At 47.9% G+C, this 59,797-nt stretch overlaps 1 protein-coding gene across 2 annotated transcripts; it reads left to right on the top strand.

The window, feature by feature from the left end:
• Positions 1 to 33,204: 33,204 nt before the first annotated feature.
• On the top strand, positions 33,205 to 58,453 carry LOC106585479 (BICD family-like cargo adapter 1). Of its 2 annotated transcripts, XM_014171731.2 has the most exons (11): positions 33,205 to 34,348; positions 35,411 to 35,626; positions 45,649 to 45,765; positions 49,570 to 49,581; positions 50,535 to 50,681; positions 50,907 to 51,086; positions 51,240 to 51,458; positions 53,196 to 53,339; positions 53,501 to 53,631; positions 53,834 to 53,954; positions 55,122 to 58,453. In XM_014171731.2, the coding sequence occupies exons 1-11, from the start codon at positions 33,941 to 33,943 to the stop codon at positions 55,305 to 55,307; spliced, it is 1,881 nt and encodes a 626-aa protein (XP_014027206.1). In that variant the 5' UTR covers positions 33,205 to 33,940; the 3' UTR covers positions 55,308 to 58,453. The 2 variants fall into 2 exon arrangements, with proteins under 2 accessions (XP_014027206.1, XP_014027207.1); XM_014171732.2 differs by lacking the exon at positions 49,570 to 49,581 and having other exon boundaries at positions 33,206 to 34,348.
• Positions 58,454 to 59,797: the final 1,344 nt, after the last annotated feature.

The following is a 59,797-nucleotide window of genomic DNA, read 5'->3' as shown; positions in this document are numbered from 1 at the left end:
TGCACCTTAGACACTGTTACTAGCCGGCTACCACTCGACACTCTACCCTGAACCTTAGTCACTGTTACTAGCCGGCTACCACTCGATACTCTACCCTGCACCTTAGACACTGTTACTAGCCGGCTACCACTCGACACTCTACCCTGAACCTTAGTCACTGTTACTAGCCGGCTACCACTCGACACTCTACCCTGCACCTTAGACACTGTTACTAGCCGGCTACCACTCGATACTCTACCCTGCACCTTAGTCACTGTTACTAGCCGGCTACCACTCGATACTCTACCCTGCACCTTAGACACTGTTACTAGCCGGCTACCACTCGATACTCTACCCTGCACCTTAGTCACTGTTACTAGCCGGCTACCACTCGATACTCTACCCTGCACCTTAGACACTGTTACTAGCCGGCTACCACTCGATACTCTACCCTGCACCTTAGTCACTGTTACTAGCCGGCTACCACTCGACACTCTACCCTGCACCTTAGAGACTGTTACTAGCCGGCTACCACTCGATACTCTACCCTGCACCTTAGACACTGTTACTAGCCGGCTACCACTCGATACTCTACCCTGCACCTTAGTCACTGTTACTAGCCGGCTACCACTCGATACTCTACCCTGCACCTTAGTCACTGTTACTAGCCGGCTACCACTCGACACTCTACCCTGAACCTTAGACACTGTTACTAGCCGGCTACCACTCGATACTCTACCCTGCACCTTAGTCACTGTTACTAGCCGGCTACCACTCGACACTCTACCCTGAACCTTAGACACTGTTACTAGCCGGCTACCACTCGAAACTCTACCCTGCACCTTAGACACTGTTACTAGCCGGCTACCACTCGACACTCTACCCTGCACCTTAGTCACTGTTACTAGCCGGCTACCACTCGATACTCTACCCTGCACCTTAGAGACTGTTACTAGCCGGCTACCACTCGACACTCTACCCTGCACCTTAGTCACTGTTACTAGCCGGCTACCACTCGATACTCTACCCTGCACCTTAGACACTGTTACTAGCCGGCTACCACTCGATACTCTACCCTGCACCTTAGACACTGTTACTAGCCGGCTACCACTCGACACTCTACCCTGCACCTTAGTCACTGTTACTAGCCGGCTACCACTCGACACTCTACCCTGCACCTTAGTCACTGTTACTAGCCGGCTACCACTCGACACTCTACCCTGCACCTTAGACACTGTTACTAGCCGGCTACCACTCGATACTCTACCCTGCACCTTAGACACTGTTACTAGCCGGCTACCACTCGATACTCTACCCTGCACCTTAGAGACTGTTACTAGCCGGCTACCACTCGACACTCTACCCTGCACCTTAGTCACTGTTACTAGCCGGCTACCACTCGATACTCTACCCTGCACCTTAGACACTGTTACTAGCCGGCTACCACTCGATACTCTACCCTGCACCTTAGTCACTGTTACTAGCCGGCTACCACTCGACACTCTACCCTGCACCTTAGAGACTGTTACTAGCCGGCTACCACTCGATACTCTACCCTGCACCTTAGTCACTGTTACTAGCCGGCTACCACTCGATACTCTACCCTGCACCTTAGTCACTGTTACTAGCCGGCTACCACTCGATACTCTACCCTGCACCTTAGTCACTGTTACTAGCCGGCTACCACTCGACACTCTACCCTGCACCTTAGACACTGTTACTAGCCGGCTACCACTCGACACTCTACCCTGCACCTTAGTCACTGTTACTAGCCGGCTACCACTCGACACTCTACCCTGCACCTTAGACACTGTTACTAGCCGGCTACCACTCGACACTCTACCCTGCACCTTAGACACTGTTACTAGCCGGCTACCACTCGATACTCTACCCTGAACCTTAGTCACTGTTACTAGCCGGCTACCACTCGATACTCTACCCTGAACCTTAGTCACTGTTACTAGCCGGCTACCACTCGATACTCTACCCTGCACCTTAGTCACTGTTACTAGCCGGCTACCACTCGATACTCTACCCTGCACCTTAGACACTGTTACTAGCCGGCTACCACTCGATACTCTACCCTGCACCTTAGTCACTGTTACTAGCCGGCTACCACTCGACACTCTACCCTGAACCTTAGTCACTGTTACTAGCCGGCTACCACTCGATACTCTACCCTGCACCTTAGTCACTGTTACTAGCCGGCTACCACTCGACACTCTACCCTGCACCTTAGTCACTGTTACTAGCCGGCTACCACTCGATACTCTACCCTGAACCTTAGTCACTGTTACTAGCCGGCTACCACTCGACACTCTACCCTGCACCTTAGTCACTGTTACTAGCCGGCTACCACTCGACACTCTACCCTGCACCTTAGTCACTGTTACTAGCCGGCTACCACTCGACACTCTACCCTGAACCTTAGTCACTGTTACTAGCCGGCTACCACTCGACACTCTACCCTGCACCTTAGTCACTGTTACTAGCCGGCTACCACTCGACACTCTAGCCTGCACCTTAGAGACTGTTACTAGCCGGCTACCACTCGACACTCTACCCTGAACCTTAGTCACTGTTACTAGCCGGCTACCACTCGATACTCTACCCTGAACCTTAGTCACTGTTACTAGCCGGCTACCACTCGATACTCTACCGTGCACCTTAGTCACTGTTACTAGCCGGCTACCACTCGATACTCTACCCTGAACCTTAGTCACTGTTACTAGCCGGCTACCACTCGATACTCTACCCTGCGCCTTAGTCACTGTTACTAGCCGGCTACCACTCGACACTCTACCCTGAACCTTAGACACTGTTACTAGCCGGCTACCACTCGATACTCTACCCTGCACCTTAGTCACTGTTACTAGCCGGCTACCACTCGATACTCTACCCTGCACCTTAGTCACTGTTACTAGCCGGCTACCGCTCGACACTCTACCCTGAACCTTAGTCACTGTTACTAGCCGGCTACCACTCGATACTCTACCCTGAACCTTAGTCACTGTTACTAGCCGGCTACCACTCGATACTCTACCCTGCACCTTAGTCACTGTTACTAGCCGGCTACCACTCGACACTCTGCCCTGAACCTTAGTCACTGTTACTAGCCGGCTACCACTCGATACTCTACCCTGCACCTTAGTCACTGTTACTAGCCGGCTACCACTCGATACTCTACCCTGCACTTTAGTCACTGTTACTAGCCGGCTACCACTCGATACTCTACCCTGAACCTTAGTCACTGTTACTAGCCGGCTACCACTCGATACTCTACCCTGCACCTTAGAGACTGTTACTAGCCGGCTACCACTCGATACTCTACCCTGCACCTTAGTCACTGTTACTAGCAGGCTACCACTCGATACTCTACCCTGCACTTTAGAGACTGTTACTAGCCGGCTACCACTCGATACTCTACCCTGCACCTTAGTCACTGTTACTAGCCGGCTACCACTCGAAACTCTACCCTGCACCTTAGACACTGTTACTAGCCGGCTACCACTCGATACTCTACCCTGCACCTTAGTCACTGTTACTAGCCGGCTACCACTCGACACTCTACCCTGAACCTTAGTCACTGTTACTAGCCGGCTACCACTCGATACTCTACCCTGCACCTTAGTCACTGTTACTAGCCGGCTACCACTCGATACTCTACCCTGCACCTTAGAGACTGTTACTAGCCGGCTACCACTCGAAACTCTACCCTGCACCTTAGAGACTGTTACTAGCCGGCTACCACTCGACACACTACCCTGCACCTTAGTCACTGTTACTAGCCGGCTACCACTCGATACTCTACCCTGCACCTTAGACACTGTTACTAGCCGGCTACAACTCGACACACTACCCTGCACCTTAGTCACTGTTACTAGCCGGCTACCACTCGATACTCTACCCTGCACCTTAGAGACTGTTACTAGCCGGCTACCACTCGATACTCTACCCTGCACCTAAGAGATGTTACTAGCCGGCTACCACTCGAAACTCTACCCTGCACCGTAGAGACTGTTACTAGCCGGCTACCACTCAACACTCTACCCTGCACCTCAGTCACTGTTACTAGCCGGCTACCACTCAACACTCTACCCTGCACCTTAGTCACTGTTACTAGCCGGCTACCACTCGATACTCTACCCTGCACCTAAGAGATGTTACTAGCCGGCTACCACTCGAAACTCTACCCTGCACCTTAGAGACTGTTACTAGCCGGCTACCACTCGACACTCTACCCTGCACCTTAGTCACTGTTACTAGCCGGCTACCACTCGATACTCTACCCTGCACCTTAGTCACTGTTACTAGCCGGCTACCACTCGACACACTACCCTGCACCTTAGTCACTGTTATTAGCCGGCTACCACTCGAAACTCTACCCTGCACCTTAGAGACTGTTACTAGCCGGCTACCACTCTATACTCTACCCTGAACCTTAGTCACTGTTACTAGCCGGCTACCACTCGATACTCTACCCTGCACCTTAGTCACTGTTACTAGCCGGCTACCGCTCGATACTCGACCCTGCACCTTAGTCACTGTTACTAGCCAGCTACCGCTCGACACTCTACCCTGAACCTTAGTCACTGTTACTAGCCAGCTACCACTCGACACTCTACCCTGAACCTTAGTCACTGTTACTAGCCGGCTACCACTCGACACTCTACCCTGCACCTTAGTCACTGTTAATAGCCGGCTACCACTCGACACTCTAGCCTGCACCTTAGAGACTGTTAATAGCCGGCTACCACTCGATACTCTACCCTGAACCTTAGTCACTGTTACTAGCCTGCTACCACTCGATACTCTACCCTGAACCTTAGTCACTGTTACTAGCAGGCTACCACTCGATACTCTACAGTGCACTTTAGTCACTGTTACTAGCCGGCTACCACTCTATACTCTACCCTGAACCTTAGTCACTGTTACTAGCCGGCTACCACTCGATACTCTACCCTGCGCCTTAGTCACTGTTACTAGCCGGCTACCACTCGACACTCTACCCTGAACCTTAGTCACTGTTACTAGCCGGCTACCACTCGATACTCTACCCTGCACCTTAGTCACTGTTACTAGCCGGCTACCGCTCGATACTCGACCCTGCACCTTAGTCACTGTTACTAGCCAGCTACCGCTCGACACTCTACCCTGAACCTTAGTCACTGTTACTAGCCGGCTACCACTCGACACTCTACCCTGAACCTTAGTCACTGTTACTAGCCGCCTACCACTCGATACTCTACCCTGCACCTTAGTCACTGTTACTAGCCAGCTACCACTCGACACTCTGCCCTGAACCTTAGTCACTGTTACTAGCCGGCTACCACTCGATACTCTACCCTGCACCTTAGTCACTGTTACTAGCAGGCTACCACTCGATACTCTACCCTGCACCTTAGTCACTGTTACTAGCCGGCTACCACTGTATACTCTACCCTGAACCTTAGTCACTGTTACTAGCCGGCTACCACTCGATACTCTACCCTGCACCTTAGAGACTGTTACTAGCCGGCTACCACTCGATACTCTACCCTGCACTTTAGTCACTGTTACTAGCCGGCTACCACTCGACACTCTACCCTGAACCTTAGTCACTGTTACTAGCCGGCTACCACTCGATACTCTAACCTGCACCTTAGTCACTGTTACTAGCCGGCTACCACTCGATACTCTACCCTGAACCTAAGAGATGTTAATAGCCGGCTACCACTCGAAACTCTACCCTGCACCGTAGAGACTGTTACTAGCCGGCTACCACTCGACACTCTACCCTGCACCTTAGAGACTGTTACTAGCCGGCTACCACTAGAAACTCTACCCTGCACCTTAGAGACTGTTACTAGCCGGCTACCACTCGATACTCTACCCTGCACCTTAGAGACTGTTACTAGCCGGCTACCACTCGATACTCTACCATGCACCTTAGAGACTGTTACTAGCCGGCTACCACTCGACACTCTACCCTGCACCTTAGAGACTGTTACTAGCCGCCTACCACTCGACACTCTACCCTGCACCTTAGAGACTGTTACTAGCCGGCTACCACTCGATACTCTACCCTGCACCTTAGAGACTGTTACTAGCCGGCTACCACTCGACCCTGAAGCTTAGTCACTGTTACTAGCCGGCTACCACTCGATACTCTACCCTGCACCTTAGAGACTGTTACTAGCCGGCTACCACTCGACACTCTACCCTGCACCTTAGTCACTGTTACTAGCCGGCTACCACTCGACACACTACCCTGCACCTTAGAGATGTTACTAGCCGGCTACCACTCGAAACTCTACCCTGCACCTTAGACACTGTTACTAGCCGGCTACCACTCGACACACTACCCTGCACCTTAGTCACTGTTACTAGCCGGCTACCACTCGATACTCTACCCTGCACCTTAGAGACTGTTACTAGCCGGCTACCACTCGACACTCTACCCTGCACCTTAGTCACTGTTACTAGCCGGCTACCACTCGATACTCTACCCTGCACCTTAGAGACTGTTACTAGCCGGCTACCACTCGACACTCTACCCTGCACCTTAGTCACTGTTACTAGCCGGCTACCACTCGATACTCTACCCTGCACCTTAGAGATGTTACTAGCCGGCTACAACTCGACACACTACCCTGCACCTTAGTCACTGTTACTAGCCGGCTACCACTCGATACTCTACCCTGCACCTTAGAGACTGTTAGTAGCCAGCTACCACTCGATACTCTACCCTGCACCTAAGAGATGTTACTAGCCGGCTACCACTCGAAACTCTACCCTGCACCGTAGAGACTGTTACTAGCCGGCTACCACTCGATACTCTACCCTGCACCTTAGAGACTGTTACTAGCCGGCTACCAATCGATACTCTACCATGCACCTTAGAGACTGTTACTAGCCGGCTACCACTCGACACTCTACCCTGCACCTTAGAGACTGTTACTAGCCACCTACCACTCGACACTCTACCCTGCACCTTAGAGACTGTTACTAGCCGGCTACCACTCGATACTCTACCCTGCACCTTAGAGACTGTTACTAGCCGGCTACCACTCGACCCTGAAGCTTAGTCACTGTTACTAGCCGGCTACCACTCGATACTCTACCCTGCACCTTAGAGACTGTTACTAGCCGGCTACCACTCGACACTCTACCCTGCACCTTAGTTACTGTTACTAGCCGGCTACCACTCGACACACTACCCTGCACCTTAGAGATGTTACTAGCCGGCTACCACTCGAAACTCTACCCTGCACCTTAGAGACTGTTACTAGCCGGCTACCACTCGACACACTACCCTGCACCTTAGTCACTGTTACTAGCCGGCTACCACTCGATACTCTACCCTGCACCTTAGAGATGTTACTAGCCGGCTACAACTCGACACACTACCCTGCACCTTAGTCACTGTTACTAGCCGGCTACCACTCGATACTCTACCCTGCACCTTAGAGACTGTTACTAGCCAGCTACCACTCGATACTCTACCCTGCACCTAAGAGATGTTACTAGCCGGCTACCACTCGAAACTCTACCCTGCACCGTAGAGACTGTTACTAGCCGGCTACCACTCAACACTCTACCCTGCACCTCAGTCACTGTTACTAGCCGGCTACCACTCAACACTCTACCCTGCACCTTAGTCACTGTTACTAGCCGGCTACCACTCGATACTCTACCCTGCACCTAAGAGATGTTACTAGCCGGCTACCACTCGAAACTCTACCCTGCACCTTAGAGACTGTTACTAGCCGGCTACCACTCGACACTCTGCCCTGCACCTTAGTCACTGTTAATAGCCAGCTACCACTCGATACCCTACCCTGCACCTTAGTCACTGTTACTAGCCGGCTACCACTCGACACACTACCCTGCACCTTAGTCACTGTTATTAGCCGGCTACCACTCGAAACTCTACCCTGCACCTTAGAGACTGTTACTAGCCGGTTACCACTCTATACTCTACCCTGCACCTAAGTCACTGTTACTAGCCGGCTACCACTCGATACTCTACCCTGCACCTTAGTCACTGTTACTAGCCGGCTACCGCTCGATACTCGACCCTGCACCTTAGTCACTGTTACTAGCCAGCTACCGCTCGACACTCTACCCTGAACCTTAGTCACTGTTACTAGCCAGCTACCACTCGACACTCTACCCTGAACCTTAGTCACTGTTACTAGCCGGCTACCACTCGACACTCTACCCTGCACCTTAGTCACTGTTAATAGCCGGCTACCACTCGACACTCTAGCCTGCACCTTAGAGACTGTTAATAGCCGGCTACCACTCTATACTCTACCCTGAACCTTAGTCACTGTTACTAGCCTGCTACCACTCTATACTCTACCCTGAACCTTAGTCACTGTTACTAGCAGGCTACCACTCGATACTCTACCGTGCACTTTAGTCACTGTTACTAGCCGGCTACCACTCTATACTCTACCCTGAACCTTAGTCACTGTTACTAGCCGGCTACCACTCGATACTCTACCCTGCGCCTTAGTCACTGTTACTAGCCGGCTACCACTCGACACTCTACCCTGAACCTTAGTCACTGTTACTAGCCGGCTACCGCTCGATACTCTACCCTGCACCTTAGTCACTGTTACTAGCCAGCTACCGCTCGACACTCTACCCTGAACCTTAGTCACTGTTACTAGCCGGCTACCACTCGACACTCTACCCTGAACCTTAGTCACTGTTACTAGCCGCCTACCACTCGATACTCTACCCTGCACCTTAGTCACTGTTACTAGCCAGCTACCACTCGACACTCTGCCCTGAACCTTAGTCACTGTTACTAGCCGGCTACCACTCGATACTCTACCCTGCACCTTAGTCACTGTTACTAGCAGGCTACCACTCGATACTCTACCCTGCACTTTAGTCACTGTTACTAGCCGGCTACCACTGTATACTCTACCCTGAACCTTAGTCACTGTTACTAGCCGGCTACCACTCGATACTCTACCCTCCACCTTAGAGACTGTTACTAGCCGGCTACCACTCGATACTCTACCCTGCACTTTAGTCACTGTTACTAGCCGGCTACCACTCGACACTCTACCCTGAACCTTAGTCACTGTTACTAGCCGGCTACCACTCGATACTCTACCCTGCACCTTAGTCACTGTTACTAGCCGGCTACCACTCGATACTCTACCCTGAACCTAAGAGATGTTAATAGCCGGCTACCACTCGAAACTCTACCCTGCACCGTAGAGACTGTTACTAGCCGGCTACCACTCGACACTCTACCCTGCACCTTAGAGACTGTTACTAGCCGGCTACCACTAGAAACTCTACCCTGCACCTTAGAGACTGTTACTAGCCGGCTACCACTCGATACTCTACCCTGCACCTTAGAGACTGTTACTAGCCGGCTACCACTCGATACTCTACCATGCACCTTAGAGACTGTTACTAGCCGGCTACCACTCGACACTCTACCCTGCACCTTAGTCACTGTTACTAGCCGGCTACCACTCGACACTCTACCCTGCACCTTAGAGACTGTTACTAGCCGGCTACCACTCGATACTCTACCCTGAACCTTAGTCACTGTTACTAGCCGGCTACCACTCTATACTCTACCCTGAACCTTAGTCACTGTTACTAGCCGGCTACCACTCGATACTCTACCCTGCACCTTAGTCACTGTTACTAGCCGGCTACCACTCGATACTCTACCCTGAACCTTAGTCACTGTTACTAGCCGGCTACCACTCGATACTCTACCCTGCACCTTAGTCACTGTTACTAGCCGGCTACCACTCGACACTCTACCCTGAACCTTAGACACTGTTACTAGCCGGCTACCACTCGACACTCTACCCTGCACCTTAGTCACTGTTACTAGCCGGCTACCGCTCGATACTCGACCCTGCACCTTAGTCACTGTTACTAGCCGGCTACCGCTCGACACTCTACCCTGAACCTTAGTCACTGTTACTAGCCGGCTACCACTCGATACTCTACCCTGCACCTTAGTCACTGTTACTAGCCGGCTACCACTCGATACTCTACCCTGCACCTTAGTCACTGTTACTAGCCGGCTACCACTGTATACTCTACCCTGAACCTTAGTCACTGTTACTAGCCGGCTACCACTCGATACTCTACCCTGCACCTTAGAGACTGTTACTAGCCGGCTACCACTCGATACTCTACCCTGCACCTTAGTCACTGTTACTAGCCGGCTACCACTCGACACTCTACCCTGCACCTTAGTCACTGTTACTAGCCGGCTACCACTCGATACTCTACCCTGCACCTTAGTCACTGTTACTAGCCGGCTACCACTCGATACTCTACCCTGAACCTTAGACACTGTTAATAGCCGGCTACCACTCGAAACTCTACCCTGCACCTTAGACACTGTTACTAGCCGGCTACCACTCGACACTCTACCCTGCACCTTAGAGACTGTTACTAGCCGGCTACCACTAGAAACTCTACCCTGCACCTTAGAGACTGTTACTAGCCGGCTACCACTCGATACTCTACCCTGCACCTTAGACACTGTTACTAGCCGGCTACCACTCGATACTCTACCATGCACCTTAGACACTGTTACTAGCCGGCTACCACTCGACACTCTACCCTGCACCTTAGACACTGTTACTAGCCGCCTACCACTCGACACTCTACCCTGCACCTTAGAGACTGTTACTAGCCGGCTACCACTCGATACTCTACCCTGCACCTTAGAGACTGTTACTAGCCGGCTACCACTCGACACTCTACCCTGAACCTTAGTCACTGTTACTAGCCGGCTACCACTCGATACTCTACCCTGCACCTTAGAGACTGTTACTAGCCGGCTACCACTCGACACTCTACCCTGCACCTTAGTTACTGTTACTAGCCGGCTACCACTCGACACACTACCCTGCACCTTAGAGATGTTACTAGCCGGCTACCACTCGAAACTCTACCCTGCACCTTAGAGACTGTTACTAGCCGGCTACCACTCGACACTCTGCCCTGCACCTTAGTCACTGTTACTAGCCGGCTACCACTCGATACTCTACCCTGCACATTAGAGACTGTTACTAGCCGGCTACCACTCGACACTCTACCCTGCACCTTAGTCACTGTTACTAGCCGGCTACCACTCGATACTCTACCCTGCACCTTAGAGACTGTTACTAGCCGGCTACCACTCGACACACTACCCTGCACCTTAGTCACTGTTACTAGCCGGCTACCACTCGATACTCTACCCTGCACCTTAGAGACTGTTACTAGCCGGCTACAACTCGACACTCTACCCTGCACCTTAGTCACTGTTACTAGCCGGCTACCACTCGATACTCTACCCTGCACCTTAGAGACTGTTACTAGCCGGCTACCACTCGATACTCTACCCTGCACCTAAGAGATGTTACTAGCCGGCTACCACTCGACACTCTACCCTGCACCGTAGAGACTGTTACTAGCCGGTTACCACTCAACACTCTACCCTGCACCTCAGTCACTGTTACTAGCCGGCTACCACTCAACACTCTACCCTGCACCTTAGTCACTGTTACTAGCCGGCTACCACTCGATACTCTACCCTGCACCTAAGAGATGTTACTAGCCGGCTACCACTCGAAACTCTACCCTGCACCTTAGAGACTGTTACTAGCCGGCTACCACTCGACACTCTGCCCTGCACCTTAGTCACTGTTACTAGCCAGCTACCACTCGATACCCTACCCTGCACCTTAGTCACTGTTACTAGCCGGCTACCACTCGACACTCTACCCTGCACCTTAGTCACTGTTATTAGCCTGCTACCACTCGATACTCTGCCCTGCACCTAAGAGATGTTACTAGCCGGCTACCACTCGAAACTCTACCCTGCACCGTAGAGACTGTTACTAGCCGGCTACCACTCGATACTCTACCCTGCACCTTAGAGACTGTTACTAGCCGGCTACCAATCGATACTCTACCATGCACCTTAGAGACTGTTACTAGCCGGCTACCACTCGACACTCTACCCTGCACCTTAGAGACTGTTACTAGCCACCTACCACTCGACACTCTACCCTGCACCTTAGAGACTGTTACTAGCCGGCTACCACTCGATACTCTACCCTGCACCTTAGAGACTGTTACTAGCCGGCTACCACTCGACCCTGAAGCTTAGTCACTGTTACTAGCCGGCTACCACTCGATACTCTACCCTGCACCTTAGAGACTGTTACTAGCCGGCTACCACTCGACACTCTACCCTGCACCTTAGTTACTGTTACTAGCCGGCTACCACTCGACACACTACCCTGCACCTTAGAGATGTTACTAGCCGGCTACCACTCGAAACTCTACCCTGCACCTTAGAGACTGTTACTAGCCGGCTACCACTCGACACACTACCCTGCACCTTAGTCACTGTTACTAGCCGGCTACCACTCGATACTCTACCCTGCACCTTAGAGATGTTACTAGCCGGCTACAACTCGACACACTACCCTGCACCTTAGTCACTGTTACTAGCCGGCTACCACTCGATACTCTACCCTGCACCTTAGAGACTGTTACTAGCCAGCTACCACTCGATACTCTACCCTGCACCTAAGAGATGTTACTAGCCGGCTACCACTCGAAACTCTACCCTGCACCGTAGAGACTGTTACTAGCCGGCTACCACTCAACACTCTACCCTGCACCTCAGTCACTGTTACTAGCCGGCTACCACTCAACACTCTACCCTGCACCTTAGTCACTGTTACTAGCCGGCTACCACTCGATACTCTACCCTGCACCTAAGAGATGTTACTAGCCGGCTACCACTCGAAACTCTACCCTGCACCTTAGAGACTGTTACTAGCCGGCTACCACTCGACACTCTGCCCTGCACCTTAGTCACTGTTAATAGCCAGCTACCACTCGATACCCTACCCTGCACCTTAGTCACTGTTACTAGCCGGCTACCACTCGACACACTACCATGCACCTTAGTCACTGTTACTAGCCGGCTACCACTCGAAACTCTACCCTGCACCTTAGAGACTGTTACTAGCCGGTTACCACTCTATACTCTACCCTGAACCTAAGTCACTGTTACTAGCCGGCTACCACTCGATACTCTACCCTGCACCTTAGTCACTGTTACTAGCCGGCTACCGCTCGATACTCGACCCTGCACCTTAGTCACTGTTACTAGCCAGCTACCGCTCGACACTCTACCCTGAACCTTAGTCACTGTTACTAGCCAGCTACCACTCGACACTCTACCCTGAACCTTAGTCACTGTTACTAGCCGGCTACCACTCGACACTCTACCCTGCACCTTAGTCACTGTTAATAGCCGGCTACCACTCGACACTCTAGCCTGCACCTTAGAGACTGTTAATAGCCGGCTACCACTCTATACTCTACCCTGAACCTTAGTCACTGTTACTAGCCTGCTACCACTCTATACTCTACCCTGAACCTTAGTCACTGTTACTAGCAGGCTACCACTCGATACTCTACAGTGCACTTTAGTCACTGTTACTAGCCGGCTACCACTCTATACTCTACCCTGAACCTTAGTCACTGTTACTAGCCGGCTACCACTCGATACTCTACCCTGCGCCTTAGTCACTGTTACTAGCCGGCTACCACTCGACACTCTACCCTGAACCTTAGTCACTGTTACTAGCCGGCTACCACTCGATACTCTACCCTGCACCTTAGTCACTGTTACTAGCCGGCTACCGCTCGATACTCGACCCTGCACCTTAGTCACTGTTACTAGCCAGCTACCGCTCGACACTCTACCCTGAACCTTAGTCACTGTTACTAGCCGGCTACCACTCGACACTCTACCCTGAACCTTAGTCACTGTTACTAGCCGCCTACCACTCGATACTCTACCCTGCACCTTAGTCACTGTTACTAGCCAGCTACCACTCGACACTCTGCCCTGAACCTTAGTCACTGTTACTAGCCGGCTACCACTCGATACTCTACCCTGCACCTTAGTCACTGTTACTAGCAGGCTACCACTCGATGCTCTACCCTGCACTTTAGTCACTGTTACTAGCCGGCTACCACTGTATACTCTACCCTGAACCTTAGTCACTGTTACTAGCCGGCTACCACTCGATACTCTACCCTCCACCTTAGAGACTGTTACTAGCCGGCTACCACTCGATACTCTACCCTGCACTTTAGTCACTGTTACTAGCCGGCTACCACTCGACACTCTACCCTGAACCTTAGTCACTGTTACTAGCCGGCTACCACTCGATACTCTACCCTGCACCTTAGTCACTGTTACTAGCCGGCTACCACTCGATACTCTACCCTGAACCTAAGAGATGTTAATAGCCGGCTACCACTCGAAACTCTACCCTGCACCGTAGAGACTGTTACTAGCCGGCTACCACTCGACACTCTACCCTGCACCTTAGAGACTGTTACTAGCCGGCTACCACTCGACACTCTACCCTGCACCTTAGAGACTGTTACTAGCCGGCTACCACTCGACACTCTACCCTGCACCTTAGAGACTGTTACTAGCCGGCTACCACTCGATACTCTACCCTGCACCTTAGAGACTGTTACTAGCCGGCTACCACTCGACCCTGAAGCTTAGTCACTGTTACTAGCCGGCTACCACTCGATACTCTACCCTGCACCTTAGAGACTGTTACTAGCCGGCTACCACTCGACACTCTACCCTGCACCTTAGTTACTGTTACTAGCCGGCTACCACTCGACACACTACCCTGCACCTTAGAGATGTTACTAGCCGGCTACCACTCGAAACTCTACCCTGCACCTTAGAGACTGTTACTAGCCGGCTACCACTCGACACTCTGCCCTGCACCTTAGTCACTGTTACTAGCCGGCTACCACTCGATACTCTACCCTGCACATTAGAGACTGTTACTAGCCGGCTACCACTCGACACTCTACCCTGCACCTTAGTCACTGTTACTAGCCGGCTACCACTCGATACTCTACCCTGCACCTTAGAGACTGTTACTAGCCGGCTACCACTCGACACACTACCCTGCACCTTAGTCACTGTTACTAGCCGGCTACCACTCGATACTCTACCCTGCACCTTAGAGATGTTACTAGCCGGCTACAACTCGACACACTACCCTGCACCTTAGTCACTGTTACTAGCCGGCTACCACTCGATACTCTACCCTGCACCTTAGAGACTGTTACTAGCCAGCTACCACTCGATACTCTACCCTGCACCTAAGAGATGTTACTAGCCGGCTACCACTCGAAACTCTACCCTGCACCGTAGAGACTGTTACTAGCCGGTTACCACTCGACACTCTACCCTGCACCTCAGTCACTGTTACTAGCCGGCTACCACTCGACACTCTACCCTGCACCTTAGTCACTGTTACTAGCCGGCTACCACTCGATACTCTACCCTGCACCTAAGAGATGTTACTAGCCGGCTACCACTCGAAACTCTACCCTGCACCTTAGAGACTGTTACTAGCCGGCTACCACTCGACACTCTGCCCTGCACCTTAGTCACTGTTACTAGCCAGCTACCACTCGATACCCTACCCTGCACCTTAGTCACTGTTACTAGCCGGCTACCACTCGACACTCTACCCTGCACCTTAGTCACTGTTATTAGCCTGCTACCACTCGATACTCTACCCTGCACCTTAGAGACTGTTACTAGCCGGCTACCACTCTATACTCTACCCTGAACCTAAGTCACTGTTACCAGCCGGCTACCACTCGATACTCTACCCTGCACCTTAGTCACTGTTACTAGCCGGCTACCGCTCGATACTCGACCCTGCACCTTAGTCACTGTTACTAGCCTGCTACCACTCGACACTCTACCCTGAACCTTAGTCAGTGTTACTAGCCAGCTACCACTCGACACTCTACCCTGAACCTTAGTCACTGTTACTAGCCGGCTACCACTCGACACTCTACCCTGCACCTTAGTCACTGTTAATAGCCGGCTACCACTCGACACTCTGGCCTGCACCTTAGAGACTGTTAATAGCCGGCTACCACTCGATACTCTACCTTGCACCTTAGTCACTGTTACTAGCCGGCTACCACTCGATACTCTACCCTGAACCTTAGTCACTGTTACTAGCCGGCTACCACTCGATACTCTACCCTGCACCTTAGTCACTGTTACTAGCAGGCTACCACTCGATACTCTACCCTGCACTTTAGTCACTGTTACTAGCCGGCTACCACTCGATACTCTACCCTGAACCTTAGTCACTGTTACTAGCCGGCTACCACTCGATACTCTACCCTGCGCCTTAGTCACTGTTACTAGCCGGCTACCACTCGACACTCTACCCTGCACCTTAGTCACTGTTACTAGCCGGCTACCACTCGATACTCTACCCTGCACCTTAGAGACTGTTACTAGCCGGCTACCACTCGACACACTACCCTGCACCTTAGTCACTGTTACTAGCCGGCTACCACTCGATACTCTACCCTGCACCTTAGAGATGTTACTAGCCGGCTACAACTCGACACACTACCCTGCACCTTAGTCACTGTTACTAGCCGGCTACCACTCGATACTCTACCCTGCACCTTAGAGACTGTTACTAGCCAGCTACCACTCGATACTCTACCCTGCACCTAAGAGATGTTACTAGCCGGCTACCACTCGAAACTCTACCCTGCACCGTAGAGACTGTTACTAGCCGGTTACCACTCAACACTCTACCCTGCACCTCAGTCACTGTTACTAGCCGGCTACCACTCAACACTCTACCCTGCACCTTAGTCACTGTTACTAGCCGGCTACCACTCGATACTCTACCCTGCACCTAAGAGATGTTACTAGCCGGCTACCACTCGAAACTCTACCCTGCACCTTAGAGACTGTTACTAGCCGGCTACCACTCGACACTCTGCCCTGCACCTTAGTCACTGTTACTAGCCAGCTACCACTCGATACCCTACCCTGCACCTTAGTCACTGTTACTAGCCGGCTACCACTCGACACTCTACCCTGCACCTTAGTCACTGTTATTAGCCGGCTACCACTCGATACTCTACCCTGCACCTTAGAGACTGTTACTAGCCGGTTACCACTCTATACTCTACCCTGAACCTAAGTCACTGTTACTAGCCGGCTACCACTCGATACTCTACCCTGCACCTTAGTCACTGTTACTAGCCGGCTACCGCTCGATACTCGACCCTGCACCTTAGTCACTGTTACTAGCCAGCTACCGCTCGACACTCTACCCTGAACCTTAGTCACTGTTACTAGCCAGCTACCACTCGACACTCTACCCTGAACCTTAGTCACTGTTACTAGCCGGCTACCACTCGACACTCTACCCTGCACCTTAGTCACTGTTAATAGCCGGCTACCACTCGACACTCTGGCCTGCACCTTAGAGACTGTTAATTGCCGGCTACCACTCGATACTCTACCTTGCACCTTAGTCACTGTTACTAGCCGGCTACCACTCTATACTCTACCCTGAACCTTAGTCACTGTTACTAGCCTGCTACCACTCTATACTCTACCCTGAACCTTAGTCACTGTTACTAGCAGGCTACCACTCGATACTCTACCCTGCACTTTAGTCACTGTTACTAGCCGGCTACCACTCTATACTCTACCCTGAACCTTAGTCACTGTTACTAGCCGGCTACCACTCGATACTCTACCCTGCGCCTTAGTCACTGTTACTAGCCGGCTACCACTCGACACTCTACCCTGAACCTTAGTCACTGTTACTAGCCGGCTACCACTCGATACTCTACCCTGCACCTTAGTCACTGTTACTAGCCGGCTACCGCTCGATACTCGACCCTGCACCTTAGTCACTGTTACTAGCCAGCTACCGCTCGACACTCTACCCTGCACCTTAGTCACTGTTACTAGCCGGCTACCACTCGACACTCTACCCTGAACCTTAGTCACTGTTACTAGCTGCCTACCACTCGATACTCTACCCTGCACCTTAGTCACTGTTACTAGCCAGCTACCACTCGACACTCTACCCTGAACCTTAGTCACTGTTACTAGCCGGCTACCACTCGACACTCTACCCTGCACCTTAGTCACTGTTACTAGCAGGCTACCACTCGATACTCTACCCTGCGCCTTAGTCACTGTTACTAGCCGGCTACCACTCGACACTCTACCCTGAACCTTAGTCACTGTTACTAGCCGGCTACCACTCGATACTCTACCCTGCACCTTAGTCACTGTTACTAGCCGGCTACCGCTCGATACTCGACCCTGCACCTTAGTCACTGTTACTAGCCAGCTACCGCTCGACACTCTACCCTGCACCTTAGTCACTGTTACTAGCCGGCTACCACTCGACACTCTACCCTGAACCTTAGTCACTGTTACTAGCTGCCTACCACTCGATACTCTACCCTGCACCTTAGTCACTGTTACTAGCCGGCTACCACTCGACACTCTACCCTGCACCTTAGTCACTGTTACTAGCCGGCTACCACTCGACACTCTACCCTGCACCTTAGTCACTGTTACTAGCAGGCTACCACTCGATACTCTACCCTGCACTTTAGTCATTGTTACTAGCCGGCTACCACTGTATACTCTACCCTGAACCTTAGTCACTGTTACTAGCCTGCTACCACTCGATACTCTACCCTGAACCTTAGTCACTGTTACTAGCCGGCTACCACTCGATACTCTACCCTGCACCTTAGTCACTGTTACTAGCCGGCTACCACTAGAAACTCTACCCTGCACCTTAGAGACTGTTACTAGCCGGCTACCACTCGATACTCTACCCTGCACCTTAGTCACTGTTACTAGCCGGCTACCACTCGACACTCTACCCTGCACCTTAGTCACTGTTACTAGCCTGCTACCACTCGATACTCTACCCTGAACCTTAGTCACTGTTACTAGCCGGCTACCACTCGATACTCTACCCTGCACCTTAGTCACTGTTACTAGCCGGCTACCACTAGAAACTCTACCCTGCACCTTAGAGACTGTTACTAGCCGGCTACCACTCGACACTCTGCCCTGCACCTTAGTCACTGTTAATAGCCAGCTACCACTCGATACCCTACCCTGCACCTTAGTCACTGTTACTAGCCGGCTACAACTCGACACACTACCCTGCACCTTAGTCACTGTTATTAGCCGGCTACCACTCGAAACTCTACCCTGCACATTTTACATTTTTACATTTTAGTCATTTAGCAGACGCTCTTATCCAGAGCGACTTACAAATTGGTGCATTCACCTATAATATCCAGTGGAACAACCACTTTACAATAGTGCATCTAAATCTTTTAAGGGGGGGGTTAGAAGGATTACTTTATCCTATCCCAGGTATTCCTTGAAGAGGTGGGGTTTCAGGTGTCTCCGGAAGGTGGTGATTGACTCCGCTGTCCTGGCGTCGTGAGGGAGCTTGTTCCACCATTGGGGTGCCAGAGCAGCGAACAGTTTTGACTGGGCTGAGCGGGAACTGTGCTTCCTCAGAGGTAGGGAGGCGAGCAGGCCAGAGGTGGATGAACGGAGTGCCCTTGTTTGGGTGTAGGGCCTGATCAGAGCCTGAAGGTACGGAGGTGCCGTTCCCCTCACAGCTCCGTAGGCAAGCACCATGGTCTTGTAGCGGATGCGAGCTTCGACTGGAAGCCAGTGGAGAGAGCGGAGGAGCGGGGTGACGTGAGAGAACTTGGGAAGGTTGAACACCAGACGGGCTGCGGCGTTCTGGATGAGTTGTAGGGGTTTAATGACACAGGCAGGGAGCCCAGCCAACAGCGAGTTGCAGTAATCCAGACGGGAGATGACAAGTGCCTGGATTAGGACCTGCGCCGCTTCCTGTGTGAGGCAGGGTCGTACTCTGCGAATGTTGTAGAGCATGAACCTACAGGATCGGGTCACCGCCTTGATGTTGGTGGAGAACGACAGGGTGTTGTCCAGGGTCACGCCAAGGCTCTTAGCACTCTGGGAGGAGGACACAAGGGAGTTGTCAACCGTGATGGCGAGATCATGGAACGGGCAGTCCTTCCCCGGGAGGAAGAGCAGCTCCGTCTTGCCGAGGTTCAGCTTGAGGTGGTGATCCGTCATCCACACTGATATGTCTGCCAGACATGCAGAGATGCGATTCGCCACCTGGTTGTCAGAAGGGGGAAAGGAGAAGATTAATTGTGTGTCGTCTGCATAGCAATGATATGAGAGACCATGTGAGGATATGACAGAGCCAAGTGACTTGGTGTATAGCGAGAATAGGAGTGGGCCAAGAACAGAGCCCTGGGGGACACCAGTGGTGAGAGCACGTGGTGCGGAGACAGATTCTCGCCACGCCACCTGGTAGGAGCGACCTGTCAGGTAGGACGCAATCCAAGCGTGCGCGGTGCCGGAGATGCCCAGCTTGGAGAGGGTGGAGAGGAGGATCTGATGGTTCACGGTATCAAAGGCAGCAGATAGGTCTAGAAGGATGAGAGCAGAGGAGAGAGAGTTAGCTTTAGCAGTGCGGAGAGCCTCCGTGACACAGAGAAGAGCAGTCTCAGTTGAATGCCCAGTCTTGAAACCTGACTGATTAGGATCAAGAAGGTCATTCTGAGAGAGATAGCAAGAGAGCTGGCCAAGCACGGCGCGTTCAAGAGTTTTGGAGAGAAAGGAAAGAAGGGATACTGGCCTGTAGTTGTTGACATCGGAGGGATCGAGTGTAGGTTTTTTCAGAAGGGGTGCAACTCTCGCTCTCTTGAAGACGGAAGGGACGTAGCCAGCGGTCAAGGATGCGTTGATGAGCGAGGTGAGGTAGGGGAGAAGGTCTCCGGAAATGGTCTGGAGAAGAGAGGAGGGGATAGGGTCAAGTGGGCAGGTTGTTGGGCGGCCGGCCGTCACAAGACGCGAGAGTTCATCTGGAGAGAGAGGGGAGAAAGAGGTCAAAGCACAGGGTAGGGCAGTGTGAGCAGGACCAGCAGTGTCGTTTGACTTAGCAAACGAGGATCGGATGTCGTCAACCTTCTTTTCAAAATGGTTGACGAAGTCATCCGCAGAGAGGGGAGGAGGGGGGGGAGGAGGATTAAGGAGGGAGGAGAAGGTAGCAAAGAGCTTCCTAGGGTTAGAGGCAGATGCTTGGAGTTTAGAGTGGTAGAAAGTGGCTTTAGCAGCAGAGACAGAAGAGGAAAATGTAGAGAGGAGGGAGTGAAAGGATGCCAGGTCCGCAGGGAGGCGAGTTTTCCTCCATTTCCGCTCGGCTGCCCGGAGCCCTGTTCTGGGAACTCGCAGTGAGTCGTCGAGCCACGGAGCAGGAGGGGAGGACCGAGCCGGCCTGGAGGATAGGGGACAGAGGAAATCAAAGGATGCAGAGAGGGAGGAGAGGAGGGTTGAGGAGGCAGAATCAGGAGATAGGTTGGAGAAGGTTTGAGCAGAGGGAAGAGATGATAGGATGGAAGAGGAGAGAGTAGCGGGAGAGAGAGAGCGAAGGTTGGGACGGCGCAATACCATCCGAGTAGGGGGAGAGTGAGAAGTGTTGGATGAGAGCGAGAGGGAAAAGGATACAAGGTAGTGGTCGGAGACTTGGAGGGGAGTTGCAATGAGATTAGTGGAAGAATAGCATCTAGTAAAGATGAGGTCAAGCGTATTGCCTGCCTTGTGAGTAGGGGGGAAGGTGAGAGGGTGAGGTCGAAAGAGGAGAGGAGTGGAAAGAAGGAGGCAGAGAGGAATGAGTCAAAGGTAGACGTGGGGAGGTTAAAGTCACCCAGAACTGTGAGAGGTGAGCCATCCTCAGGAAAGGAACTTATCAAGGCGTCAAGCTCATTGATGAACTCTCCAAGGGAACCTGGAGGGCGATAAATGATAAGGATGTTAAGCTTGAAAGGGCTGGTAACTGTGACAGCATGGAATTCAAATGAGGAGATAGACAGATGGGTCAGGGGAGAAAGAGAGAATGTCCACTTGGGAGAGATGAGGATTCCAGTGCCACCACCCCGCTGGCTCGATGCTCTAGGGGTATGCGAGAACACGTAGTCAGACGAGGAGAGAGCAGTAGGAGTAGCAGTGTTATCTGTGGTGATCCATGTTTCCGTCAGCGCCAGGAAGTCTAGGGACTGGAGGGTAGCATAGGCTGAGATGAACTCAGCCTTGTTGGCCGCAGACCGGCAGTTCCAGAGGCTGCCGGAGACCTGGAACTCCACGTGGGTCGTGCGCGCTGGGACCACCAGGTTAGAGCGGCAGCGGCCACGCGGTGTGGAGCGTTTGTATGGCCTGTGCAGAGGAGAGAGAACAGGGATAGGCGGACACATAGTAGACAAGCTACAGAAGAGGCTACGCTAATGCAAATGAGATTGGAGTGACAAGTGGACTACACGTCTCGAATGTTCAGGAAGTTAAGCTTACGTTGCAAAAATGTTATTGACTAAAATGATACAGTACTGCTGGCTGGTGGAGTAGGCTAACTAGCAGTGGCTGCGTTGTTGACTTTGAACGTGTAGCTGGCTAGGTAACCTCGGTAGTTTCAGTACTACACCTTGTCATGATACAAAGCAACTTTGTAGCTAGCTAGCTAACATAACACTAATCAAGACGTTCCTTGTAGTGTATTTAGTTTCAACAATGCTGCTCGTCGGTAATAGTTGGCTAGGTTAGGAAAAATGGCGTCGCGGGGGACGGAAATAGCTGGCTAGCTAACCTCGATGGCTGGCTAGCTAACAATTATCAATTAACAATTATCAAGCTATGACAAAGACAACTAGGTAGCTCGCTAGGTAACACTGCACTAGTCACTAGAGACTGTTACTAGCCGGTTACCACTCTATACTCTACCCTGAACCTAAGTCACTGTTACTAGCCGGCTACCACTCGATACTCTACCCTGCACCTTAGTCACTGTTACTAGCCGGCTACCGCTCGATACTCGACCCTGCACCTTAGTCACTGTTACTAGCCAGCTACCGCTCGACACTCTACCCTGAACCTTAGTCACTGTTACTAGCCAGCTACCACTCGACACTCTACCCTGAACCTTAGTCACTGTTACTAGCCGGCTACCACTCGACACTCTACCCTGCACCTTAGTCACTGTTAATAGCCGGCTACCACTCGACACTCTAGCCTGCACCTTAGAGACTGTTAATAGCCGGCTACCACTCTATACTCTACCCTGAACCTTAGTCACTGTTACTAGCCTGCTACCACTCTATACTCTACCCTGAACCTTAGTCACTGTTACTAGCAGGCTACCACTCGATACTCTACCCTGCACTTTAGTCACTGTTACTAGCCGGCTACCACTCTATACTCTACCCTGAACCTTAGTCACTGTTACTAGCCGGCTACCACTCGATACTCTACCCTGCGCCTTAGTCACTGTTACTAGCCGGCTACCACTCGACACTCTACCCTGAACCTTAGTCACTGTTACTAGCCGGCTACCACTCGATACTCTACCCTGCACCTTAGTCACTGTTACTAGCCGGCTACCGCTCGATACTCGACCCTGCACCTTAGTCACTGTTACTAGCCAGCTACCGCTCGACACTCTACCCTGAACCTTAGTCACTGTTACTAGCCGGCTACCACTCGACACTCTACCCTGAACCTTAGTCACTGTTACTAGCCGCCTACCACTCGATACTCTACCCTGCACCTTAGTCACTGTTACTAGCCAGCTACCACTCGACACTCTGCCCTGAACCTTAGTCACTGTTACTAGCCGGCTACCACTCGATACTCTACCCTGCACCTTAGTCACTGTTACTAGCAGGCTACCACTCGATACTCTACCCTGCACTTTAGTCACTGTTACTAGCCGGCTACCACTGTATACTCTACCCTGAACCTTAGTCACTGTTACTAGCCGGCTACCACTCGATACTCTACCCTCCACCTTAGAGACTGTTACTAGCCGGCTACCACTCGATACTCTACCCTGCACTTTAGTCACTGTTACTAGCCGGCTACCACTCGACACTCTACCCTGAACCTTAGTCACTGTTACTAGCCGGCTACCACTCGATACTCTACCCTGCACCTTAGTCACTGTTACTAGCCGGCTACCACTCGATACTCTACCCTGAACCTAAGAGATGTTAATAGCCGGCTACCACTCGAAACTCTACCCTGCACCGTAGAGACTGTTACTAGCCGGCTACCACTCGACACTCTACCCTGCACCTTAGAGACTGTTACTAGCCGGCTACCACTAGAAACTCTACCATGCACCTTAGAGACTGTTACTAGCCGGCTACCACTCGACACTCTACCCTGCACCTTAGAGACTGTTACTAGCCGCCTACCACTCGACACTCTACCCTGCACCTTAGAGACTGTTACTAGCCGGCTACCACTCGATACTCTACCCTGCACCTTAGAGACTGTTACTAGCCGGCTACCACTCGACCCTGAAGCTTAGTCACTGTTACTAGCCGGCTACCACTCGATACTCTACCCTGCACCTTAGAGACTGTTACTAGCCGGCTACCACTCGACACTCTACCCTGCACCTTAGTTACTGTTACTAGCCGGCTACCACTCTACACACCCTGAACCTTAGTGATGTTACTAGCCGGCTACCACTCGAAACTCTACCCTGCACCTTAGAGACTGTTACTAGCCGGCTACCACTCGACACTCTGCCCTGCACCTTAGTCACTGTTACTAGCCGGCTACCACTCGATACTCTACCCTGCACATTAGAGACTGTTACTAGCCGGCTACCACTCGACACTCTACCCTGCACCTTAGTCACTGTTACTAGCCGGCTACCACTCGATACTCTACCCTGCACCTTAGAGACTGTTACTAGCCGGCTACCACTCGACACACTACCCTGCACCTTAGTCACTGTTACTAGCCGGCTACCACTCGATACTCTACCCTGCACCTTAGAGATGTTACTAGCCGGCTACAACTCGACACACTACCCTGCACCTTAGTCACTGTTACTAGCCGGCTACCACTCGATACTCTACCCTGCACCTTAGAGACTGTTACTAGCCAGCTACCACTCGATACTCTACCCTGCACCTAAGAGATGTTACTAGCCGGCTACCACTCGAAACTCTACCCTGCACCGTAGAGACTGTTACTAGCCGGTTACCACTCAACACTCTACCCTGCACCTCAGTCACTGTTACTAGCCGGCTACCACTCAACACTCTACCCTGCACCTTAGTCACTGTTACTAGCCGGCTACCACTCGATACTCTACCCTGCACCTAAGAGATGTTACTAGCCGGCTACCACTCGAAACTCTACCCTGCACCTTAGAGACTGTTACTAGCCGGCTACCACTCGACACTCTGCCCTGCACCTTAGTCACTGTTACTAGCCAGCTACCACTCGACACCCTACCCTGCACCTTAGTCACTGTTACTAGCCGGCTACCACTCGACACTCTACCCTGCACCTTAGTCACTGTTATTAGCCTGCTACCACTCGATACTCTACCCTGCACCTTAGAGACTGTTACTAGCCGGTTACCACTCTATACTCTACCCTGAACCTAAGTCACTGTTACCAGCCGGCTACCACTCGATACTCTACCCTGCACCTTAGTCACTGTTACTAGCCGGCTACCGCTCGATACTCGACCCTGCACCTTAGTCACTGTTACTAGCCAGCTACCGCTCGACACTCTACCCTGAACCTTAGTCACTGTTACTAGCCAGCTACCACTCGACACTCTACCCTGAACCTTAGTCACTGTTACTAGCCGGCTACCACTCGACACTCTACCCTGCACCTTAGTCACTGTTAATAGCCGGCTACCACTCGACACTCTAGCCTGCACCTTAGAGACTGTTAATAGCCGGCTACCACTCGATACTCTACCCTGCACCTTAGTCACTGTTACTAGCCGGCTACCACTCTATACTCTACCCTGAACCTTAGTCACTGTTACTAGCCTGCTACCACTCTATACTCTACCCTGAACCTTAGTCACTGTTACTAGCAGGCTACCACTCGATACTCTACCCTGCACTTTAGTCACTGTTACTAGCCGGCTACCACTCTATACTCTACCCTGAACCTTAGTCACTGTTACTAGCCGGCTACCACTCGATACTCTACCCTGCGCCTTAGTCACTGTTACTAGCCGGCTACCACTCGACACTCTACCCTGAACCTTAGTCACTGTTACTAGCCGGCTACCACTCGATACTCTACCCTGCACCTTAGTCACTGTTACTAGCCGGCTACCGCTCGATACTCGACCCTGCACCTTAGTCACTGTTACTAGCCAGCTACCGCTCGACACTCTACCCTGCACCTTAGTCACTGTTACTAGCCGGCTGCCACTCGACACTCTACCCTGAACCTTAGTCACTGTTACTAGCCGCCTACCACTCGATACTCTACCCTGCACCTTAGTCACTGTTACTAGCCAGCTACCACTCGACACTCTACCCTGAACCTTAGTCACTGTTACTAGCCGGCTACCACTCGACACTCTACCCTGCACCTTAGTCACTGTTACTAGCAGGCTACCACTCGATACTCTACCCTGCACTTTAGTCACTGTTACTAGCCGGCTACCACTGTATACTCTACCCTGAACCTTAGTCACTGTTACTAGCCTGCTACCACTCGATACTCTACCCTGAACCTTAGTCACTGTTACTAGCCGGCTACCACTCGATACTCTACCCTGCACCTTAGTCACTGTTACTAGCCGGCTACCACTAGAAACTCTACCCTGCACCTTAGAGACTGTTACTAGCCGGCTACCACTCGATACTCTACCCTGCACCTTAGAGACTGCTGTCCTTTGTACATACAGTATAGTTATTTTAATCATGTTTAAATATTCTTTTACCCTTTATATATATTTATATATTTATATAATTGCAGATATTATCGCAGGTGCAGCGAAATTCTTGTGTTTCTAGCTCTAACAGTGCAGTAATACCTAGCAATACAAAACAATACACACATAATCCAAAATGTTAAAAAATTAAGAAAAACTCGTTCTGCTCGTTCTGATTTTTCTTAATTTTTTAACATATATGTATATATATATATACAGTGAGGGGAAAAGTATTTGATCCCCTGCTGATTTTGTACGTTTGCCCACTGACAAAGAAATGATCAGTCTATAATGTTAATGGTAGGTTTATTTGAACAGTGAGAGACAGAATAACAACAAAAAAATCCAGAAAAACGCATGTCAAAAATGTTATAAATTGATTTGCATTTTAATGAGGGAAATAAGTATTTGACCCCTCTGCAAAACATGACTTAGTACTTGGTGGCAAAACCCTTGTTGGCAATCACAGAGGTCAGACCTTTCTTGTAGTTGGCCACCAGGTTTGCACACATCTCAGGAGGGATTTTGTCCCACTCCTCTTTGCAGATCTTCTCCAAGTCATTAAGGTTTCGAGGCTGACGTTTGGCAACTCGAACCTCCAGCTCCTTCCACAGATTTTCTATGGGATTAAGGTCTGGAGACTGGCTAGGCCACTCCAGGACCTTAATGTGCTTCTTCTTGAGCCACTCCTTTGTTGCCTTGGCCGTGTGTTTTGGGTCATTGTCATGCTGGAATACCCATCCACGACCTATTTTCAATGCCCTGGCTGAGGGAAGGAGGTTCTCACCCAAGATTTGACGGTACGTGGCCCCGTCCATCGTCCCTTTGATGCGGTGAAGTTGTCCTGTCCACTTAGCAGAAAAACACCCCCAAAGCATAATGTTTCCACCTCCATGTTTGACGGTGGGGATGGTGTTCTTGGGGTCATAGGCAGCATTCCTCCTCCTCCAAACACGGCGAGTTGAGTTGATGCCAAAGAGCTCCATTTTGGTCTCATCTGACCACAACACTTTCACCCAGTTGTCCTCTGAATCATTCAGATGTTCATTGGCAAACTTCAGACGGGCATGTATATGTGCTTTCTTGAGCAGGGGGACCTTGCGGGCGCTGCAGGATTTCAGTCCTTCACGGCGTAGTGTGTTACCAATTGTTTTCTCGGTGACTATGGTCCCAGCTGCCTTGAGATCATTGACAAGATCCTCCCGTGTAGTTCTGGGCTGATTCCTCACCGTTCTCATGATCATTGCAACTCCACGAGGTGAGATCTTGCATGGAGCCCCAGGCCGAGGGAGATTGACAGTTCTTTTGTGTTTCTTCCATTTGCGAATAATCGCACCAACTGTTGTCACATTCTCACCAAGCTGCTTGACGATGGTCTTGTAGCCCATTCCAGCCTTGTGTAGGTCTACAATCTTGTCCCTGACATCCTTGGAGAGCTCTTTGGTCTTGGCCGTGGTGGAGAGTTTGGAATCTGATTGATTGATTGCTTCTTTGGACACGTGTCTTTTATACAGGTAACAAGGTGAGATTAGGAGCACTCCCTTTAAGAGTGTGCTCCTAATCTCAGCTCGTTACCTGTATAAAAGACACCTGGTAGCCAGAAATCTTTCTGACTGAGAGGGGGTCAAGTACTTATTTCCCTATTTAAAATGCAAATCAATTTATAACATTTTTCACATGTGTTTTTCTGGATATTTTTGTTGTTATTCTGTCTCTCACTGTTCAAATAAACCTACTATTAAAATTATAGACTGATCATTTCTTTGTCAGTGGGCAAACGTACAAAATCAGCAGGGGATCAAATACTTTTTCCCCTCACTGTATATATATATATATATATATATATATATATATATATATATATATATATATATATATATATATATATATATATATATTGTATCTATATTCCGGACTTTGACATTGCTCGTTCTGATATTTCTTCATTTTTTACTGCACTGTTGTAGCTAGATACACAAATATTTCGCTGCACCTGCGGTAACATCTGCAAATCTGTGTACACGACCAATAAACTTTGATTTGATTTGCAATGCCAGGGTTGTGGCTTCGATTCCCATGGGGGATCAGTATGAAAATGTATGCACTCATTACTCTGGATAAGAGCATCTGCTAAATGACTCAAATGTAAATGTACTCCTTTCACACCAGACCTTCTTACTGACAGACAGTAAGAGACAGTTTCTATAGCATATTTAATGCACCACAACCTACATATTACCACTGTCTGTCTGTCTGTCTGTCTGTCTGTCTGTCTGTCTGTCTGTCTGTCTGTCTGTCTGTCTGTCTGTCTGTCTGTCTGTCTGTCTGTCTGTCGGTCTGTCTGCCTGCATGATTGCGCGTGTGCATATGTTTAAGACAACAAGGAGGTAGGCTACTTACTGTGCTAACCCGTGAGATGAGTCTGTGATGAGATACCAAGTCTTCTCCACAGAGGGCGCCATACGTCAACCTTCGCCATAAAAACATCAATTCTGGAGAGGAATATAATGTATGTATTCACATGCAGTTTTATGTTTACAGCTTTCAGTAGAACACTGGACCATCACCCTGTGCCTGGACCCCATGTCTTCTCACAACAACTCATGTTCAAATAATAATCTTAAAATCATGTTGAGCATAATATACCAGCTGCTTGTCAGCCCTATAACAAGAATATAGTCATATCCACATTACTGTGATGATGATGATTATGATGGTGATGATGATGGTGGTGTGATGAAGGACATAGGAACATTTCAGTTGGTCCAGAACAGAGCAGCACGTATTATGTCACTGGTATGCATGTCAATCTCTTCTGGCTCAAAGTTGAGGAGAGATTTGACTGAATCACTATTGGTTTTTGTGCAAGGTGTTGATGGGTTGAAGGTACCGAAAGTTCGGACACTCATCGGTATCACACAAGGGGTTGCCCAAACCCTTGCCAAGAGTGTGCAAAGCTGTCATCAAGGCAAAGGGTGGCTATTTGAAGAATCTCAAATGTAACATTTATTTTGATATGTTTAACACTTTTTGGGTACTACATAATTCCATATGTGTTATTTCATAGTTTTGAAGTCTTCACTATTATTATACAACGTAGAAAATAGTAAAAATAAAGAAAAACCCATGAATGAGTAGGTGTTCTAAAACTTTTGATCGGTAGTGTATACTGTATGTATTTATAAGTCCAAAAATGGATGTAGCAACTACAGATTGACCCTTTAAGTCTATCAAATGTGTGCAAGTTTTAGGCCAAAGGATTTTATTTATTTTATCAGAGTGAATTAGATTGAGCAATAAAAGCCCCACTTTCATGCCATAGGCTTGGATCCGCACTATGCAGCTGTTGCAAGAGCGCATTTTTCATTGGCTGTTCACTGGTTTCAAAAACAATGATCGTTAGGCAACTTAAACTTTTTGAATTCAACCAATATTGGGTTCAAATACACATTTAGATTTGAGAACTAACATCTACAATAACCACAATCCATAAGGTGCAAATAGCTAAATGAGAGAGCAGCAGTGTGATTCACATCAATGCACTATGTAGATATCAATAATAAGTGATATCCGTATCACTGAAGACTACACCACTGCTGTCATCCTTACCTCCAAGCATTTATTCAAGTTGGATAACCTTTGGATGCCGACAGCAGTCACACCATTGGAAGACATAGCTTGAACTGTAACCTACAAAAGCCTATTCCTGCTCTTTTCCCGTGATCCATCAATCTGGTGTGTCATCATAGTGGTCTCTGACTTGTGGTCAGACTCGCTTAGGTGGAACAAACTTACATTTGTGCCTTTTTTTAATGCTGATTTGAATGTCATTGAGAAAACAGAGAAGTGTCAAACATCGTTTCTGAATTTAAAAGTAATCCTCGAAATAATCATCTAGTTTTTCAAAAGTATCTGTAATCTGATTACAATATTTTTGCTGGTAATGTAACGGATTACAGTTAAAAAAAATTGTAATCCATTACTCCCCAACCCTGGTTATATTTATAGGATGGCGGTGCTCCCTGCCTGTGCCATTAAACCCCTACAACTCATCCAGAACGCCACAGCACGTCTGGTGTTCAACCTTCCCAAGTTCTCTCGCTTCACCCCGCTCCTCCGCACACTCCACTGGCTTCCAGTTGAAGCTCGCATCTGCTACAAGACCATGGTGCTTGCCTACGGAGCTGTGAGGGGAACGGCACCTCCATACCTTCAGGCTCTGATCAGGCCCTACACCCAAACAAGGGCACTGCGTTCATCCACCTCTGGCCTGCTGGCCCCCCTATCGCTGCGGAAGCACAGTTCCCGCTCAGCCCAGTCAAAACTGTTCGCTGCTCTGGCACCCCAATGGTGGAACAAGCTCCCTCACGATGCCAGGACAGCGGAGTCAATCACCACCTTCCGGAGACACCTGAAACCCCACCTCTTTAAGGAATACCTGGGATAGGATAAAGTAATCCTTCTAACCCCCCCCCCCCCCAAAAAAAAGATATAGATGTACTATTGTAAAGTGGTTGTTCCACTGGATATCATAAGGTGAATGCACCAATTTGTAAGTCGCTCTGGATAAGAGCGTCTGCTAAATGACGTAAATGTAAATGTAAATAGGATACTACATTTTCCAGTAAGAAAAATGGCCATTGGTCACCGGGAAGTCATGCTTAATTTTGAATAAGTTACTGTCAGTTTGCTGCAAGTAGTTATTGTGAAATTCACAGTAACTTACAGTGGCTGATCTGTGTCACGCTCACTGACCTGATGGCGAGGCAGGAAGTTCAGTTCGCTGCCAACCTAGAGGTTGAGGCGGGGTCCCAAGTGTGCTCATTACAAAGAATGCTTAATAGTTGTCGCCTAATGTTATAAGCTTTCTTGTAGTCAGAAAAGTTAATTGAAGTGAGCTACTGGCAGCTAGTTGCAAGTATGTTACTGTTTATTTTACAATAACTTATACACAATAAGGTTGCCAGTTAAGCTGCCAGTGAGTTACTAGCAGTTATTGGCTATTAAGTTACTGTGACTTTTACAATAACTTACTGACAGCTGGTTTCCAATTCAGTAACACAAAATTCCCAATATTTTCTATTAAGTTACTGTGAGATACAGTAATCTTTTACGTGAGATGCTCAACATATCAATCAACCACTAAAACTGGCACAACACTTCCACTTACGGTTGGCACAAATACACCATGCCCTTTAATATGATAATGAGCCCATCCGTTACATTGCCCCACCTACATTTCAAAGTTCAGTAATGATTTTACCTTATATTCAAAATATATATATATATTTTTTACATTATGCTAGATTATCTGCATATGTACCCTAAAAGGAACCAACCAGTACCATGTGAGTTCCTATGTGCACTTCTGAAGGTACCTTATGTGTACCTTTGACATTTTGTACCCCAGGGAACAACACTGTACCCTAACAGTACCCTAATTTTGAGAGTGTGTGGATATAGGTTATTGGTAATAAAGATGTACCTGGTGGCACTGCTGAAACATTAATGCACTTCTGCCCAAAAGCTTGCAAGTTCAAATTCCCAAAGCATTCATGCACACTTAACATTAACTGTCCCTGAACACTGCAATTTTTATGTTCGTGTTGTCAGATAATCAGACAATTATTCACTTGATTCTGGGCAGCTTTTAGCAAAGTGCAGAACTGTATTCTTGCCATTAAATCTGTGGCCAATCTCTATCATGTCCACAGTATTTCTGTTACATGTATTTAAAAAATGTATTTTAATTACTCCTGAGTATTGTGTATGTTGTACTACACTGGGCTGAACTACACTCCAATGTATTTTGTAACGAGATACTTTCGAAAGCTCTAATTTATATTTTCTAAATGCATGATTGATCAGAGATCATTTACACTGATGATAGCCTGAGGCCGAAACGTTTATGTTTTGTTTTCACCTTTTATTTATGCACTTTCTTGCGCAATGATATATTCGTTGGGCACCATGATGTTTCAATAAACATCTTTATTTTGCATTCAAGCCTCAGTTTTGGATTCATTCCTTTTTTCGTCCAGTATTTTCAAAACCACCCAGTTTATAAATTGTAATAGCCAACTATATGAAAGCTCCTGGTAATTAGTATGATGACATGTGACCATATTGAAATATGCACTGACACAGAGGGTGAGGGTGGTAACTAATTAGGCCTGTTTATAAAATATAAAATAGTATCTGAGTAGATTGGTTTCTGGTTTGATAATGTATATAGGCCTAGTAAAATGGGATTAAACAGCAAACTGACCTTTTATGTGTTATGTTATGAATTTATTATAACAGAAATGTTTATCATTGGGAATTCCTCTAGGAAATTCCTAACATTAGAGATTAGGACAATCACGTGGGTTTTGCATTGTTTATACATGAACACCCGCTGTGAAATAATGGGGTCAGATCTAGACCACCCGTGTGTTCCCCTATTCATCTGCCAAAACATCTGCTCTAATTAACCCTGGTGCCATGTCTGTGAGGACTAGGAGAGGACGTTCTTGATGTAATATTATATCGTTGAAAAGCTTTATGAAACTTTGTAGACTCAAAGCGAAGGAAATACTCACATACGTCACACATAATGCTAAATAACAATGGCGTTATCATCCTCAACCAATCGATGTTTATTTGTAACAGGTTGCTGTTGACGTCAGCTAACGTGTGTCGCGCATTCCAGGGAGGAAAGGAGGTGGCGCAATCGGCCCCGCGCTCTGCTAGAGTGGGTATTTTGGATATTTTGCCGAAGCCTGAGGTTCTGCAAAATGCCTCCGGTGTAAAGTGGCCAACAATTATGGGGAGCCGGGACCCCGCCTCAACCGGGTGGACAGACCGACTGCTATTGAGAGTTCGTCAGGGCGGTTAATGTGGGGACAAAGCACACTGTGGACCGACAATCATTACATCCAAGATAGCCAGCAGCAGACAGCAAGAGGCTCGTCGTCAGCTCAGCTGCAGAGGAGGCGGCACTGTTTGCAGGATTAAAGCGAGAGCTTGGTGTGTACGGTTTAGGGGAGGTGGTCTTCCGAGTGTGAGGGAAATTTGAGTCAGACAGGTTAGCTATTTCTGTGATGTTTAATAACTGTAACATATATGCCTACCAAGGAACCCTATCTATGGAGATATTGTCGACACAGAGAGGATCCGGTCAGCCCGACCCAGTGACAGAGTGGGTTCAACCGGAATAAATCAATTGGGTAGGCTAATCTCTTCTTTTTTTTGTCCGTCGGGCGGCGATGTCAGCTTTCTGTCTCGACCTGCACACATCTAAGGCCGCGATTTCAGCACCACCCGAGCTGGACAGCGACTGCATGGAGCACCCGGTGGATCAGGGCAACAAAACCCCACAAGAAAAGGGAGGATTTCAGGGCCACTCGCTGCTACACACCGACTCTGGAGGCCTCGGGATGGCGTTGGAAGAGGAATTAGCCATGCTTACTGGGGAGCAGGACGACGAGGAGGAAGAGTTGCCCGAATTTGAGACGCCTGTAATTGGACAGAATACAGACTTGTTGTCGCTCTTCCGTCAAAAAGAGAAGGACTTGGTTTTAGCTGCTAAACTAGGCAAGGCTCTGCTAGAGCGTAACCAAGCCCTGACTAAGCAATATGAGCAAATGAACAAAGATCTTAACGATAAACTAGAGGTAAGTAGCTTTTACACTCACTGCCAAATACTGTATAATCACGATTCAGTCCTTCCAGATCTGTTTTTCAATTCAGTTGTTTGGCCATCCTTTTTGTCTCAGTAAATTCATGTGGAGTTAAGCAGTGTATGTAACCATATTCAACTGATTAGGACTGTCCTCCATTATTGTAGTGCTATTGAGCAGATGTCACATTGTAAACAGTTTTTTCAGACTGTCTACAATTTACAGCTAATCTCCATACAGTGTAATAACAGTATAATGCCTCTCTCATAAAAACACTTGGGCACAAAACACTGCTCTAACAGCAGACTGAGGTCACTCAATTCTCACAATGACTTTTTATTTATATGCTTTTACTGTCATTACCTGACACTGACAGGTAGCATTGACACAGCTGGAGGGGTGTTCACAACATCTTGGGGTGTCACTAAAGCCCTGAAACCCCATAGATGTCTGTTGCATTTGTTCACGCTGACAGCAGAGCTTTTGTTCATCACATCTGAAACCCCCCACTCCACTCAGCACATGGCCTGGAGTGGAACAACGACTAATCCCCTGTTAGTGTCCCATGGAGATGGCCTACTGTATCTACTGTAGGCTCCATCTGCTCAGGGCCCTGATCTCTAACAACACAGCACTACGCCATTACCCAGTGCACAGTATTCATCAAGACATTTCAAAGCTTTTTGGGGAAGATAACATTGTTCGTTATCCTTTTACAAACCGTGTTTTGCCAACCATGTTTTATTCCTGACACACCTCTTTGTTCGGGACTGATCACCCAACATGCTCTGGGCTACATCATGTGTGTAACCAACCATGCCACCCATCCCAACCCCCCATACCCTGACCCTCTGGTTCTCTCATATTATAAGTCCACACTCATATCCCCACCCCCTGCCTCAGCTTTATAAAGCTATGGATAGAAAAGAGCAGAAGCTTTGTGCTATCCTTTCACAATCCAATGTCTATTACTACTACTACTAGTCTCAGGCCTAACCTGGTCCCTCCAGTCCAGTAGCATCTCTAACCCCGTCCCTTGTCTCCCCTCACCCACAGCACCATGAGCAGGAGAAGCACGAGCTGCGGCGGCGGCTGGAGAGTAGGGAGGGGGAGTGGGGGGACCGCGTGGCGGAGCTGGAGATCGATGTCCAGCAGCTGCAAGGAGAGCTGGAGCGCCATCAGGTCCAGCTGAGAGAGGCCGACCGCGACAAGTCCACGGCTATGAGGGAGCTGTCAGAAGAGAACCACCGCCTGCTGGAGCAACTTAACCGGGTGAGTGGAGATAACTATCTGTCTGTGGACCTTTTTGTCTGTCTGTAGACCTGTCAATCGGTCTGTCTGTCTGTCTGTGGACCACTGGGCCTCAACACTGGATGTCTCAGTCTGCCGTGTTCATTTCTAGAGAGGGTACAACTATCTTCTCATATGGAATGCATACATGCACATACATGGACTGCTTCAATCTCTTTCCCCATGTCTCAATCTCTCTCAATCTCTCTCTATCTCTCTCTCTCTCTCTCTTTCTCTCTCATACAGATCAGCATATGCTAAGTCATCGAAAGTGGAACGTTCACCTCTTAAATGCTGAATCATGTAGAATGATTTAGGCTGCATAATACTTATGCAACTCTCCTATCCATATTGATCAGTAACTACAGGCTGTTAAAACAGATTTGATGTTTTAGGTAACAAAATGTTTTGATAACCTACATGATTGATGGGATAAGAACAGAAAAAAACTGAGAAAGAATGATAGGATGACAGGGAGAGTGGAGGTGGTAAATGTTCAATCAGAACACATCCACTTTGTAAAGGGTTATGGACATGTGTCAGGAGAAGCTTTCATTGATTGGACTCCATGGACAGGCTGGATTGATGGAGGTGAGCAACAGTGCTGTAGGTAATACTGTTGATTAGACTCCACCAAGAAGCTGGTTGACTACAGCCCGAAGTCAAATCACTCAAACCTAACTAAAGTGGGAGGCATTGCCCTGACAACCTGACTAGCAGAGTGGTCAATTCCTTTTAGGCCTAAATCCCAATGGGAAACTAATGGAAACACCGGCCAGGAAGGTAGTAGACAGCTCTTCTACCAACTTGAGTCGAGCTGCAGCAAAAAAATCACATGAATATCTGGAAAAACAATTTTTTCCTAATGGACATTCATTCCAGGACAGAAACACCCAATGTTTCCATTCATTCCATATCCTCTACATCAACAGACTGTTAGAAATGATTTTACTGCTGCTCATTTTACCAATAGCATACCAGACTGAGGCTGATAGGCACGGCGTTACATAGCTGTTTCTAAACGAGACTAGCTTTCCAGTGACGTGAGGGACAGGGATAGGCTTTTGTGCAAGTTGAAGGTATATATTGATACCTTTAATCTGGGTATGTTAAGGCTGTTACATGGAGAAAGCTGTGTGTTGACTTCAGTCAGAGGGACAGTCATTTTAGTAGCCGGAGGAGCTTCAGATGTGGAGATAGGCGGGTGTTGCCTGCTGATGTGCTCTGGTGACACCAGTGACAGTGTTGTGGGTGTGGGTGACAATGCCTGTGGTGCGGTGCTGTCTGTCCTGGGAATAGATGTGAGCTGCAGTCAGGCAGATGCTGCTTCCTTCCACAGCCCAGCAGGGAGAGAGCTAGCTAGCGGTCAATGGCTGTTTTTAGCCCTCCTGACCAGGGCTGCTGCTGGCTGTGTGCTGTTACAGATGCAGAGACAGCAGCAGCACCGCTGGGTTATACAGACCCGCTGCTTCGCCTCTCATTTCCATCTCTGATCAGATTAAATGTCATCCACCATCAGTCTCTGACCAATGAGGGGGCTTTGAACTGGTCTGTTGCTATGGATCCCGCTAGGTACGTAATTAAGTTGCAGTTCATTTAAAAGCAGCCTTGGTTAATATGAAATCGGTGTAGATGGGGGGGGGTAATTTATGAGTGCTAATAGAGAGTATTGATCAGGCTTCCGTGATTCACTGCTGTCAGATGCCAGAGAGACCTCCTATGTAATAAAATGAATGAAGTCAGCCATGGTAATCTCTCTGTTACTAAGCAATGGCCTGCTTACTCCACAGCTCTGAGAACACATCCTCCTAGGGAACCCACACCAGACTCTGACAAACCTCCCAGTAGTAGAGCCACCAGAGAAGCGCTAAATCATCTGCTCTCCCTCTGTCTTTCCCCATCATTTCCCCTTGTACTGCACCAGCCTTATTAGGATTACAGTCCGTCTGTCTGTCTGTCTTTCCCCATCATTTCCCCTTGTACTGCACCAGCCTTATTAGGATTACAGTAGGGTCTGTCTTTCCCCATCATTTCCCCTTGTACTGCACCAGCCTTATTAGGATTACAGTAGGTCTGTCTTTCCCCATCATTTCCCCTTGTACTGCACCAGCCTTATTAGGATTACAGTTGTCTGTCTGTCTGTCTGTCTGTCTTTCCCCATCATTTCCCCTTGTACTGCACCAGCCTTATTAGGATTACAGAAGGGTCTGTCTGTCTTTCCCCATCATTTCCCCTTGTACTGCACCAGCCTTATTAGGATTACAGTCTGTCTGTCTGTCTGTCTGTCTGTCTGTCTGTCTTACGATCATTTCCCTTGTCTGCACCGCCTTAGGATTACAGTAGGTCTGTCTGTCTTTCCCCATCATGTCCCCTTGTCTGCATCAGTCTTGTTCTGGTCTGTCTTTCCCATCATGTCCCCTTGTCTGCATCAGTCTATTAGGATTACAGTCTGTCTGTCTGTCTGTCTGTCTTTCCCCATTATTTCCCCTTGTACTGCACCAGCCTTATTAGGATTACAGTCTGTCTGTCTGTCTGTCTGTCTGTCTGTCTGTCTGTCTGTCTGTCTGTCTGTCTGTCTGTCTGTCTGTCTGTCTGTCTGTCTGTCTGTCTGTCTGTCTGTCTGTCTGTCTGTCTGTCTGTCTGTCTGTCTGTCTGTCTTTCCCCATAATTTCCCCTTGTACTGCAACAGCCTTATTAGGATTACAGTCTGTCTGTCTGTCTGTCTGTCTGTCTGTCTGTCTGTCTGTCTGTCTGTCTGTCTGTCTGTCTGTCTGTCTGTCTGTCTGTCTGTCTGTCTGTCTGTCTGTCTGTCTGTCTGTCTGTCTGTCTGTCTGTCTGTCTGTCTGTCTGTCTGTCTTTCCCATCATTTCCCCTTGTACTGCAACAGCCTTACTAGGATTACAGTAGGTTTGTCTGTCTGTGAGCGCGTAGTCCTATCCGAAGACATGGATTAGGAGATGTTTTGGCTTTGTAATGACATATTCTTTGTAGCAGCATTAGTAGAGACAAGGATGCTGACTGTTTTATCTACAGACAGACCATTTAGTCTGGCAAGGCTCACTACAAAACAAGCAATAAATTCATTTCCAGGGTTCTTTAAGATCTGTTCTTTATGATCTATTCTTTAAGATCTATTCTTTAAGATCTATTCTTTAAGATCTATTCTTTTAGATCTATTCTTTAAGATCTATTCTTTTAGATCTATTCTTTTAGATCTATTCTTTAATATATATTCTTTAATATCTATTCTTTAAGATCTATTCTTTTAGATCTATTCTTTAATATCTATTCTTTTAGATCTATTCTTTTAGATCTATTCTTTTAGATCTATTCTTTAAGATCTATTCTTTTAGATCTATTCTTTTAGATCTATTCTTTTAGATCTATTTTTTAGATCTATTCTTTATATATATTCTTTAATATCTATTCTTTAAGATCTATTCTTTTAGATCTATTCTTTATGATCTATTCTTTTAGATCTATTCTTTTAGATCTATTCTTTAATAGATCTATTCTTTATCTATTCTTTTAGATCTATTCTTTTAGATCTATTCTTTTAGATCTATTCTTTTAGATCTATTCTTTAAGATCTATTCTTTAAGATCTATTCTTTAACGTAAGCTCCATTCTAACCGGGCCACTCTGGACACATTCACTGGGGACCAGACTCAGACACATGACAGGAGTGCCACATGTGTCCACTGTATTCCAGTCTAAAATAAGGCACCCCCCTGTGAAGGAGTGACAGAAATAAGTGGTAATCTGTTGCAGGCTGCAGTCATGACAGTGGAGAGCCTGGAGAATGGCTAGAATCCTATCATGTGTCTGACAGCTCTTCCAATGGCCATTCTCAAAACAAAGCTTTGAAGATTACACTCACAATAACAATGCACTTTCATAATAACAGATTAGAGGGAGGAACCAATAGTCTGCTGGAACCAAGTGTCTGATTGGATGCAGCAGGAATGACCTTGGTGTGGTGGAGCTGGCCACAGGAAGTGATGTAAAACGCAGTGTGTAAGATGCGGCACTGAATGGATTAGGTGATAATCCTCTGTAATAGCCTTTTTTTATGCATTCAATCAGTAGCCAGAACAACAACACTACTCCATACTGCACTCACAGCTAATTAAACACGGTCACCCTGTCTGTGTGTGAGCACTGTCTGTGTGTGAGCCATTGCCCCTCATGTAAAGGGACAGTGCAAACTTGCCACTAATACACTAGGACACAGGAGCCATTCTCGATGAGCTAGACTTAAGTCTATGAGAGGCACATATGTCACTAACATATTCAACAATATTCAGCCACATACTGTAGAGACACAGACACTTACTACTCATACAGACTCAAAGAAGCACAGACATAAAAACACACCTAAACCCAGTGGTGTCTGCTGGTCTGGTAGGCTTGGCTGGCCTGGGGTGTGAGGTTGGCCAATCCCCTGAGGCCTAATCTGATCAGAGTGAACCAGCGAGGAAGGAACATTTCTCTAATTGCATTACAGCACACATTTAGAAAGGGGTAGACCTGACTCCAGCACAAATGCCTACATGTTTTAGGCTATAACCCTGATCAAATCAAAACCCCAAATCTCTGGCTACGCCAAGATGATCAGACATCCATAGCACCTCCAGTGACCTTATTGGAGCTGCTTGTTTTAAGGCCAGTGTGTAGATGGGAGTAATAATGTGTTGTGTGGTTACCAAGACCCCCTTAAGGCCTTGTGTTAGGTCTATGTGTATGTGTACACTGAAGCTCTGCATTACACTATGATAAACTCATAGACCTCAACTAACTGTAATGAGCTGACTTTGTATTACCATGGGCCATGGGTAATACTCTGCTGTGCTCTGCGATTCTCCATGGCTACTTACCACCGTATAAAACACCTAGGTGAATAACACACACCATGTGTTCAACACAGACACTGGGCATCTTTCCAGGCCATCAGTTGTGATGAAGAACAGAAACATCAGGTCTAGAATGGATCCTAAGGCTGCGAAGGGACAGAGGACACCTGCTGCTGCTCCCTGCCTGCTGCTACTGCTCCCTGCCCGCTGCTACTGCTCCCTGCCTGCTGCTACTGCTCCCTACCTGCTGCTACTGCTCCCTGCCTGCTGCTACTGCTACTGCTCCCTGCCTGCTGCTACTGCTACTGCTCCCTGCCTGCTTCTACTGCTCCCTGCCTGCTGCTACTTCTCCCTACCTGCTGCTACTGCTCCCTGCCTGCTGCTACTGCTCCCTACCTGCTTCTACTGCTCCCGGCCTGCTGCTGCTGCTCCCTGCCTGCTGCTGCTGCTCCCTGCCTGCTTCTACTGCTCCCTGCTGCTCCCTGCCTGCTGCTACTGCTCCCTGCCTGCTGCTACTGCTCCCTGCTGCTCCCTGCCTGCTGCTACTGCTCCCTGCTGCTCTCTGCTTCTCCCTGCTGCCACTGCTCCCTGCTGCTCCCTGCCTGCTGCTGCTGCTCCCTGCCTGCTGCTACTGCTGCTCCCTGCCTGCTGCTACTGCTACTGCTCCCTGCCTGCTGCTACTGCTCCCTGCCTGCTGCTACTGCTGCTCCCTGCCTGCTGCCATCAGTGGTGCTGACATTCAGAGCTTCATTGATAACGTTAAACTGTGTTACTTTTATTTAATTAGGCAAGTCAGTAAAGAACAAATTCTTATTTACAATGACGGCCTACGCCGGCCAAACCCGGATAACGGCGGGCCAATTGTGCACTGCCCTATGGGACTCCCAATCACAGCCGGTTGTGATACAGCCTGGATTCAAACCAGGGTGTCTGTAGTGACGCCTCTAGCACTGAGAGGCAGTGCCTTAGACCGCTGCGCCACTCGGGAAACTGGAAGACTGACTTATATGTATTGTTTTAGTGCATGGCATGACTTGCATCATGTAGATCCATAAACTAATACACTGTGTGCTATGACTAAAGAAAATGCCAGGAACATGGCCACCTAGTTACACAGCTCCATAAATCCTGTCTCTCTCTCGCTGGTTGCTATGACAACCCGGGTGTCATATGTGAGATTTCATGTGTTACCATGGGAATGTGCTCTCTGCGGCACTGTGTGTTGTACAGCCAACCCAATGTCAGGTTGTAACACAGATCCACCTGACAGGTACACACATGGACTTGCAAGTCATCTTCAACCATATGTGTATAATAGCTTGTTCTGTACAGTATGTTCTGCATCCTGAGGAGAGGGCAGGCAGAGACAGAGGGAACAGATAAGCCATTGGAAATCACTGATTTAATTACCGATATTAAAAATGAAGAGGATACAAGTGGTAAATCCCTTAAGGATCTGCCTACCCCCTCTCCATTCCACACTCATAGGTGTAAGCAATAACATTAGACTGGAAACCACAGAAACTCTGCTATGTTCTTGTATTAAAGACGCTATGGATTAGGCCTTTATGTAGGGAAGATATTGTTCCTCTCCTAACAAAGACTGCTGTAAATTAAAGGGTTTTGAGAATGTTGTGATTATCCCTTTGAAAGATCATGGCTTGGCACAAGGTCAATGTTCCCTCAAAGCTGTGCGCGTGCGCCACCTCCTCCAGGACTGCGGCGCAGAAGAAATACCATGCCGCGCAGAGACGTAAGAGATTGAACTTCACTGAGACGCCCCATTAGTTTGCACTATATAGATCATCGTTTTTTCTGTGATCGAATCAACATTATATCAGCCCCCTTTCAATGCAACAAACCAAACCAAATCTAACTTTGCAAGTGTGAGTTTGTGACGTTGTTGTATGCAGAGCCAACGCGCAACGGAGTAGAATTATGTTGGTGGTATTTTAATCACCAGCGAGTGAATGCGTTTTTCAGATCAGAGCGCATAGCCGCGCGTGTGCACATTTGTTGATATTCTTTGCTAGTTAGCGAGTTATTAGCCCAGTTATAGGTAAGTATAGGCCAGCAATGGGGACATACTGCTTCCTACAAGAGCACAAAACGTGTAGTCTACATTTCAAGCTGTCTTTGAAAAGCCTGTCAGGTAAAATGCTTATGTCATAATTAAAGGTGCGGTGTTGAATTTTGAGACAAGCTTGAATATGCAAATAAGCCAATAGGCAGAGGGGTAACCTACATTGTCTAATTCTCTGTATGGTAATAATAATTCATTGTATTTTGTAAAGTGGGTTCTTGCATCATACAACACAATACAATGACATTTACAGTCACCTGTTTGGCCTATGACCAAGTAAAAAATCATGAATTAATGTCAAACCCTTCATAATGTAAAACCGTTTTTAAAAGTCTCATGCAATGTAGGCCTGCATTGAACACCAGGCTACTGTAGGCTATATCATAGAAATCAAAAGCTATTTCCATGTGAAAATGTTATGGGATTTGCTCCATTGGTTTTGTTGGTAGACCTACATTATTCTCCAATAGCCACAATAGCCTATTGGCTTCTGTCTAAAACTGTAAGGGTACAGCCTCAGTGTTCACTGTAAACGTGCGCCGGAAGTTGGCCAAAATTCTCACAATGTTCAAGTTTCTGCTCACAAGACCAAACATTTGCTCAGTGCCCCAGGAAATTAGAGGGAACATTGCACAAGTAGTACCTTTGTGTCCTGACTCTGGAGAAAGAATTAGCATTTATGCTTGTCTCTCAGCATATTGAGCCCTAGTTTTTGGCCTGGATTCTGTTGCAGTAGTCCAATTTCCCCCATGTACTGATAATGCTTGATCTGGGATCTGAGGACTTTATGCCCAGATTAAGGGGAATATCAGTACATCTGGCAACACAGTGAAATATCCTGTTTTTCCTCTGATCTCAATCTGTCAGGCGCAGTGTGACACTTGAGTCAAAGGTCACATTCCCACTGTGACTGGGCTCTGCATAGAACTCCACTGAGGAGACCGATACATCGGCCAGTTTAGCAGAGATGAAGAGCTGTGTGCATTTTCCTGGCCTGGTTAGGAGAATGTGAAGCACATTCAGAATGGCAGAGTAGAGCAGCTGTGTCTGAATGTCTAAGAATACATCAAACTAATTATGATTCTGCATTTGGTATAGGCTATATCATTCCTCCCATGCATCACTGGGGACAACAAGGTGCCATTATGAAAAAGGGGTACATAGAAGTAGAAGACTGTAGGCTCTCTAGTCTCACCTCGGCCTTTTGTTATTTTTGTAAGCATAGTGCACTGACCAAACAGTGTTATGACACAGCACAGATTTGAGTTTTCAGGTTGTTCTTCCCTTAGTCTCCCACACAGAATACATAACAATTCCAAGCCCTCTCTGAGTTACTTAAGGACACAAGTGCATTCAAGTGTGAATGGAACACACTCATTTCTCCTCACCTATAAAAGCTTTCCAAAAAGCATGGTGTAGTGCAGATTTATGAGTATAAGCCTTGTATTATTACACAATATGCTGTGCTAGTTCCACGAATCACCACAGACGCCCAGTGGGGAAACCATAAATCTCACCTAAATCTCTAACTCACTTACAGTAGACTGTAGTAGAAAAGCCAACTCTGTTTTGGACTCAGACAGACAGACAGATGGGTGGAGAGCTCTGTCCAATTACATTATACCTGTAGGTCTAAAACAAGGACAGAGCATTAGAGAGCGGCTGTGTTTGGTAACTTCCTGTTCTTACCTGTCCCATGCAGTCACTACTCACGAAGGCGTCACCAGTCACCACGGTGGCCAACAATTCAACCGCTGACTGAAAGATCCTATAAACATCGGACTGCCACCTAGAGGCAAACATATCAAACATCTGCCACGGATATAGAGTATCAGTAGCAAACAGATGTAGAGGTATGATTCCACCTGGTTGTTATTTGTCAGAGCTGGTATACAGCTGACCTTTGATTGTTTGTTTGATCGGAGGGTGGCAGGTAACCTAGCTGTTAAGAGCGTTGGGCCAGTAACAGAAAGGTTGCTGGTTTGAATCTCTGAGGCAACTAGGTGACAAATCTGTCAATGTGCCCATGAGCAAGCCACTTAAACCTAATTGCTCATGTAAGTCACTCTGGATAAATGACTCTGCTAAATGACTGAAATGTAAATGATTGTTGACAGGAATCAGCCCGTTGGATTAATGTTTTGTGGAATTTCTAATGAAGACAGAGATCTATTAGATATCAAAGTGTCATGATAATGGGGGAATACTGTAGTCAGAGGTGTACAGACCGTATATCACATCTCTATATTCTCAGTAAGCCAGGGCTTTATCTATCTTGACATCGACCTGTTAAGTTAAATTTGCCTCCAGTGAATAAATCAATAATTGCTTTGTTATATGGCAATTATATTTCTCCTCAGTGCAGAGGCTGGAGAGAAGTAAGTGAAGGGTATCAAGGATTCCACCATCTGTTGCCATTGCAGTGATGATGATCATTAGAGTCTGGGCTGCCTGAGTGCAGCCTCACTTATGCTAATAAGGTTCTGTTGGTCTGGCTTTGTGATCTGCACGCGGCTGGTAGGCAGTGAGTGAGTTGTTGATCAGAACAGTCCAATGAGCTCGGCCGGGGAAGGGGGCAGTAGGGACCAAGCTCTAAATGGATGTTAAAGATTGAGTTACTCAAACCTGTGCTTTTACAGGAACAGTTGGATATCAGTTACAGCTGGATACCAGTTACAGCTGGATACCAGTTACAGCTGCATACCAGTTACAGGAACACTGTGGTGACTCAGAGGTAACAGTGTGTCAAATCAAATACCACTCCAAGCATTACCGTGTTGGATACTGACTCAGAACGTTTCTCAACATGGTACAATGTGAAGTATGTGAGTGGCGTGAGGATGTGTTGTTGTGAGAGTTCTGAGCTGTTCTGAATTAGGACTTTACAACCCTACCGTTATGCACCTTGTATTACATGTGGAAGATGTTCATATTTGTCATCTGGTAATGCCTTTCTTAATTGCCCTTGAGGCAAGTTGTATTGAATGTATGAATAACATGTTATACAATTATTTGTTAATGTATTTGTGCTCACGCTCTCTGTCTGGGGTGTGTTTGTGTGTCTCCAGGCAACAGATGTGGAGAGGCAGCTGTCCACTCAGGTCCACTCGTTACGGGATGACTTCAGAGAGAAGAGCATCTCTACCAACCAGCACATGACTCGACTAGAGAGCCTACAGGCTGAGGTGAGACTAGAGAGCCTACAGGCCGAGGTGAGACTAGAGAGCCTACAGGCCGAGGTGAGACTAGAGAGCCTACAGGCCGAGGTGAGACTAGAGAGCCTACAGGCCGAGGTGAGACTAGAGAGCCTACAGGCAGAGGTGAGACTAGAGAGCCTACAGGCCGAGGTGAGACGAGAGAGCCTACAGGCCGAGGCGAGACTAGAGAGCCTACAGGCCGAGGCGAGACTAGAGAGCCTACAGGCCGAGGCGAGACTAGAGAGCCTACAGGCCGAGGTGAGACTAGAGAGCCTACAGGTTGAGGAGAGACTAGAGAGCCTACAGGCCGAGGTGAGACTAGAGAGCCTACAGGCTGAGGTGAGACTAGAGAGCCTACAGGTTGAGGCGAGACTAGAGAGCCTACAGGCCGAGGTGAGACTAGAGAGCCTACAGGCCGAGGTGAGACTAGAGAGCCTACAGGCAGAGGTGAGACTAGAGAGCCTACAGGCCGAGGTGAGACTAGAGAGCCTACAGGCTGAGGAGAGACTAGAGAGCCTACAGGCCGAGGTGAGACTAGAGAGCCTACAGGCCGAGGTGAGACTAGAGAGCCTACAGGCAGAGGTGAGACTAGAGAGCCTACAGGCCGAGGTGAGACTAGAGAGCCTACAGGTTGAGGCGAGACTAGAGAGCCTACAGGCCGAGGTGAGACTAGAGAGCCTACAGGCCGAGGTGAGACGAGAGAGCCTACAGGCCGAGGTGAGACTAGAGAGCCTACAGGCAGAGGTGAGACTAGAGAGCCTACAGGCCGAGGTGAGACGAGAGAGCCTACAGGCCGAGGTGAGACGAGAGAGCCTACAGGCCGAGGCGAGACTAGAGAGCCTACAGGCCGAGGCGAGACTAGAGAGCCTACAGGCCGAGGCGAGACTAGAGAGCCTACAGGCCGAGGTGAGACTAGAGAGCCTACAGGTTGAGGCGAGACTAGAGAGCCTACAGGCCGAGGTGAGACTAGAGAGCCTACAGGCTGAGGTGAGACTAGAGAGCCTACAGGCTGAGGCGAGACTAGAGAGCCTTCAGGCTGAGGCGAGACTAGAGAGCCTACAGGCTGAGGCGAGACTAGAGAGCCTACAGGCTGAGGCGAGACTAGAGAGCCTACAGGCTGAGGCGAGACTAGAGAGCCTACAGGCTGAGGAGAGCCTACAGGCTGAGGAGAGCCTACAGGCCGAGGTGAGACTAGAGAGCCTACAGGTTGAGGCGAGACTAGAGAGCCTACAGGCCGAGGTGAGACTAGAGAGCCTACAGGTTGAGGTGAGACTAGAGAGCCTACAGGTTGAGGCGAGACTAGAGAGCCTACAGGCCGAGGTGAGACTAGAGAGCCTACAGGTTGAGGCGAGACTAGAGAGCCTACAGGCCGAGGTGAGACTAGAGCGCCTACAGGCCGAGGTGAGACTAGAGAGCCAACAGGCCGAGGTGAGACTAGAGAGCCTACAGGCCGAGGTGAGACTAGAGAGCCAACAGGCCGAGGTGAGACTAGAGAGCCTACAGGTTGAGGTGAGACTAGAGAGCCTACAGGCCGAGGTGAGACTAGAGAGCCTACAGGCCGAGGTGAGACTAGAGAGCCAACAGGCCGAGGTGAGACTAGAGAGCCTACAGGTTGAGGTGAGACTAGAGAGCCTACAGGTTGAGGTGAGACTAGAGAGCCAACAGGCTGAGGTGAGACTAGAGAGCCTTCAGGCCGAGGTGAGACTAGAGAGCCTACAGGCCGAGGCGAGACTAGAGAGCCTACAGGCCGAGGCGAGACTAGAGAGCCTACAGGTTGAGGTGAGACTAGAGAGCCTACAGGCCGAGGTGAGACTAGAGAGTCTACAGGTTGAGGTGAGACTAGAGAGCCTACAGGCCGAGGTGAGACTAGAGAGCCTACAGGCCGAGGTGAGACTAGAGAGCCAACAGGCTGAGGTGAGACTAGAGAGCCAACAGGCTGAGGTGAGACTAGAGAGTCTACAGGCAGAGGTGAGACTAGAGAGCCAACAGGCCGAGGTGAGACTAGAGAGCCTACAGGCCGAGGTGAGACTAGAGAGCCTACAGGTTGAGGCGAGACTAGAGAGCCAACAGGCTGAGGTGAGACTAGAGAGCCTACAGGTTGAGGTGAGACTAGAGAGCCTACAGGTTGAGGCGAGACTAGAGAGCCAACAGGCTGAGGTGAGACTAGAGAGTCTACAGGCAGAGGTGAGACTAGAGAGCCTACAGGTTGAGGCGAGACTAGAGAGCCAACAGGCTGAGGTGAGACTAGAGAGCCTACAGGCCGAGGTGAGACTAGAGAGCCAACAGGCTGAGGTGAGACTAGAGAGCCAACAGGCTGAGGTGAGACTAGAGAGTCTACAGGCAGAGGTGAGACTAGAGAGCCAACAGGCCGAGGTGAGACTAGAGAGCCTACAGGCCGAGGTGAGACTAGAGAGCCTACAGGTTGATGCGAGACTAGAGAGCCAACAGGCTGAGGTGAGACTAGAGAGCCTACAGGTTGAGGTGAGACTAGAGAGCCTACAGGTTGAGGCGAGACTAGAGAACCAACAGGCTGAGGTGAGACTAGAGAGCCTACAGGCCGAGGTGAGACTAGAGAGCCTACAGGCCGAGGTGAGACTAGAGAGCCAACAGGCTGAGGTGAGACTAGAGAGCCTACAGGCAGAGGTGAGACTAGAGAGCCAACAGGCCGAGGTGAGACTAGAGAGCCTACAGGCCGAGGTGAGACTAGAGAGCCTACAGGTTGAGGCGAGACTAGAGAGCCAACAGGCCGAGGTGAGACTAGAGAGCCTACAGGTTGAGGTGAGACTAGAGAGCCTACAGGTTGAGGCGAGACTAGAGAGCCAACAGGCCGAGGTGAGACTAGAGAGCCTACAGGCTGAGGTGAGACTAGAGAGCCAACAGGCTGAGGTGAGACTAGAGAGCCAACAGGCTGAGGTGAGACTAGAGAGCCTACAGGTCGAGGTGAGACTAGAGAGCCTACAGGCCGAGGCGAGACTAGAGAGCCTACAGGCCGAGGTGAGACTAGAGAGCCTACAGGTCGAGGTGAGACTAGAGAGCCTACAGGCTGAGGTGAGACTAGAGAGCCTACAGGCTGAGGTGAGACTAGAGAGCCAACAGGTTGAGGTGAGACTAGAGAGCCTACAGGTTGAGGTGAGACTAGAGAGCCAACAGGCCGAGGTAAGACTAGAGAGCCTACAGGCTGAGGTGAGACTAGAGAGCCTACAGGTTGAGGTGAGACTAGAGAGCCTACAGGTTGAGGTGAGACTAGAGAGCCAACAGGCCGAGGTGAGACTAGAGAGCCTACAGGCCGAGGCGAGACTAGAGCGCCTACAAGCCGAGGTGAGACTAGAGAGCCTACAGGCCGAGGTGAGACTAGAGAGCCTACAGGTTGAGGTGAGACTAGAGAGCCAACAGGTTGAGGTGAGACTAGAGAGCCTACAGGTTGAGGCGAGACTAGAGAGCCAACAGGCCCGAGGTGAGACTAGAGAGCCTACAGGCTGAGGTGAGACTAGAGAGCCTACAGGTTGAGGCGAGACTAGAGAGCCTACAGGCCGAGGTGAGACTAGAGAGCCTACAGGTTGAGGCGAGACTAGAGAGCCTACAGGTTGAGGCGAGACTAGAGAGCCTACAGGCCGAGGTGAGACTAGAGAGCCTACAGGTTGAGGCGAGACTAGAGAGCCTAATAAAGGCTAAAAGAAATAAGTTAACAAATATTGCCCTGTCAGTTTTTCCTCCTTTTCTATCAATCATTCAATTTCTCCCTGTTCCCCTCCTCTAATACCGTGACTGACTCCTTCCTCTTGACTGGAGCAGCAAGGGCTAGAAGTGAGTGGTTATATTGGTTTGTCTGCATGCTGCATGTCGCATGTGTGTACATGTCCCACTGTACTGCTATGGAGAATGAGATACTGTATGTTTCTGTCTGTGAAACATTTATCAGGAGAATACACAGTAATATCAGTCATGTGTAATGTCAGCCATCTAGCTTAGGGTCATAGAATGATAACATTACAGATATATTATACCTCTCAGCCTCCTCTTTAAAAGTAGGTCTTATTGGAGAGGAGTAACCCTTACTGCAGAGTGAAAAAGCTACCGCTCTATATTTAGCTCAGATATACTGCAGTGTCTGGGTGTTCCCAGGGTTGCAACGGGTTTTCTTCATTTAAAGTGACAAGGATGGATATGTTACAGTCCAGCTAAACAGAAAATCACAGCAATGTCAACCAAAATATCTGAAGGGCACACGAAGAACATGAATCTACAAAGAAGTCCACATGGTGGCAAAGAAGTCCACATACTGCACTGTAAAGTAGGTTACCAGATGTAGGCCAAAGCATGGATGGGGGATAACGAGAAAGTGGATTAAGCTGCTCAGGCTGCCACCAGACATATTACAAACAACTCTCCTTGTATCGCTAGAAATGTGCAGTGTTTGTGCAATGTTAGCCTTCAGTCCGAGGCCACTTTATAGACTGATGAAGGAATAAACTGTTATCGGGTCCATTTGGACTATCAGCTTACCACGGAGACATTCCTGTAAATGAGGGTGGCAGAAACCTCCTACGCCTATGCTAGGCAACAAACATTTTTGGACCAGGGGGAGTACTTTAATCTTCTGGAACATTTGAACTCCTCAGAGTCAGTCAGGAGAGAAACAGATTTATAGAGGCTAACACTGAGTGCAGATAGCTACCGAAACAAAACAACATCTTCACTGTCCTAGGTTCCCATAGCACAATGTGTAACTTGGCTATTGGGGTTGTGTATCTTGTCAGATTAAGATGCTGTCGGAGCGTAAGAGAGAGCTGGAGCGTCGGGTTAACGCTGTGCTAGAGGAAAACGAGCTACTTCAGAACACTGTTGACAACCTGAGGGAAAGAACGCTAGTGCTGGAGAAACATCACCACGAGAAGGACTTACAGGTACGATCTCTGTCGCTCTTTGTACAGTGCCATAATATTCCTGTATTATGTGTGAATATGGGTTTATAGACATGTTCTGTAGGTGTGTGTGTCTGAGTGTGTCATGTTGATCTGTATGGTATCAGTGCTCTGTGTTGACCACTGTGTTGACCACTGTGTTGACCACTGTGTTGACCACTGTGTTGTCTACTGTTTGTTGTCCACTGTATTGCTGTGTGTGTCCAGTTACGGCAGAGCCAGCTGGAGCTCCAGGAGGTCCGGGTGTCCCACAGACATCTGAGTGCCCGATTTGAGGAGCTCACAGAGGAGAGAAGTCTACAAGGCCTCAGCCCACACCCTGCCAGCCTACTCTGTGAGATAGAACAGAGCATGGAGCAAGAGGAGCAGGAACAGGAGAGGGAGCAGGTACACGCATGCACACGCACACACGCACATGCACTCACACACATCCTGCTTTGTGAGATAGAGTGGCATACAGAGAGTCCTAGATATCATATCAGGGATTCATAGTGTATTATAAACCGTCTTTGCTAAGCTGCTCTCCCTCTCTGTCTCTAGCTTCGTCTCCAGCTGTGGGAGGCCTACTGCCAGGTGCGCTCGCTCGTCTCCCACCTGCGGGGGAACGACATCACAGACTCAGCCCTGTCCACAGACTCCTCCATGGACGAGTCCTCAGAGACATACTCAGCCAAGGACATTCCCATGGGGAGCCTGCATGCCAGTCTACTGGAACTACGCAGACTCACACAGAACCTGCTAGACGGCAACGAGTCCACGGTACTGACCGTCACACACAGATATACATTGTAGAATAATAGTGAAGACATCAAAACTATGAAATAACACATTTTATATTTTATATTTTTCAAAGTAGCCACCCTTTGACTTGATGACAGCTTTGCACACTCTTGGCATTCTCTCAACCAGCTTCATGAGGTAGTGGAATGCATTTCAATTAACAGGTGTGCCTTGTTAAAAGTTAATTTGTGGAATTTATTTCCTTTTTAATGCGTTTGAGCCAATCAGTTGTGTTGTGACAAGGTAGGGGGGTGTACAGGGGGTATATAGACCTATTTGGTAAAAGACCAAGTCCATATTATGGCAAGAACAGCTCAAATTAGCAAAGAGAAATGACAGTCCATCATTACTTTAAGACATGAAGGTCAGTCAATTGGCAATTAACTGCACCTCAGATTGCTCCTCACAGAGTTCAAGTAACAGACATCTCAACATCTACTGTGCAGAGGAGACTGCATGAATCAGACCTTCATGGTCGAATTGCTGCAAAGAAACCACCACTAATGGACACCAATAATAATAAGAGATTTGCTTGGGCCAAGAAACATGAGCAATGGACATTAGACTAGTGGAAATCTGTCCTTTGGTCTGATGAGTACAAATTTGAGATTATTGGTTCCAACCGCCAAGTCTTTGTGAGACGCAGAGTAGGTGAACGGATGATCTCTGCATGTGTGGTTCCCACTGTGAAGCATGGAGGGGATTGCTGGTGATATATTTAAAATTTAAGGCACACTTAACCAGCATGGCTACCACAGCATTCTGCAGCGATACACCAACCCAATCTGGTTTGCGCTTAGTGGGACTATCATTTGTTTTTCAACAGGACAATGACCCAAAACACACCTCCAGGCTGTTTAAGGGCTATTTGACCAAGAAGGAGAGTGATTGAGTGCTGCATCAGATGACCTGGCCTCCACAATCACTTGACCTTAACCCAATTGTGATGGTTTGGGATGAGTTGGACTGCAGAGTGAAGGAAAAGCAGCCAACAAGTGCTCAGCATATGTGGGAACTCCTTCAAGACTGTTGGAAAAGCATTCCAGGTGACTACCTCATGAAGCTGGTTGTGAGAATGCAAAGCTGTCATCAAGGCAAAGGGTGGCTACTTTGAAGAATCTAAAATATATTTTTATTTGTTTAACACTTTTTTGGTTACTATATGATTCCATATATGTTATTTCATAGTTTTGATGTCTTAACTATTATTAATGTAGAAAATAGTCAAAATAAAGAAAAACCCTTGAATGAATAGGTGTTCTAAAATGTTTGACCAGTAGTGTGATATATATATATATATATATATATATATATATATATATATATATATGTGTATATCCATTGATCCCTGAAGAATATAACTTATATAACTTATAAGCCTCATGAGCTTAGTTCAACTGTCACACTCCATGAGAACACAAAATATAAGATTGTTTTTCTCCAGTCTTTGTAAACATTGTAAATGTAAACAAACACTGTATAGCCTCATAACATGGTTAAAACAATGAGTAGGTGTGTTCAAACTTTGACTGGTACTGTACATATGAAAATACTGACCAGATATACTATACAGATATTTAGTTCCTTCATGCATCCAATAAAGAGTGTGCGATATTCAGTACACACTCAAAACAACTCCAAATGAATTGAGTTGAGTTTGACCTGAATTCACAATATAATGAGTCTATGTGTGTTGTTGTGGTTGTGTGTGAGCAGGGTTCTCGCCGTAGTGACGAGGAGGCTCTTGACGACCAGGTCAGAAAGCTTGGGGAAGAGCTGAGAGGAGTGAGAGAGATGTACGAAGCAGAGCAGGACAGAACACAGAGCAGCCAAGAAGAGGTTCTACAACTCCATAATCAGGTACTACTGCACACAGAGCTTTATCATCGCTGTTGTTCTCCAACAAGATCACTTCAACACAGCCTTGTTATTCAAGCAAGACACAGATGGGATTTCTTACTCACAAGGTTGACAATGTGTCTGATGAGTGTCTCCTATGTCATTCCTCCCCTGTCCTGAAGATGGCGATGCTCTCTGTGGAGATGTGCTCTGTACAGGAGGAGAGTGAGCGTATGAGGGCCATGTCTGAAGCACGAGACCCCAGTGAACAGCTCCAAAGTGCTATACGAGACCGAGATGACGCTATTTCCAAGTAAGACCATAAAACATAGCACATTTTTGGGGCACAACTACATTGCATGTTTGTCCTGTATGTAATAGGCTAGCATATAACAACAATGAGTTGTTTTACTGTCATCTCCTGAATAAGCAGGCCAGTCATAAGCTCTCATTCAGAGCATAGAAACTAGAGAGGTGTTGTCTGTCTCTAAGCTGTGTGTCTGTCTGCCTAACAGGAAGAAAGCGGTGGAGATGGAGCTGGCCAAGTGTAAGATAGATATCATGTCTCTGAACAGCCAGCTCCTGGACGCCATCCAGCAGAAGCTGAACCTATCACAGCAGCTGGAGGCCTGGCAGGTGGGTCAGAGGTCAGGGTTCATCAGGGGGCACACTAGACCACTCATAGTATGAGTTATTTCATTAGAATTTTGGGATTATTTAAAACACAATTCAGCCACACATGTGGATACATTGTATTTAAAATAATGGAGGATAACACAATAAAGTTGAACAACTTATTTCCATTGTAGTCCGCTGACTTATTTCCATTGTTGTCCTCTGGTTGTTACTGAATGGACTGTCAAACTGAATGGACTGTCAAACTGAATGGACTGTCAAACTGAATGGACTGTCAAACTGATATAATAACAGATACCATATGAATGTGTATCTGACAGCTCATATGTGTACGAATGACAAAACGTATGAATGATTACGTTCACACAGGAATTATCATTCTTAATGTGTACTGTATTTATTCATTAAATAAGAGTATACTAGTGGACTGAAATTTACAGTTGTAGGTTTAGGTGAAAATGTGTGTATGGTGATCTTTTCCCCACCACATCCTGTCCTCTCCTCTAACTTACCACTGTCCAAAGCGTGTGTATGTGTTAACATGTACGATACTGTACATACCCTGAGTGTCTGAAGTACTAATTCACTCCTCAATGAGTTTCAACCTTGGGTTTTCATTGAACATACTGCAAACAATTAAGCAAGTAGGGCTAGTAGCTATCTAACTAAATTGAGGACTCAGTGTATTACTTTCCCTTCCCTCCCTCCCTCACCCGTAACTAGCAGCTCTTTCCTCTCTCTTTCCCTGGCTGCAGTTTGCCTCCTCAGGGCTCTTTACTGTGTGGCTCTTGTGGTTTCTGATCTAGTGGCCTTTCTCAGCTTCCGTACCACCCTTTCTCCCCTGTGGTACCCCCCTTCTGCATTAGAGGTGAGGTGTGCCATCTCACCCTGGTTCTGTCCTGTGCGACTCTTCCATGCCACGCTGAGCCATTCCATGCCATGGCCTGCTGACTCAACAGAAATGCGCTCACCCATTCTAAGCCATTTGATCACCCAAAACCACCCACTTCCATGCCAATCTGTCACACCATCCTCCTGCCTCCTGTTTCTCTTCTCTAAAACCCCCTGTGCTCTTTAACATCCCCTCACATTCATTTTACCTATCTATCACTACTGTGCTCACCCTCTCTCTCTGTCACTCATTCATTCTGTCTTTCTGTCTCTTAGGATGATATGCACAGTATGATTGATCAGCAGCTTATGGAAAAGCACCAGGAGGAGTGGAGGGTGACCCCCTACACCCTCGCTGGGCCCTCTGGGGGTCGCGGGGGCCCCTCCGGCCAGTCCTCCAGACGAGCCGGTCGTCTCTCCGATGGAGACAAGAGGCTCTTTTCCTTCTTCAAAAAGAACTGAGTGCCTCTGGACTGGCCCGAGTGAACACGAGAGAAAAGATCAAGAAAAAGAGATGGAGAAAGAGTAAAGGTAAAGCTAAAGACAAAGGGTAGTGATGCAGACTGTCAGACGGGGGGCTAAAGAGGTTCAGCGGTCAATTGCACTTTATCTGTCCCATCATGCCCTTCCTTACAGACCCTTATAGAATGAATGAGTAGCACTGTAAGACACCTCCAGAGGCCTTGGCTACAATCCCATAAACACCCATTGGGCTTACATGAACAGAGTTACATATATTACCTCCAAAGAGGTCAGTTCCCCAGTAGTGCCTCCCAGCGTCTTTACCCCACTGCCAAAACTCCAGACTGGGATTGTATGCATACAGTAGGGCTGACTCCTGTGTGCTGTCACAGGCCAAGGAATCTGGGGAGAGGGTGTTCAATATGGGACTCACCAAGGCCTTGGAGTGGAGAGATTGGGACGGTGGGGCAGGGATCTGGGTAAGGGCGAGAAGGAGAAGGACCAGCCTCTGGGTGTGAAGCAGCATTGTTACAGCTAACTCAGACATGTTCTCAGGTTTATTCATGTGTTCAGGGATTTACAAAGAGGCCTTATTCCCAATCAATACAGTCCAATAGATGGATTTCATTCAATTGGTATGCACTTCACAATTATGATCATGCCAATGCATTGGTTAATATAGCTAAAGGTAGCTCTAACACAACACACCAAAATCACACAACTTTTGCATTCACAAAAATAAGACAGAAGTGTAAATGTCCAGATCAAGCCACAGTAAATCCATAAACATATCACTTGTCTTTATGTATATCGATCATAAGTTTACCTCAGATCATACTCAATACTGACTGAGCAACCATGGCATGACAAAGTGACACTTACATTTACCAAGCACTGAATGTATGAAAACCAGTCAGAGAGTATGGGTCTATCTCAGGTCCATGGACATTTCTACACAGGCCTCTTGTCAGTCTCTGACATCTAAATAAACCTCTAGACAGCTGTCGTTAGTTGCAGCCTCTATCCAGGTGGACTTCTACAGTTCGAATGTCACGTTTAGCATACATTTCACATATAAAGAATGATAAGAAAACTGTATTTTCAAACATTGTCTGTACAATGGCCAAGTATCTTCCTCCAAACTGACCAAATCCTCACAACTGTTTACATTAGTCTAGGTTGAGAAAGGGGAAGTCAAAACGGTCTCTCAATACGTCTGCAGTGCCTAACTTTGGCAAGTCAAAGGCATCCATATTGTGCTATAGTTAACTGTCAAATGACCATTTATTGGAACACAAAGTAACCTACTCAGTCAGCTACCACCAATCGAGTTCCACAGGAAAACCTATTGACAGGGCCTACAGAGTGCTTTAGTTATAGTCTCACAGTAATATAGACAGTCTACTGCCATTCCCTTTGGTTCAAAGCTTATGATAGTGGACACTTTATTTCCTAGCTTTTGGGCTTTCATTCAGGCCAGTCATAGAGAATCTGTGACTCCATATTTGTAGAGTGTGTGTAGATAAATGTGATGCATCTGAAGCCTCATGGCGCGTTTTAGCATGAGACTGGCACGGTCCTCTGACCTCTGTGTGTGTATTGGAAGTCATATCTAAAGCACCTGAGCAAACCTATGCAGATGTCTTCTCGCCATCTCAATTGGTTAGGTTGTTGATTAGGATAAACCCAAAGAATGGTTATTTTAAAGAGTTGAGAGTAGGTTGGGATGAAATCAATAGATTTATAAAGGCATAAAATGAAAATGTACTCTTTCTTTTTAGAATGATACTTTCATTGTCCCTGTAGTTTTGTTTTGTGTTTTGAGTGTTTACATACAAATTGGGATCTCTGTGGAAAGGGAGAGGAGGGGTGAAGATTGGAGAGTCTAAGTTCTTCATGTGACTGTTCAGTTCTGTCCAAGCAATAAGTAATTCTAACTTTCACGCAAATCACAGAATGTTGTTGAAGTTAGAGTTATGCTCTTGTATCACAAGTTTGGATTCTGTGAGTCAGTCGACCAATGTTTGAATCAAGTGTTCACCAGCCAGGCAACAAAAACAAAGTCATTACCAGTTTGCTTCTAACGGGGGTTCTGGGTAGTACTGACATTTTCTACAAAGTAGGATTTGCTTCCATAGCCTTCACTCCAGCCCACAGTTACACTCTTAGATAAAAGGGTTCCAAAAGGGTTCTTCGGCTGTCCCCTTTTGGTTCCAGGTAGAACCCTTTTGGGTTCCATGTTGAACCATTTTCACAGAGGGTTTGACATGGAACCCAACAGTGTTCTACAAAGGGTTCACCTACGGGGACAGCCAATAACCCTTTAAGGTTCTAGATAGAACCTTTTTTTCCTAAGAGTGTAAAGGAACGAGTTCTGCCTATTTGTCTGTAGTCTAAGCAGCTGTGTTGTTGTATTGATCTGAGGGAATGGTTAAGGGTCTAACACCAGTAGCTGGTCAGCTTGGAAAGGCACTAACTGGCGACATTATTATATTGGACAGGAAGCCAACCACACACAGCTAGACTGCAGCCTCAGAACGGAGTGATGAGAAGTATATTCTGCAGGCCAAGCTAGAGGTTGGTTGAACATGGAGGGAGCATTTACCTATATTACGAACGAGATCAAACAACACTTACCATGACCAGAATGTTAGTTCTCATATCCTTGTCTTCTTCTTGAACTCAGCCTCGTCTCAGCCTCATGGCCTGTTGGCACCAGGTGTTCCTGGACATGGCCTCTGGTCTAAAAGTTTGGCCATTCTGTTCATTCAGGGGGTTAGGGGGGGTCGGTTCAAGAGCTCTGGCCTGTAATTTACATCCATGTATTTGTTTATTCAGTTTAATGTTGTTTACTCTTCATGTATATGTTATGTCCAAAATTACTGTCAATTGTATTGTTTCCATTTTCCATTTGAAAAATCTTTTTAAAGCCTGTCTCCTGTCCTCAATTTTATTAACCGTTAACCATCCTGGATGCTGAAGGAAGAGATGTTCTCTTGCGTTGAGTGTTTGTGTGTGTGTTTGTGCATGTTTTGGAAAAAGCAGACATTCCATGGTGTGTCATCTGCTTGTCCTTATGGGCCCTGTTCTTTGGCATTTCACTTGGTCTCTGTGTGTGTGTGTGTGTGTGTGTGTGTGTGTGTGTGTGTGTGTGTGTGTGTGTGTGTGTGTGTGTGTGTGTGTGTGTGTGTGTGTGTGTGTGTGTGTGTGTGTGTGTGTGTGTGTGTGTGTGTGTGTGTGTGTGTGTGTGTGTGTGTGTGTGTGTCCTTTTACAATCACCAATGACAAACATTGTTTGGGTTTCCAAATGCCTGGAACCTTCGAAATAGGTAACTGACCATGAATTTGGGCAATCTGTGGAAGGTCTTGGTATACATTATTTTTGCATCAGTACCCCCATTTCCCCCCTGACCCACCACTATAGACATATGGTAAGAAACATAGCTTCATGTCAACCTCATTAGTGGACAATCATCAATAATTACATTTTTGCAATTTATCCTTCATAAATTAATGTGGTACTGAACTTAACCAGGTCCCCCTCTCTCTCCTGACACATTCAATATTTTCCTGTAATGGTAAGGGACCATATACCCTGCCCCAGTCAATTCAATATGGATAATGCATGCTGTCATGACACTGAAAGGCAATATCCCAGAACACAAGTGAACTTAGTATCAATGACATTCAGTTTGAAATGTTAAGTGAGAATGAACAAAAGATAAATTACATAAAGCTATATGACTTGACACAGGTTACATATGTGTAAGTGTGGATGTACACTACAGTTCAAAAGTTTGGGGTCACTTAGAAATGTCCTTGTTTTTGAAAGAAAAGCAAATTTTTTGTCTATTAAAATAACATACAATTGATCATAAATACATTGTAGACATTGTTAATGTTGTAAATGACTATTGTAGCTGGAAATGGCTGATTTTTAAGGGAATATCCACATAGGCGTACAGAGGCCCATCATCAGCAACCATCACTCCTGTGTTCCAACGGCATGTTGTGTTAGCTAATCCAAGTATATCATTTTAAAAGGCTAATTGATCATTAGAAAACCCTTTTGCAATTATGTTAGCACAGCTGAAAACTGTTGTCCTGATTTAAAGAAGCAATAAAACTGTCCTTCTTTAGACTAGTTGAGGATCTGGAGCATCAGCACTTGTGGGTTCGATTACAGGCTCAAAATTGCCAGAAACAAAGAACTTTCTTCTGAAACTCATGTCTATTCTTGTTCTGAGAAATAAAGGCTATTCCATGCGAGAAATTGCCAAGAAACTGAAGATCTCATACAACGCTGTGTACTACTCCCTTCACAGAACAGTGGAAACTGGCTCTAACCAGAATAGAAGAAGGAGTGGGAGACCCAGGTGCACAACTGAGCAAGAAGACAAGTACATTAGAGTGTCTAGTTTGAGAAACAGACGCCTCACAAGTCCTCAACTGGCAGCTTCATTAAATAGTACCCGCAAAACACCAGTCTC

The sequence above is a fragment of the Salmo salar genome, chromosome ssa24, assembly GCF_905237065.1.
Source record: "Salmo salar chromosome ssa24, Ssal_v3.1, whole genome shotgun sequence".
In the NCBI taxonomy this organism is placed as follows: Eukaryota; Metazoa; Chordata; class Actinopteri; order Salmoniformes; family Salmonidae; genus Salmo; species Salmo salar.
Note: the sequence above shows the minus strand (reverse complement) of the source record. Positions and strands in the feature narration are given on the sequence as shown.

What these genes read in the sequence shown, in the direction of transcription:
- LOC106585479 (XM_014171731.2), top strand. Translation starts at nt 33,941, where the DNA reads ATGTCAGCTTTCTGTCTCGACCTGCACACATCTAAGGCCGCGATTTCA. An exon ending in TGCTGGAGCAACTTAACCGG is followed by an intron (nt 35,627 to 45,648) that starts GTGAGTGGAGAT and finishes GTGTGTCTCCAG; the next exon opens with GCAACAGATGTGGAGAGGCA. An exon ending in AGGAACAGGAGAGGGAGCAG is followed by an intron (nt 51,087 to 51,239) that starts GTACACGCATGC and finishes CTCTGTCTCTAG; the next exon opens with CTTCGTCTCCAGCTGTGGGA.